Source organism: Athene noctua, chromosome Z (genome assembly GCF_965140245.1).
Source record: "Athene noctua chromosome Z, bAthNoc1.hap1.1, whole genome shotgun sequence".
Taxonomy (NCBI): domain Eukaryota; kingdom Metazoa; phylum Chordata; class Aves; order Strigiformes; family Strigidae; genus Athene; species Athene noctua.
In genome coordinates, this window is record NC_134077.1 from 33,297,143 (window position 1) to 33,369,231 (window position 72,089).

General features: G+C 42.2%; 1 protein-coding gene across 3 annotated transcripts; it reads left to right on the forward strand.

Annotated features, from left to right (window-relative positions):
• The first annotated feature begins 19,602 nt into the window (after positions 1-19,602).
• Positions 19,603-43,243, forward strand: TRIM36 (tripartite motif containing 36). Of its 3 annotated transcripts, XM_074932537.1 has the most exons (11): positions 19,603-19,703; positions 20,717-20,951; positions 24,074-24,103; positions 28,504-28,829; positions 32,010-32,156; positions 33,221-33,316; positions 34,241-34,494; positions 35,126-35,250; positions 35,802-36,095; positions 36,391-36,688; positions 38,194-43,243. In XM_074932537.1, the coding sequence occupies exons 1-11, from the start codon at positions 19,677-19,679 to the stop codon at positions 38,546-38,548; spliced, it is 2,187 nt and encodes a 728-aa protein (XP_074788638.1). In that variant the 5' UTR covers positions 19,603-19,676; the 3' UTR covers positions 38,549-43,243. The 3 variants fall into 3 exon arrangements, with proteins under 3 accessions (XP_074788638.1, XP_074788637.1, XP_074788639.1); XM_074932536.1 differs by lacking the exon at positions 24,074-24,103 and having other exon boundaries at positions 28,486-28,829; XM_074932538.1 differs by lacking the exon at positions 24,074-24,103.
• Positions 43,244-72,089: the final 28,846 nt, after the last annotated feature.

Genomic DNA, 72,089 nt, shown 5'->3' on the forward strand with positions numbered 1-72,089 from the left:
AAAGGTTTCCCTAAGCACAGAGCTGTATTTATTTGCTGTTACGCTATCCAGGAGTCTTCATTTAGCAACCTTCTTTAAATTATGGCCATGCCTTACTAAAATAGGCTCACTTTACACAATTACATTTTAATCTTGGACCCAACTTTCCTACTGCTTATTATACCATTACAGTCTTCTTTAACGCCAGACTCATTGTGGAGGAGAATCATGCCAGAAAGGCATCTTTGTAAACCTACTGCCCGGGCAGCTTTCATGAGGGGTATTCTTTCACAGCAGATTAGAGTAAAAACTGTCGGGAATGACTTAGGGACAGCTGATTCTGCCTTGGGACAGTTTGATGAACTCTTTAAGTTCTTAAGGACCCTCCTGGACTGTTTTTTTACTGTTCTTTAGTTTAACATTGTAATTTTTTTAATTCCCACCCCCTCCTGCCTGTAAATTCCTCAGTTAAGGAGAGTTTTGATAGTGGGACTGTTTTAGTGCTGATCTGTAAGGTACATAGATGGGAATAGGGGGGATGTTTCTATAAATAGCACAGACATACTTTAGAGGAAATCAGAAATCTTAGACAGACTGGGTATATTAGCACTCTGGTCTGTACACTCATGCTTCACAGATCAGCTGTCCTTCGGCGGTGCTGGATGCCTAGCATCCATCTGAAATAACCTTTTTAAATATGCAGCTCTCTGGTGGGGCTGAGGACAGGATTCTGCTAGAGATGTGTCTGGTTAAGGGTTTCCAACACAGCCACAGGGCTCTTCTATGTTTTTATATACAGCTCTATATATAACTCCCTGTATAAGGCCAGAGAGAGTGTGTTCTGCAGAGTGATGATAACATGTGCCTCTCTGCCTTCCCAGTTGCTATTGATAGCTTCCTATGCAAACGTTTCTGATGGCTCTGTGCCTTGACATTTGTTTTCAGTGTAGATAAACTCCAGCATCGAGTAATTTCCTTCTGCAGAATGAGGAGCTGCCAGTGAGGACTGTGATGGTGGGCATCTAAAGAAAACATGTAAAGCACATTAACAACGTGAACTTCCGTGACTATATGCCAAGTCCTGTCCCCTTCCTCTCTGCCACCCCAGAGTTAATCTAGTTTCTATTGAACATAGATACAATGGAACAGCAGAGGCACATGTTCCCCTCTCTACCTGAGATGCACACCCCTCCCTGCTGAGGAAGTGTTCCCAGCTCTGAGGATGAGTTGTGAACCGCAGCTATCGGTGGGAAGTGGTTCCCCAGCCCTGTAACAGCTGCCAGTGTGCTCCTCTGCTCTGTGGCTCCTCAGCACAGGACCAGAGCAGGCACCAGAGGCATAACAGATGCATAACAGTGGGTAGCACATTTCTTCTGCTGCTGGTTGGCCCTACCTCTGCATCTCCCTTACCACCCACCTGTAACCCCTCTGGACTGTTGCAGGCTTTCTCACCTCCCATGACTCCAAGCTATGGTCTATGAGCCACAGAACAGGAAGGTTGCACAGGTCTCTGCACAAAGCAAAGGCAAGCATGCTGCTTTTGAGTGCAGCAGAAACCTGAGCAAACACTGACCAGCATTTGAGATGTTAAGTAGTGTCTGCTTCCCAGGGAGGGCAGTTTTTTAAGCCAAAGGCTCCACAGGCTAGGAAGACCAACAGTTCCCATGATCTCCCTTCTATAAAAGGAAATTAAAGTCTGCAGCAGCTGTTGATCTGAAAGCCAGTCTGGGCTGGATCCCCCTCCAGTAGGCCACACAACTGTTTCTCATCACACATTGTAGGCCTCACAAATGTTTCTCACTGCACCCAAGGACACATAGTATGCATTATTGTCCATATGTCCATATGTCCATTGTATATGACGCTTCTCGTCAGCTAGGTCAGTCTGTTCTTCAAACTGTCAACTATAATTAGTAACGAGCTTCTCATCAGGAGCCACCATCCTTGAAGAAGAGAAACATCCCAGAACATGGACGCTCATTAAAATTGTTCAACCTGTATCAGTTTAATTAGAGATTAGAATGTCATTTGTAAGAACTCTCCTCATTATAACAGTAAAAATCACACCCACTGCTTTGAAGACCCCTGCCTGAATAAAGACCCTCCCTCTTTGAGCTTGTGCAGAAAATGAAAAACCCACTGTAACTTTAAATTGAAGTGAGCATGTTACTAACCAATAAGGGATAGAAGTGATAAGTGACTAACCAATAATCATTATAGTATGTATATATGTAATCATGTAGTTTGGAGTGTATAGATACTTTGAAGTTCCTTTGTGTGGTGTGCTAGTTTTGTGGAATTACCACCTATCATCCACCCCTCTTTAACCAGATACAGAATAAACTGACCTCTCGGTTATGCATGTGAGATTGGCTTTTGCACACCAGGTAACAAACCCTGTCTGAGGAACAACACTCCCATCCTCTTGCTGGCTGCCTAGCCTACTCCAGCTACTGGCAGACAACTCTTTGTCATCAGAGCAAGATGAGTCTTTTGATGCTTTTTGATGCTCACCAGATTTGAACAGGAATATAAAGGAAGGCTTTTTTATTTTTGGCTTTCAAAAATAAGCTCTCTGATGTCAGTCACTCTAGTGAATGTCTGTACACTACAAACACTGGCAAAGGAAGATTCAGACAATAAAGGTGCTTTGTCTTGCAGGCTGAGACAGCTCTATCCTACACACTTCTGCTCATTTACTCGTGTCAGTCAAGAACAGATGATTGTTGATTGCTTTAAACCAACAGTAAAAGAAAATAAGTAAATAAAATCAAACCAGGCTAAAGTGTTGTTTTGCCAACATAGTTTACTTCACCCACCCCAGGTCTACATGAAAACAGTAAAAAGGTGATAAATAATGCAGTATTCCTAGCTATTAGGAGAAGGGTTTGTCTTGTCTGTAACCAAGTTGAAATCCTTGTCTGGCAAGTTATTTGGGGAGGATGCTGGGAGGAGTCACTCTTGGCAGACCAACATGCATTTGACTTTCCTTCGCAGCAGGGCAAAGAGAGCATGCCTCTGTGAAGTGAGTGCATTACGGATGAATGAGAGGGAACTCTCTTCCACTTAGGCTGCTGCATCAGAGAGGCCTTTTTAAGTATGCCAAGGAGAACTGCTGAAGTGGAGAGGGCTGTAGAAGTCAAAGGAGTGAAAAGAAACTTGCATGGAAAACCAGGAAGATTTCCTTTTCATGAAACTCCAGAACAGCACGTAAGTACTTGTCTGCCCATGACAGGGCCCAGACTCCCAGCATCAGGGACTACTCTTCTGCTTATCACTCACATGATAAAAACGACCAAGTTCACACAGCGAGGTTTGTACTAGCTCACTCTGCACTGCAACATGTATGGGACAGGAACATCTTCTAGAGCGACAGCCAAGTACTTGGGGCTGCAGCTCTCTTACGCTACACCCTGCAGCTGGCTCTGCACCTTGTGGTGCTCAACACACATGGGCAAGCAGCCAGAACCATGGTTTGGGAGTTTTGGCCGCAAACAGTACCGGCCAGCCTTGGCAGCCCTCTCACATCCAGGACAAATTGCTGCCCCAAGGTTGTCTCCATGTGTCACACAGTGTGACCAGGGACCAGGAGTGTCACTGTGCTTCACCCTCAGCTTTTTGTGAAGACTGCAGGGAACAATTTGCTTTGTTGTAACTTCAGATAATCTCCCCTAAGTGACATTTTTGGCCTTTTGCTCTGTGCTGCACGTACTTTTATAGTCATAAGTTGACTTTGTTTAAGCCAGTGATTCTTTGAGGGTGCACCAGCACCTTTGCCAGCCTACAGAGGGAAAAGGAGATGCAGAAACCTCTGTTCCATTGGCACAGTGCTGCCTGCCCATGTTGGCCGCAACAGTGCTCTTGCTGCGCGGCAGCACTGCAGGCAGGTACTCCAGCAGCACAACATTTGCCTGAGTGCTGATCCCAGTGTTAAAAGCAGGTTATTGGTGTTAAGGGTCTGGAGAGCCTCGGACATCCAGAGGATAGACCAGTGATGGGGCAGGCTCACCCTGATGCAGAGTGACGCTGGGAGGGTGAGCACTTGGTTGGCTCTCACAGAGCAGAACGGAGTCTGCACTGCCCTCACTCTGTGCAAATTCAATCTGCAGGGAGCTTAATGCACTCTCATTGGGGATTAAAGACTGTATTAACCCACTGGTAAACACATGGGAAGTATTTAATTGAAGGAACATAGGACATGCCATTCTGAGAAAGGAAAATTAACTCAAACGTAATCCCGTTGTAGTTAAACTGAAATAAAAGTGCAAGATACCTTTAAACCCTGAAGGCATAAACTGGACAAGCTTTGTAGATGGATGCAGTACTCTCTAAAGGCCAGCTGAGTCTGAAAAGCTTTCATGTATATGCTGCCTTCTTCAGAGGCTTCGCTGTTACAGACTTCCCCCTTCTTCAAAATGCACAGAATCACTAAAGCTTACATTGTCACAGTTGCATGCAGATCTCAGCGGTGCTCATCTTTTCCTTATCTTTCCCTGATTTGCATATCTCTGATTTCTTCATTAGACACATTCTTTTAAGTAAATGAATAGAATCAATAAATTAATAGACTCTATCCTGTTGTGTTTTGCTCAATTAATATTTACTGGAATTCTAGATACCCAAAATTGGCTTTGTATTATCAAATTTGATTAACTGTAGTTGTAGCAAAAAATGGCAATTACATTATATATTCATGGTATGCATCATTATGTACTTTAGCTGATTCCTTATAAATATCTAATAACATACTCAATACATCAAATATTAATAGTAGCCTACATACTTAACCCATATTTCTTAAATGAGCTTGTTCTGAGGGGCATGTGATATTGTGCTAGTGTAAAATGGGACAGGCTAGGAGGAAATCATACATAAAGATAATTTTTCATATAGTACAGATGCAGTTTTTCACTCTGTACTTTATTTTGTGTGTTTGTACATCACCAATAGTGAATTAACGTGTTTATGGTATTTGGACAGAGGTCTTTAAATGAAGCAAGACAAAAAGCCTAGAGGTAGCCATCTCTGGTGTCAAAAAGGTCTGAGTCTGAGCACAGGAGAACAAAAAGTCTGGCAGAGGACCTACAGACAGAAGTGAGGGAAATGAGAGGTACAGGCTAAGGATGAGACTCTTTGCTTCTGGCCATTAGCAGTGGATGATGTTGACTTAGCCACAGAGCAGCAGCAGAACTGCTTCAGTATCTCATTTTGATTGTCGCTGTTTGTTTGCTATATTTAGTGTTATGGGTTTAGTGACCTGTTGGGTTTTGCCAGTATCTATTAGAGCAAAGTATATAAAATAAATAAAACCCTCTTCCAGTATATGGTGAGAGTAAGTAAAAATTTGATCACTAAGAAGGCTAGAGACATAAAAGGAGGCAAAAATCAAATTCTCCCACAGAAAGTGAAGATGTGAATTGGTAGCTGCATCGCAGAGAGATCTGGGGATGCCAGGGAATCACAGGCTAAATATAAATCCCGAGTAGGATTTATTAACACAGTCGTAAGGGAGAAGGTCCAAAAGTTCCTCCTGCTTGAGGTAGTCTTAGTGGGACCTCAGCTGAATGTGGCAGAGACACAGAAGCAGGCGGTTCCCTGACCACTCACCAAGAGACTCCAGATAGTTGTGCTCCTTTTTCTTCCCCAGAAGATCACAGATGGGAATGGGAAGAAAAAAAACAACAAACCAACCCTGTGTTGCCTAGAAGAACTAGAGGGGATGGGATTTATTGCAGGGAGAGGTTTAGGTCTGCATGTGAGCTTTGAAATACAGTTTGATCTTATTTGTCCTGTTTGTAAAACCTTTACTATCATCAGAAGGTCTCACCTCTTTCCTGGCAAATTTTTTTTCTGCTTGTGACAGTTCCTATCTACATCACTCCCTGTGGAAGGAAGCAGTTTATATAAAATTCATAAACTATTTACATGAATTCTCTTTAGTATTGCTCAGGCTAGTTTCAGGCCTCTGAACACTGTTAAGAGAATAAAACTAGGTCACAATCCTTACCAGAGGCATGCACGCTTGGGTACGTATTTAAGTGGTGGGTTTTTTCATTATTTCAAATGTTTGTTCAAACATACAGTTTAACAGTGAAGTAGTTCATACTGACTACTGGTACTTTTCCACCACCTTTAACATCATCTTTCTTGCATCTCCATTGGTCTGGCATTGCAATTGTCAGTGACATCAGAGTCCTCTGAGATGGAAGTACATCTAACACAGATCCATTTCCCCCACACATACAATAAAATGGAAGCATTCCTCTCCTCTGTACTGAATTATTTGTGTTAGCCCTTCCCATATCGCTGCCTGCAGCTGGTTTCCAACGTTCTTTAAGTAGATTTCCTCTAATGATGTAATGATGGCCAACAAGTTCAAATGTGGTGCACAGTGGGAGAAGACCCCTCCCTCCTCAGGATGCTAGGGTGTATGCTTGAGTGGATTCCTGTCGAAATGGAAATGGGAAAATAGCTCACCATCCTAGGGGAGCAGAAAGAAAGGAGCATCTGATCAGGCTTTGCTGCTCAGATTTAGTTCAGAAGCAGAAACTAAGACGGAGAAGATCAATCAGAAAATCCAGAGCTGTCACTGCTGTCCTGGGAGAATCAACATAGTTGACAGTTCAGGAAACATAAATTTCCTTTATATTTTAATTTCTATACCAATGTGCAGAGGCAGAGCACTGTGTTGCGTGACATTTCAGCACTGCAATACAGGGTCGGTTTTTCTGCTGGTATAAAATTATATAAATTTATTTACATTAGTTGATAATCTGGCCCAGGATCCTTGCATTTTTGGAGACCTGCTACTAGTTTAAGTTATAGAAAGCAAATAAAAATGTTCTCCTGATTCATTTTAAGATAATATGACATGCTCTGAGATTGATAATTTCATGACAACTGAAAGTTTGAGTTCAGTTTCAGATATCCTGGTTCCACAGAAAGGAACCAACCTGACAGATGAAATAAAAGGAGAAAAAGTGTGAAAAGAAATTGCATATCTGCAGTTTATGTGGAACTGGTGAGGAGCTCCCAGCTATTTCTGGCATACAGCCTATCTCAGTAAAGGTTGTGTAAAACACAGTGACCGGTTACCAAGAGGGGTGAAAGTCCCTGGGCCACCAGCTGCAACATGAAGCTTCTCCATCTGTCTCCAGCCTTCCAAGTGCACATTCTCCCGTCAGCCTGCAAGACAAAGGCTATCACAAACTATTTTTCATCTCAGGAGATGGGAGCCCTCAAAATGGCTACAGAAATTGATATCTGCTGCAGAGAATAGTCCAAATCACTTGCTAGTCTCAATCTATGGAGACAGCCTGTGTTAATGATACTGAACCACCCACAAGGCTCTGCCTGGACTTGCAGGACTTTGTAGAAGTACACTCTCCTGCAGGGCTGCTACCAGAGAGTGCTGTCATACAGGGTCCAGGATCATCCCAGCAAGAGCTGCTTGGGAGGGTGCTGTTGCCGAAGCAGTGAAATCAATGCAAAAGTGGTTTGTGGCACTCGCCTGCTTGCCTCTCACTGGCAGCCACCTGAACCTGGAGTGCTAACAGAGCTCATGCTGAAACAAAACCATTCCAAGAAAAGAGCATGAAAGAACCATCAGCTGCTTCTGTCTCCTCCTGTATCCTTCTTGCCCTGACTAACTTCATGATTTGAGCTACATTCACATCTCTTTACATTTGTGGAGCACTCCAATGAGTCCACAGCACTCCCCTGACATGGAGGGCAGTGTGTGGCTGGGGTGTTGATCAGTTTATGGAAGCAGGACCTGAGGAGGTGAATGAAGGGAAACCAGGGCTCATCTTTTCTGTCCCAAGTACTTGAATTTCAGTCCAGGCTGTCCATAACCAACAGCATATAGCAGAAAGAAAAACAACAAAACCAAAACCAAACCAACAAAAAACACCAACAAGAAAAAGCTAATCACACTGGTGCAGCAAAAAAATCGTGAGACAGCAGCTAAGAATTCAGAGCACATTGTTCAAAATACTGGTGTCATTCATGGCCAAGGAATGCAAGGCAAAAATATCGATCCAGAGCAGGCACATGGTGCATGTACCTGTGGAGACCCTTGTCTCACAGGCTTTGGGCAATCATTGTTTGGGGACGTTTAACATGAACATAACAAAGCTGCAATGGCATTTGGGTACAGACATGCCTCCAGCTAAAAGGGTTCCAGTGGAGTAAACTGCTGCATGTTGTTTTCTTGCACTGCGCAGAAAGGGTTGTAAATTCCTTGGCTTTTCACGCAGCCTCTGATTACTGAGCAGTAAGGTCAAAGGTATGTTTGCTGCTTGGCACAGGTTATCATTTGGAGATTCGCCCTGATATCATGGTACAACCTTCCTTGATACAGAAGAGCCACTGTTGCTGAGGCCACCACCAGCATAGTGTCCTGCAGATGACTACTGGACTTGAGCAGCTTGGGAAGAGTCACTCTTTCAGGAAATCCCTTTTCCCAGCCTTGGCCAGACCTGCTCTCTGGCAGTGCTCAACACTGATCCAAAGAAATTACAGTAAAGAAAATTTCCTACATGAGTGCCATTTTGTGAGCTGGAATTAGATCAGAGAAGCAAAATATCTCACATTGAGTTAACTAGGTATTGAGGACCTCTCAGCTGCATGAGTGATAACAGCTGACTGCCCCCTGTGCTGATGCCCTTCGTTATTCCTGGGCTGTTTGCACAAAAGCAATATGTGGAATGCTGAAAGCCTGTCTATACCCCAATAACAAGCTATTTGATTAATGAGTCATCTGATATATATAATTGTACAGTATCTAGTAACAGAAAAGTCTGGTAGCTATTCATGAGTCCTGTTTTCTGAGACAGAAAGAGTATATTGTTTCAGTGAGTACCCTGTGGAGAGAAATCTGGGATAACATTACTACCGTATCAGTACACTTAGGAAATACAGCCTCCAAAGGGATACGTTATACTGTTATAAAACACCTTTTGGTATGTTTTCACCACACAGGGGTGATGTGCTCCATGGGCTACCTGATAGCTACAATGTAAGTGTGGCTTGTCCCCTTCCACCTCTCAGTTTGGGAGGGAGCTGGTGAAAGAGCAGCAGAGGAGAAAGAAATGAGCCAGCTGGTGGCTGAAGTGACCTGTGGTGCCTCCACCAGAAGGAGTGGTGTGGACTGGAGGCAGGCATGGAGCAGGGGTGCAATGTCTGCAACCTCTCAAACACCATTCCCCAGCCATCCTATAGGGCCCCCTTGCCCACCGTGTCCTGGTGGAGTTTTGCAGTTCCTCTCCTGGTAGCTGGCTCTCTGGTCTGGTGTGAACGTTTCAGCAGGCTGTGAGGGCTGTCTTCCTCAAGAAGTGCAGGGTACTTGAATTGTTGGGATGAGTTTTTTTGCCACAGTTATATAAAAATTTGTTGTACCCATCTTGAGTGGCAGCATCTGTCCTGGGATGCAGAAAAATAGATGACACTAAGTTTTCTTCCAGTTTGAGTTACCCCATGGACATACCACTAGCCAAATGCAGACACACCAGACAGATCATACATGCAGTTATGTACATTACATTAGTATGTGCTCTTCACTACAGATGTGTTTAGACACAATGTTTCATCTGAACAAAAGCTTGGAATTTAAGAAAACCGTATGGAGCCTGGGGACACATGCATCATGCCGTACCTCACCGTGCATCTCACTTCAAGCTGTGCTTTCAAGTCTCTTTGAAAAGAGGCATGCCCACCTTGGGTGCTGCCCTGGGCAGATCTGCCTGCAGCATCAGCCCCAGGCCACGGGCTCAGCAAAGGACGAGAGTCATTTGTACAGTAACGCTCGGGTTTGGCTGGACCACGAGTAGGTACAACCTCGCCACCCTGACCACAGCTCTCGCGGCCGTAGAGAGGGTGTTTCTGGACACCTCGACGTGCCCTGACAGTCTGCCCGTGCTGCTGCTGGCTGAGAGGTTATCGCGGGCGCCCTCGGTCCCGTGAGCATCCTCCACGGGGCGGGGACCGGAGGCGAGGAGAGCACCTCTCGCACCGCGGCGGCTCCCCGGCGCAGAGCACCGGGGCAGCCCGGGGCTGCGCTGCGCGGGGCGGAGGAAGCGGCGGGGCGGTCCCGCCCGCGGCACGGCTGTTCCGCGTGGAGCGTGGGGCCATGGCAGCGGCCGCGGACGGCAGCCGCTTCGGCTACATCTTGGACCTACTGAAGCGGGAAAAGGTAGGGGCGGCGCGGCCCTGGACCCGCCCGTGCGGGGGCCGCGGGACTGCCGGCGGGGTCCCCGGCGGCGGCGTGTCCGTGGGGCCGCGGTCAGCATCCCCGGGACACCCGCACAGCTCCAGGGAGGCGGCAGCGCCGGGACCGGCGGGCCGCGGGGGATGCGCCCGGAGGGGGGAGTCGGTTCCCACCTTAATGACTGTGGTTGGTTGGTTGGGGGTGGGCTGGAGGAATTGGACTCGTCTTTAGAGCTGATGTACTTTGGAGGCTCACCTAATACTTGCCGCACGCTTCCGAGGCCGTCGAATGGAAAAAATTTAAGAAATAAAAAGGCGAAGTGGCGCTCAGCCCGGCACCTGGCATTTTTGGAGCCTTGTGCTGTGCGTGGGACAGTTCGTCCCTCTGCTCATCAGTGGATGTGGTGAGCTAACGCAGGCTGCGCCCATACCTGCTTGTTACTGGGGGCTTTTTCTGGTACCCATAGCTGGATGGGCTGTGGGCAATGCTGGAGTGAAAAGTGTCGCCACCAAGAAATGATTCAGAGTGTAAGTATTTTGAGGGAAACTAGCACGTGAGTTTTGTAGAGGAAGGAGGGGGAAAGCCAACTTCTTTTATTAGTGAGCTGCTGATAACATATAAAAAATGGGGAACACTTCTGCCTTTCACCCAAAGACTCTGGGTTAAAAAAAAAAAAAAAAAAAAAAAAAAAAAAAAAAAAGGAAGTAGTCATGGTATTTTTAAACTTAAAAATAAGTGAGGTGGAAAATGGTGATATTGAAAAGATTGTTTGTCCCAAACGCATCCTGAAGACCTTCCAGCTCATCTCCAGAGACTGCCTTCACGCCTCATTTTTTGTGCCAACCCTTCCTCCCCCCGCCTCTCCCTCTCTCTTCTGAAAGTTGTGGATGAACCTTTAGAGCAAGTGAGAGAGGTTTCCTGGGTGATTTTCTGCTTCTCCTTGCCCAGGAATAACCATGCCTGGGGCTCCAAAGGAAAATTCAGATGGCCAAGTTGTTCCTGTCCATTTTATGCAATGCACAAAACCATAAAGGGTTTCAGGCAAGAAACTCCTTTTGCCTGTGATTTGCCTGTAAGGGGGTGCTACGTCTGCCCCTTCTCTCACAGTTAAACAGTCTGTGCTGGTAGCTTGAATCTGATGCCCTCTGCAAGAACATATGGTTCCACAGACAGTTGAGTTAGCACAGTAGTGTGAAATATGCATGTTTATTATAAACAGAGCTGTTGTTTATACATAGACCGTCACATTGCCAAGTCCCATCCTTGATGTTCCTGAAGAAAATAGGAGCTCTTAGCACTTGTGTGACCTTCACAGACTTTCCATAGTGGCAGTCACCGCGTGAGGCTCTCCAACGACCAGGTCTCAGACCTCTGGCTCTCCATGTTTTCCTTTTGCATTTCTTTACCTCCGTACCAGGGTTTAAGATTACAGTCCGTTTGTAATTTATTGATGTTATCCAGCAGCTTGGAGGTATTCTTCTGTGATAATTAAGCTGCTTTCTCAAGTGACATACATCATGCCAGCAAAAGGACTCTTCTGCATGGTAAATTGTGTGTGCTTAGGGGCAGGGTATGACTGCTGAGAGGTCCCAGCACTCCAGTTTTCCCTTTCCTGTTCTTCCACATAAGTAAGCTTTTGCAGCAAAGCCTGAGAGCATTAACATGCTCTGAGTTAACTGCATCAGGCTTTCACTGAACAAAGAAATATTAGAGAAATAGGACATAATAACAATACTTTACACTTGCACTCTCACCTCTCGCTGCGTGAGGTCCCAACATGTATGATACATCAGCTTATACATCTTGGGCACATGACCTCTTTTGGCACTCATGCTGTTTTTACACTTAGCTTTGCAGCCTCTGTCAGGCCTCCCAAACAGGGCAAATCATTATATATTGCTTTTCCCTGGGGGAATGTAATTTCAAAAACCTGTTATCTCTCTTATGTTCTGTACTAATTATTCCCATGACTCTGTTTCACACACACACACAACTTGCTTGTTGTACCTGGAACAGAAAGATGCATGTAACAATTTTAGCCCCAATAAGACTGTTCTTGTATAATCCATATATCCACAACATCTGTTTAGGCTCACTGCAGTACTGTGTGAGGTATTCTGGGCCTGCAAGGCACCTGTCACAAACATCACAGCAGCATCTGCGCACTCCAAAATGCCCCTGTGAGACAGATTAACAAACAACAACATTTTGTAGCAGAGACACTGAGGCAGAAGAAGATTGTATGGCCTTCTTTCAGAACTCTGAAAGCTCAGTTCAGATCACAGCAAGGACAGACCCTCAACAGTCTGAGTGACAAAATATTCCAGAAACAGTTTCAGGCTTCTTTTTTTTCCCTCTCTCCGCTGTCTGTTAAGTTTCCTTTAGCTGTAGTCAAACACATGAACACCCCTGCAGTTATTCTCCCTCACTCCATTCAAGATTGTTTTACTTGCATAGATGTGTTTTCTTCATTGGAACGTATCTGCTGCTCTTGTAGTATTAACTTCAAAGAAGTTTTAGATGCTGTAAAGAAAGATTTCTGTCTGATGAGGTAACTGATAGTAATACTTCTCATCCATTTTGCAGAACTATTTTTGGGTATTTTCCTGTAAGTGGAATAAAATCAACAAGCCGATATAAACCAGTGTGAACTTCAGAGAGACGCTGGCAACACTGACACTGTCCTTTGTGCACTCACTGTTGATTCCACTGAAATAAGGATCTTGACATGCTCCACATTTTAATCAAACTCCTAGCCCTCTCTGTTTTTCCCCTCACTTGTTTGCCTTGTTTTACCATCTATTCCTACCCTCTGCATGGTTTGCAGAAACTGACAGTTTGTGATTCATAAGGAAGAAGTTTAAAAACATTTCTCCAGAAAAAGCATTTAGAGAAATAGATACTACTAAAAACAAGCCCTAAACCTGAGGTAGGAACATGAGAAAAACTTATAAATAATTTTAAGAGCATTTCAAATTCTGCATGCTCTCCACCTGGACCCTGCAGGTGACACTGATTTCCATGCCTCCCTTCTGTCTGGCTTCATGTAGTGACTGATGTACAATTCTCTCATGGCAGCATTTCAGCTTTTCTCCAGGTGCGAGTAAGGGATAGAGCTACACAGGAGTACAAAAAATGAATCACACGAGGAACTGGAGAGAGGAAGTACAACAAAGTTTACTAGTGACTACGGGCTGGCATGTTGCCCTGGGCTGCCTGATTTAGCTGAACTGGAGATCTGCTCCTCCTCTTTCAGAAGATAGGGCTTTGTATATTTCTTACTTGTGTGTAGGAAAGTGCTTGTTTGGGGTTTGGGTCCCTATGAGGAGAGTAGTCATTTACTTTAACAGCAATTTTCTTCCATTTACAGAGTATCCAGAAGTGTGCTAGATTATGTATATATTGTGAGAGGTATTTGCATAAAAAGGTGACTCGGGTTGAAAGAGCATGTAAAGATATCTTGGAGTTCAATTTCAGGTAACAGCTTAAGTTAGATACTGCAGAGGAGCCTGAGTCTAGCGGCTAGGAGTCAGAGTCCAGTTTGCCTCTCTTGGCAGTTTTTAATCTGAGTCAGCTGTGTTAGTCAACCTATGTGACAAAGGTGTGTCTCCACAGTTTAGACATGTCCTCATGGCTCCAGCAGTAGGTTATCTGAAGCACCTACAAGAGCAAGGGATGTAACATGGCAAGGGTGAGCTGCCAGCCTTGCCCCCGGTGACAGGGGTAACTACAATCTGAAGTGAAGAACAGAAGGCAGCAGGACAGAATAGCAATTCCCCATGTGCTACATGTGTGTAGTTCATATATTTTGTGCAGTATCTTTATGGTGTCAGAAACTGACTCTGTGGCTGGGCTTCCTGTAAATTTATGTTTTTTGAAATGTAAACCTTCTATATTCTAAATGATTTTTAAAAATAACCATTACATTTCCCTTCTGCTAAACAGTAATAATTTGCTTACAGGTATGATTCCTATTTTAGAGTCGGAGGGTATTTTGATTTGAATGTCATGTATTTTTGGGACACTTTTTCATTACAATTCTTTCATTTGCTTGGCAAGTGATTACAATGCATGGAGGGAAACAGCAGAATCCTCTGTGTGGACTATTGTCTCTAGCTGCTCTTTGGATCCCTTGCAACTGCTGGGATAGTGACAAGTGACATAGAAAAGGCTGAGGTGCTTAATGCCTTCTTTGCCTCAGTCTTTAATAACAAGACTAGTTGTGCTGAGGGAACCCAGCCTCCTCAGCCAGAAGACAGAGACTGGGAGAATGACCCCACCACAGTCCAGGAGGAGACAGTCAGTGACCTGCTGCATCACACAGACACACACAAGTCTATAGGACCGGATGGGATACACCCGAGGGTGCTGAAGGAGCTGGCTGAGGTGCTCGCCGGGCCACTTTCCATCATTTACCAGCAGTCCTGGCTGAGCAGGGAGGTCCCGACTGATTGGAAATTGGCCATTGTGATGCCCATACAGAAGAAGGGTCAGAACGATGATCTGGGAAATTACAGGCCTGTCATCTTGACTTCGGTGCCCGGGAAGCTGATGGAGCAGCTCATCCTGAGTACCATCACACAACACATGCGGGACAACCAGATGCTCAGGCCCAGTCAGCATGGGTTTATGAAAGGCAGGTCCTGCCTGACAAACTTGATCTCCTTCTATGACAGGGCGACCTGCTTGTTGGATGAGGGAAAGGCTGTGGATGTTGTCAACCTTGACTTTAGCAAGGCTTTTGACACCGTTTCCCACAGCATTCTACTGGTGAAACCGGCTGCTTGTGGCTTGGATGGGCACACACTTCTCTGGGTAAAAAACTGTCTGGATGGCCGGGCCCAAAGAGTTGTGGTGAATGGAGTTAAATCCAGTTGGTGGCCGGTCACGAGTGGTGTCCCCCAGGGCTCGGTTTTGGGGCCACTCCTGTTTAACATCTTTATTGATGATCTAGACGAGGGGATCGAGTGCACCCTCAGTGAGTTTGCAGATGACCCCAAGTTGGGTGGGAGTGTTGATCTGCTCGAGGGTAGGGAGGCTCTGCAGAGAGACCTGGACAGGCTGGAGCCATGGGCTGAGGCCAACTGGAGGAGTTTCCATAAGGGCAAATGCCGGGGGCTGCCCTTGGGCCACAAGAACCCCCAGCAGCGCTACAGGCTTGGGGAGGAGTGGCTGGAGAGCTGCCAGTCAGAGAGGGACCTGGGGGTGCTGATTGACAGCCGGCTGAACAGGAGCCAGCAGTGTGCCCAGGTGGCCAAGAAGGCCAATGGCATCCTGGCTTGTGTCAGCAATATCGTGGCCAGCAGGGACAGGGAAGGGATCTGACCCCTGTACTCGGCACTGGTGAGGCCGCACCTCGATTCCTGTGTTCAGTTTTGGGCCCCTCACTACACAAAGGACATTGAATGACTCGAGCGTGTCCAGAGAAGGGCAACGAAGCTGGTGCAGGGTCTGGAGCACAGGTCGTAGGAGGAGTGGCTGAGGGAACTGGGGGTGTTTAGTCTGGAGAAGAGGAGGCTGAGGGGAGACTTCATCGCCCTCTACAGCTCCCTGAAAGGAGGGTGCAGAGAGCTGGGGATGAGTCTCTTGAACCAAGTAACAAGCGACAGGACAAGAGGGAATGGCCTCGAGTTGTGTCAGGGAAGGTTTAGACTGGATATTAGGAAGCATTTCTTTCCAGAAGGGGTTGTTAGGCATTGGAATGGGCTGCTCAGGGAGGTAATGGAGTCCCCATCCCTGGAGGTGTTTAAGAGTCGGGCTGACATAGCTCTGAGTGATATGATGTGGTTGGGAACTGTCAGTGTTAGGTCAATGGTTGGACTAGATGATCTTCAAGGTCTTTTCCAACCTAGATGATTCTGTGATTCTCTGTTGCTTTCTAGGTGTCCTGGACATGAAGTGTCCTGTACACATGGTAGTAAGTAAAAAAGTTACTGATCCAGTTTAGCACACTTTGAGATGTGCTAGCTACAAAGCTTACCAAAAACTGATTGCAATCCCAATATTCTGGTAGTTCATTGAGCAGAGGCTTTATTGGCTCAGTGCTCTTTGCACAGCAGGGGCTCACGTGACCTTCCAAACCTGTCTGGTCCAGCTGATCAGATTATGAGATGTTAGGAAACCATCCAACCTTGAGGGTTATAGGCTTGTAGCACATCTCTGCAGAGGACACAAACAACAAGAATCGTAGTATTAGGGATTGATATTTTTGTTTTATGACAAGAGGTCCTCAAATCATTGTTACTCAAATTTTGAAACACCCAAGGTCTATAGGCCCTTGCCGGCTTTTCAAGGTGACATAGCTGAAGGGTAACCGTCAACAAGACAAAGATGAGCCTGTATTCCTGAGTCAAAACAGGCAAACTTCTCTCAGACAGCATAAATTCCTGCCTTATTGCTGAACAAACAATATACGTTTCAGCCTGCAAGACTGAGAAAATCTTGGGGAAAACAGGCACCTTCAAAGATTGCACTTTTCAGGGCTAAGTAGAGAAGCAAATTGCACCACTGACAATTTACACAGAGCAGGATCTGGGCTAAAACCCCACTGCATCCATCCTGGCAGAAAACATTTCCACTCCACAGGGAGAAAAGTGTCTCCTTGGTAGCTTGGTCCCCATGTCCCATTAGCTAAGAAACAAATCTCAGTCTTCATCCTGTGTATCTCCACTGTGGATGCATTGCCTCTGCTCTGATGCAAGTCTGGTAGCCACAGTTCAGTCAGAAGAATGCAGACCAGTTGGAAATTGGCTCAGGCTTGAGCCATGGTTGCAAGAGCACCATGAAAAACAATGCCTTGGAAAGCTTTGGTCTGAGGACCTGACTACTGAAGGCAGGGAAAGTGTTGCCAGAACCTCCCAAGCGCTTTGGCACAGGGCTATGTTGCTTCATGCAGTAGAACCCCAACTGCACTGTATAAGAATTGTAGAAATTTTATGGCTTGTTGAAAACCAGTGCCATGTTCTTCTTTGAACTGCACTGATAGTTAATGCAAATGAGTGCTTGGGAGATTGCTGCATACCAGTTATTAAACTAACAAGTGCATTTAACCTGAAGTAGAAGGGAAAATAGGATGACAACACACACACACACTCCAGTTTCTGACTTGTGCTGCTGTCTTGGGAATGCAAGGTGTGCCAGCAATGTCTGGTCAGACCCTGCCTGCTGAGGGGGCAAGAGCAAATTATGAAGGGTGTATTAAACTATCTTGACACTTTCCAGGTATTCTTTCATGTAAAAGAAGTCCCTCGTTAGCAGAACAGCTGTCCAATCAGTGCATGCATGTGGCTGGAAATGAAGTGGGACGGTAGGTCTGACTTCTGTGGCTGCACTGTTTTTACTAATCTCTTCTGCAGAGGCTAATGACAAGTCTCTTCTGACAGCAGTTTGCGCTCTTAACTTTTTAATGTACCAGTGATTCCTAACTATTATTTTTTACTCCCAGTACATTAGAGCTAAGGTGAATTTTGGCACTGCAAATGCAGTAATCCTAGGCTGGGGCAGAATCAAAAAGCTAGTAAAAAGGTATGAGTGCAGAAGGGGGACTTTTGCCGTTTGGAAACCTTTGAGGACCTTTTCATTCATGTATCATCTTAATGTAGTGGAGGAGAAGGGGGGTAATTAAAATCCTGCTTTGAAGTACCCCGAAGCCAGAGTGAACGTGCACACAAACAAGCTAGTACCTTAGTGATCTTTTAAGGGATTCATCAAAGAGTCACTCACAAGTCCTGGCAGTAACTGTGGCACTGTGCTCCACCTGAAGGCTATGGGAGGACAGGAGGAAAATGGTCTAGGTATGTGCACGCTAGCAACACCCACCTCTGCTGGCACCCACACCTCAGGCATGAAGAACAGTTTGCCTTGCTGTGCCACCAAAGACAACATTTCTTCATACTGTTTCAAAGGCGGCAGCAGAGCCTAAGGGGCTTTTTTCTGGTCTGTGGCTGATAGTTTATTTGGTCCCAAATCAACCACATCCAGTGTCAGTGATGAGCAGTACGCTAACGTGGGCAAGGGTATCTTAAGAGCTACGTCCTCTAAAGCCTGCCTGTAACATCAGGAAATTTAAGGATAGTAGAGGTGGTTAAAGGCTAATACAGTTATTCAGATACTTGCAAATCATTACTCAAAACATAGTTGGAAAGCTGACAACTCATGTCCCTACCAACCCTTTCTCCCTCTCTGCTCAGTTTAGTGACATGTTTCAGTTTGAATACACGTACTGTGCATTACTGACATTATTGGAATAATTTCAAAGAGAGCACTGTGTGTTTTTATGAGGGTTTCTAGAGTTAGTGTGAAATAACATCTTTACATGTGTTCTCTAGAAAGTTCTTCTTTGTATTACTGGACATGCAAAAATGTTACCAGTCGTCATGATTTTTGAGTGTAATTTTCCATTCAGATTTCATGTCCAGACCACTGAAGCCCAGGTGTTAATAATGACCAAAACCCAAATATGACATTTTAAGCATGTTTGTTTTTTATTGACTCATATGAAGGGTAATTCTGAGGGGAAAAATGAACTTCTTGTCCTGATGTTAGTCTCTTAAATAAGCAAGTAGGTAAAATTTAGGGTTTGTCAAACTGACAGCATTTCATCAGTCACGTAGTCCGGACTCCATCTGTTTTAATTAACTAAACCGCCTTCTGTTGTGTAATGTAAGGACACTGTATGCTTTCACTCTGAGTTTCCTAACCAGTGGTTTTTCTCCCTTAGCCTAATGCTACGTTCAATACAGGCAGCACTGCTTCTGCAATGGTTGCATCTGCACCCTTGCCAAAACCTGGAGATTTAGTAGTTTATTCTGGCTGGTGGTGAAAAGGGTATTTGCTGCACCTTTTCCAATGGAAACGTGCTGGAAGGGGAGGGTAGGCGGTGCAGGCGAGCATAACCACTTCCCCACCTCTTCTTCGTCCTAGCTGATACAAAGGCCGCCTGGTGCGTGCCTACCGCACCCGTAAGATGTCCAGGTCTCTTTCCCGTGCCCAGCGTATGGTGATGTTATTCTCCCCGGGAGCAGAGACACACCCGTGTAGCATCTGATAGCACGGGAGGTCATCAGCGGCAGGGTTCTGAGTGGGAAAGCACTCGGCACCCCCTGCCCGGACGGCATTTCCAGTGCCGCTTGGCGGCAATTAGAAAAGGAGAAGCCGAGCCTATCCCCCCTCGGGAGCGGCGAGGCGCGGCCGGGCCCGGAGCGGGGCTGGACGGCTCCGGCGGGCCCTGCCCGGTGCGGCGCCGCCCCCTGCCGGCCCCGTTGCCGCGCCGGGCGTGGCCGCCCTTGCGCCGGGCCGGGCCGAGCCGCCGGTGCCCGCTGCCGCGCCCGCTCGCCATTGTGCGCTGGGCGCCGCGAGCCCCGCCCGGCGGACGGCACTTCCCCTTCCCGCCGCTCCCCGCCCCTCGGCGGGCCGCCTCCCGCCCGGCTGACGGCGCCGCGCCGGGCTGGCAGCCGCCGCCGCGGAGCCCGCGGGTGGAGGAGGCGCGGGGATGGAGGGCGATCGGCTGGAGAGCCCGGTAAGCGCGGGTGGGGCGGGCCGGGCCGGGGCGTGTCCTCCCCTCCGGCGTCGCACCTTGTGCTGCGGCGGGGGCACGCGGCGGGCGAGGGGCTGTCCGTCCCCCGTCCGCCCGTCCGCCCCGGTGTACGGCGGCAGCCTCGCCCCTGCCCGGCCGGGAGCGGCACCGGCAGCAGCCCCGCGGTGCTGGGGCGGCGGGCAGGGCTCTCACGGAGACCTTCAGAGGCGGCTCGGTGCGCGCGGGAGAAACGCGCCCGGGGCACGTAAGTGAAATCGGCCCGGCTTCGCGGCGGGCAGAACGGCGGCGGTCCCGGAGGGGCGAGCGGGCGGTGGGCGGCCGGTGTCAGCGCCCGCCGCCTGGTGCTTCGCTGGGGCCGGGCTCGCCGTTTGCGCTCCCAGCAGATCCTCCCGCCTCGGAGCGCGGTGCCAGATGGCTGCGGGGCCACAGAAATTACCGAAGAGCTGCATTGATCCACGGGCTGCTCTTTGTGCGGCAAACACATAAATAAATAAATAATGTTCCTGACTCGAACTATTAGCCTAATGAAGTTAAGGCCGTTTCAGCCCTTAAATGTGAATTACATGGCAGGAAAGCCTGTTGTTTAACCAGTCCGACACTTAGTTTCTTTTTTCTTCCCCCTCCCCCGAAAAGCGAGTGAGCAAGCCGAGTTAAACGTATGGATTACTATTGTTAAGAAGGATGGTTGGTTGAGGGGAATTAGAGACTATTCCCCTCCTTTCCTCCCCTGCAATGCAGACATGACCTAAAGGTGAACTGAGTTTGCCTAGTGGCAGTGTTCGTTTTGGTTCAAATGAACGTTGTCGGTGCTTTCATAAATATTAATTAAGATTTGTTTGCAGTGTTAACCAGAAGAGTGCTCCAAAACAGCTAAAACTGTGTGCAACCATTATTCTAGAGAGCTGGGTTTCGGTGACATACAGACATGCAGCTGTGCCGTGTATCTTGCTGGTTTTCTGCGCTTACACTTGTTTCTCCCTCTTTTTGTCATGAAGGTTACCATTAAGGGTATCGAAAGAGAGCTCATCTGCCCAGCATGCAAGGAATTATTTACCCATCCACTGATCCTTCCTTGCCAGCACAATGTCTGTCACAAATGTGTGAAAGAAATACTCTTTGCATTTGAAGACTGTTTTGCTGATGGAGGCTCTGAATCCTCTAATCAGAGTAGCCCTCGAATTAAAATCTCTTCTTCTAGCATGGACAGAATTGACAGGGTTAGTAGATCAGGTATGTATCAGAATTTTTGCATGTTTTCCTAATTTTATGTATTAGACTGGCTTGAGCTGAGTGGTATCTGCACTGGTGAAAAGTCTGCCCAGTACTCCTTACATGGTTAAATAGATGACTTAGGGATAGTGTGAGTCTTGTTATTCTGTGGCAAGAACAATGGGAATATTTTTAAGGACAATGCACTTTATTTCATATATAATAGATTTGTTTTTGTGGCAGTTCATGTTCAGTAGTGTCAAGATGTAGATTTCAGCAATTTCATTGCCCATCAGTAGTACTGTTGAGGTGGTTCTCTCAGGTTTCAGCCAGCCTAATTCAGTAGTTCTGACTTCCTTCTGAGCCTCTCCAGACTTTGCAGATAGTAGTTTTGTCCTACCCATTTCACTGTGCTTACAATAAATCATTTTTCATAGATGATGATCATTGCACGGTTGCAGAATTGGAGGCCAGATAACTGTAAGACTGCACTAACAGCCTCTTACAGTGTGATCTGCTCGAAGCTTTAAGGAGCACTCATGCCTTAAAGGACTCCTCATGCTCTTTGTGATACCACACCAGAAAGATTCTTGCAGTTGTCTGCGTAATTCATAGATGAGCTCATCCGCTTTTACACAGATACACCAAAAGTACTTTGTGCATGCTGTATTGCTTGAAAGAAACTTCATCTTGGCTTTTAGGCTTCCTTCTGACATAATTATCCACTTCAAAAATCTCACTCTGTGGTGCCCTGGAAGAGTCACCACAAGACAAACTCTAAAGCTGTATCTTGCATTTCATATGTTACTAACGTTTATCCTCCCCAGTTTTCAAATTTCACATGTTTTCTTTCACCTGCTTCTTTTAAACAACTTCTGAGTTGTTAGTACTGTTTCAAATCAGTTTGAGTGAATGCTGTATTTGCTGTAGTGGCTGGTTGAGGCTTATATGATTTGAGGGAATCTCCAGACCAAATGTCTAGCTACCCTCATTACAGTCCTGCTTTCTGGGCAAGGGGTGCACAGCCCTGCAGTCACTGTTTAGCTCTACATACACTTCAACCTCTTTCTAAAGCCTCTCTAACTGCAGTGTCACATTAAGTTTGAATGAGGAGAGCCCACTGGTGACTGCCTTCTCTCAAATCCAAGCCTGTTCCCTTTTTACCTCAGTAAACATAATGTTCTGGCATGGCATTTTATGTATGGACCGATGTGGTCCCTGGTTTCTACTGCAGTTGTCTGCATCATGTTTTACAGGGTGGGCATCAGAGCACCAGGTTGGGTGCCTGGGGAATGGTGGATGCACCGTGGGTGAGCTGAGCTCCCTGTAAAAACTGTGGCTTGCAAAGTATAGACGTATCAGCCAGGCTGTGCATGGGAAGCAGCACCCCCACGCTTCCTTCAGTGGCGTTAAGGGAGGAGGTAATCCCTTACCTCCCATCAAAAGCAGCTACCCTCCAGCTTGCCCTCCGTTGGGCAGTAGAAACAGCGATCTGGCATGGCATGGCCCACGTGTGCTGCAGTCGCACAGTCCACCCTGTGCTTGGAGGTGGCAAAGCTCCCTTGGGAACCTGACATTTAATTACTACTAGGCTTGCAGAGTTCATTTCGCAGTGCTGCCATAGTTGTTGGCTGCTCTTCTTGCAAGGTTTAGCATTACTGCTTCATTATGCCCTTAACAACAGGACAAGAAAGACCTGTTCTTGGTACTCCTGCCCTCTCCCCCCTGCTACCCCTCACCCTGAGATATATATATATGTACGCAAGTTGTTGCTGAGGTTGTAATCTTTAAATCCGCAGTAGTCCACCACCATACCAGCAAACAGATGGGAAGTTATGTGTGTTATCTTTTCATCTGACCTGCTGGTAGGAGGAGATGAATGCTATTCTAAAGACTGCATACCTGTTTGATGAGTAGCAGGAGAGGTTTGAGACTTGGAAATAATGGGCTTCCTCCTCCTTCCAACAAAGAGCATTGGGCAGATGCACATCACAGGCAAATTATCATCTCAGACAGTTTAAATTTGCAAAATGAAAAGCATATGGAAATGGGAGCTTTGAAGAATACATTTGGACATTTGGGTTATACTGTCCTTGCTTCTAATGTTAGAAGCATTATAGTTCCATTGCTGTGTGAGGTGTGAAATTATTTGCTTTCAGACATTTGATGCCAGTAATGTTCAACCAACTTGCAACTTATATTTGTACAATTCTCCCCTTGCATCTCAAGTACTCATACTGTGTATTGCCTTGCTTAATTCGTTTCGAGATCATTAGGGGAATTTTTAATAAAACAGCTCTGTAAGAGAAAAAACATGAGAAAACATCTGAAGTGGGACTTCACACATATAACAAAAAGTGGTAGAATTTCTGGTAGGCTTATGCAGGGCATGTCACTGTCAAGTCATTATTGTTATATTTGAAAATGTATATGACACCTTCTTCCTGCCGTAGGCTTTTTATTTTTCTTTTTTTCGCTTAAGGAATCCCTGCTATCTGCATGAGGAGTGTCATCTATTTAAAATTATTTTGGCACTTAAATTCTTGAGATGCTAGAAGGAACTGGTTCACACTTTGTTATAGACACGCAACTTGCATTTACAAATACAATTTATCTTAATGTAAAAAGGCTGGATCTGGCAGAACCCTTTATTTTTCAGTTGAAGTGATGTGCATGTGCTTCCTAAAATCTAATGTGTTGGTTTAAAAAAACCCCACTGTTTATGTTGTATATAAAATAATCTTTGATTTAAACAATTATGTTGCATATAAAATGAAAATAAAGTATATCTCTTATTGCTAATCCATTTTCTGTAACGTTAGTGTAATTACACTGTTGATGTAATTAAAGTAAAGCACATAATGTGGTTATGTTGACACGAGCAACACTGATGGATGATGCAGAAACTGAATGGAATATCTCTCCCTGTGCTCCCCTCATCTCTTCTTTCTCCCTTTTTCTGTTCTTAAATACTACAGTTGTTTCATGTGCTAGGACATTAAACATTCTTGCCTTTCAGCTCTGCAGTATTTTAACAATCACAGGAGAGAAAATAGTTGATGGTTTTCATCTGAACCATTGTAAACCAATGATATATATATAATGTTTCGATTTCTAAACAGCTTTCTGTTCATTGTTCGCAGCCTCACAGAGGAGGTCTTTTGGGTGGAGAGGTAGAAATGCTTCACTTCTTGTGTATTGGCTAGAGATAGTCTAGCATTTAGATCTCAAGTTAAATATTGTTGATTAGCATATAGCTTTTTGTCAGTGGTCAAGTCCACAGACTTTTGCAGTGAGCAAAGGTACAGCAAAGGACTTCTATAGGGAGAGCTTTTCATTCTGTTTAGCACTGACTTAAAGGTCAACTGGACTGGAATTCAGTTAAGGGTTGGATTATATATTTTTTCTTGTGTGTATGCATGACTGAACATACATTTATGTGTGCAAAAATGCACATTCTCTCTCCCTTTAAAACAAAATCCCAACAGTCACCCTCTCATCCCATGCTTTTTAATTTTCAGGAGTTTATGTGTTCAAGTTTCAGTAAAAACCAGGGTCTTACTGGTAGTAAAGTGTAATTGTTAGGCTGATCTTTGTAACACTGAGAGGTCATGGTTGACCATCGCTTCTAAATGGAAAGTAATACCAGTTCTTAACTGTTTCTCAGCCCACTTAATTTGGTAAAGATTGAAATTTACACCATGTTAATCTGAGTAGATAGTTCTGGATCTGGCCATTTTGCACAGCACGTGAGTATGTTAGTAAATGAAATATTTTAAATTGATATACTTGTAATGTTTGGTATGCTTAGTGATACAGACAGGTTGAAGGATAGCCAGTGTCTCTTTAAGTACATCTGATTTCCAAAACTGAGCTAGTCTGAGCATTTCAGCCACTTTGTGGGCTTGTTAATATCAATACTTATTTTTTTCATGAGATGCTCTGTCAAAACCAGAAAAAAAACCCCAAAACTCCGTGTTGCGATGATATTGTCAGGCACATGAGCAATCTATAGAAATAATGTGTTCTTTAAGAAAGACGTCATCTGAGCTAAACATAAATCTGAATTTTACACTCAGTGGAGGACAGAGCAGCTAATCAGAAGGGGAAGTTTAAATTGCCTCAGTTGAAGACTGAAAGTGTCATAAAACAAAGATACTGTAGGACACTATGTCATGTCCCACTCAGACGAGGGAGCCAAGTGACTTAGATTCATAAACCTAAATTGTAAAACCATCAGAGCTCTTGGAAAGCTGTCCTTATCTGCACTTTCTGCAGAAAGCACTCTTGATTTGGGGACGATAAAAGTGACTGAAAATGGCATTTTGCAGCTACTGACCTCTCATATATTTTTTAATTTTCTTTCTGCCTAAAAATCCAGCCACAAGCATTAACTGAGTTTGGGGGGGTGGCAATATACATTTATATTTTGTAAAAAACCTGTATAAGAATCCAGTTGACTTTTAAAATCTTTTTTTATATATATATAATATTTAAATATAATATAATAAATAAAAACATTTAACTTCCTTGTCTTCCATAACCACAGAATTCTGGTGATACTGTGTACTTGGAAAACACAATTTTATCTTTAAGATGTCTTATCCCTTTGCAAACCATCAGCTGCAGGTTGGACTTTTCAGCATTTTAAGTGTTGGTACCTCTCCTTGGCAAGAAGACATTTAAACATTGTCTTTAAAAGACATGCTTAAGATTGCTCTTTGACTTGAGTCTTTGCAATCTGTATATTTGTGAGTTTGGAGTCTGAGCATGAGCATATGTTGTGCTAAATTTTAGTTACTGATTGAGCTGTTCATTGCAAGTGGAGCAGTCTGTTTAAAAAACACAGTGGAAAACTTGAGATGATTCCTAATGTTTCAAAAACTACATACTTGTTTGTTGTAAACCAGTTTGGCAAAGTGTAAAAGACAGAATGGGGAGGATCTAAGTTTCTCTGAGATGCACATCTAATATGACTATGAAATCCATGTTTTTGACTGCTTGGATTTTTTGTGGATTTTTTGTGTGTGTGTAAGCAGAATTCAGTTTTAGCAAACTGGACACAAGGCAGCTAGGAAAGGTAGTGCATGAAGAAATTTATCACTTCATCAGTGCTTTCTTTTTAAAATAGGAGTGCAGAAATCCTGCAAGCAGAAAGTAGACTAATTCTTACTGCATGTTAATATTTTAAAACTCAGTAGGCAAAAAGAGAATGCTTCCATACTTCTGGCTATTGAAGTGGCAGAGCACACCAAGAAGTTTATCAAATAAACTACCAGGGATTAAACCCTAGGCTCTTAGAGTGCTGTCAGTGAGAAGGAATGAGACATCTGAAGGTGTACACAACTTCCTTGGTACTGGATTGCTTTCTGTAAGCAGAGTGTCACCAGTCTTCGCAGAGCATGGCTTCTGATGATGGTCTCGTTTCAGTCCACCATGGGCAGAATGAAAGGACCCCATTAGGATGCAGCCAAACTCACCTTTGAGTTAAACAAACACCACTTCCACATTTGAGCTGCTTGGACTAGACTTTAAAAGGATGCTACTAGATACGAATTTCAGATTGTATTTTTAAACTTGACCACTGCACCATGTTTTTTTTTTTCTTGTTATGCTGCTTTGTCATTGCTTGCTCTCTGCTGTAGTATACTGCTCATGGGCAATCCCTGTACATACAGCACTGTATCACTATTTTTTTAGTTTTAGCAAATTTAAATACTCCTGATTCCTTTCTGTAGATGTTGACTGCGTGGCACTGCATGTAAAATTATCTTTTTCTTCAGGCCTTTGTAGAAGACTGTGTAGAAAATCTCTCTGTGTTCCTGTGTGCAGTGCTAGCTTGGAGCATACTTTGGAAATAAAGTTTGCATTTCACTGCTTTTGCTGTGCATTGCATGTGTGTGTTGCTGTGTATACCAAGTTACAGGTACTGCAGGACATGCAATTTGGGTAATTTAATTAGTTTCAAGTAAATACTAAACCAAAATCTCTGCTCCCCTTAGCCAGAGAGTTGTATACTGGTGCCTTGTGTCACACATACTGTTCTGTAAATGCAGTTCAGTTGTTCAGCTCGGAACCTCTAGGAAGGCATGAGACTGGCTGAGTTTGGGACTGCCAACTTGTGCACACTTATTCATGCTCTGATTGTGGCTTCTTAACTGATGGTCATGCACCATGGGGCACATTTCAAACATCTTTAAATGCACTAGTTCCTTATGGGAGTGTAGGCTTGTGGTTGTCTAAAAGTGACTGAAAAGGGCATGTTAGGAAGGGAGATTTTGGATTGTTGGGTGAAGCAGCCACAGGAGAGTGGCACAAGGCAAGTGTCTCTTGGATACTATCAAAGGACACTTCAGAAAGAAATGGACCCTCAACATTTCTGATAGGAAGATACTTTCTAAATACAGATGAGAACAAGCTTCCCTTTCTGAAGAAGAAACGATTTCAACACTTAAGAGTTCAGCTTTAAGCCATACCTCCATTTACAAATTTGTTAGTTATGCCAACATGCAGTCCTTTCAAAGGGATCTTAAAACCATGCCTCAGCTACAGGGAATGGTTTTTTGTTTCTTTGTAAGGGGAAGCTGAGAGGTCATATGTTAAGGCTAAACACTGGCTTAGCCTGCTTCAGAAATACATGAACTCTTGATAGTTGTGCCCTGTGGGTTCATGAGTGAGACATGGGGATGCACTCCCTGTCTGATAGCCTTAAGACTGTTATGCTCCAAATAGCCTTTGGGTCAGAGTGAGCCACCCCCTTGAACAGGCTCCAAGGGCTCCTTAGGCTTGTGGTTTTACTTGAGCCTTTGATCACTTTATTTTGGAGAGGAGGGGAAATTTGTGCATAGCTGTTTGGTAAGATTGCAGCATTTCTGCTATCTCCTCTTGAAATGAAAAGAGGTGGACATACCCTGTGTAACCTTGCAGATCTGTGATTCCCCAGTTCAGGGCAGAGAAATCTCTTAGACATAACTGTGTCAGCATCCCCTTTAGTATATAAGCTTAGTTAGCAGCCCTTCTTTATCAAGGCCATTCAGCAAAGTTCAAGTCAGCATATTTTGACTAAATGGTTTGGCTGAGATTTCACATTGGTAATACCTAGTGGTCTTGTTTTCTTCTGTTTTATTATGATGCCTTTTGGGATGAACCAGATAAGTTTGACTCAGCCAAAGCAAACTTCAGGGAGCTTGAAGATGGGTGTATTTGTCTGGGAATAACTAGTCTTACTCTTGGAATAAGCATCTTTCACATTTAGTGCTTCCAAAGACTGTAGCTTGAGTGCATCCAAAACTAGTTGAAAAAGATTAGATTGGAACAGCTAAATTCACCTTAACATAGTATTAAGTTTTAGTGTATAGTTTGTAAGTCCCCTGGACTCAGATAGTACGCTACCTTGTCATGGCAAATGTATTCTCTTTGGCTTGGCAGACTGCATATGAATTGGTATTGTACTGGTTTGGATGATGTGCTACGATAGTTTGGAATTGGTTTGTAAATTCCTGTGCTTCTCCCTTTAAAATCTAAACCTCTTCTGTTTATGCTTCTCCTAAATCAGGATTTGGTGTCTACACAGGCAGAAAACGCAATTCACTGACTCCTAGATCGAGTCTGTTTCCTTGTCCGGGTTGCCAGCGGGATATTGATCTTGGAGAACGTGGTATCAATGGCTTATTTCGCAACTTTACTTTGGAAACCATTGTGGAAAGATACAGACAGGCAGCCAGGGCAGCCATTGCTGTTATGTGCGATTTCTGCAAACCTCCACCACAAGAATCCACAAAGAGCTGCATGGACTGCAGTGCAAGCTATTGCAATGAATGTTTCAAGATACACCATCCTTGGGGAACTGCAAAAGCCCAGCATGAATATGTAGGACCAACCACCAACTTCAGACCCAAGGTAACTGTACTGTACCTCACAGAATTTGGGTTGCAGCATTCACATATGGCTTCAGACATATGTGCAGTGGTAGTTGCTTTTTAGGACTGTTGTTGCTTTATTGATTGTTGCTGTTATTTATTGAGTGAACCATAAGCTTTTGTTCTAGTTGATGCTGAAGTGGTTGTTGCTGAAGAGGACATTGAGAACATATTTGAAGGGAGCCCTAAAAATAAGGATTTCTTACTTTGGGGAATGATTGTGTTATTTGTGATTTGGGTCTTTTTTTTCTTTTTTTTGAGACTTAATGATCTTGAACATATAGAATAGCAGAGCTTGTCTGAAAATCAGTTTAAGGAGGATGCCTGTGTGCAGTAAACCCAACACAACTGCACCCCCACCCCCACCCACCCTTCCCCACCTTAAGGCAGATTCCCTTTGGATGTTTTCCGCCTGAACTTGATCCATCACAAAGTATCTTCTTTCTCTCCTTCTTCCTTGCATCTAGCCATAGTAAAAGGTGGCGTTCAGGTCCTTGTTGTTATTACACCCTGCTATTTTCTTAGCTATAGCAGAAGAGAAAAATGTGATGGCAAGTTCTCTACTTTACACACTGCTGCTGCATTCAGAAAAAACAGTGATTGCAAAGTGCTGTTAGTTTCTTCTGCTAAGTGTGGTGCAGAGCATGGCAATGCCTTATTGAATTTATGTTACATAACAGGAGGAATTGTTATGCTGCCATCTCACTAACAAGGGACCACAGTAGGTCTTAATATCCCAGCACTTTCTGTGTGCCTGTGGCTGGAGGTCCTGCAGATCCTAGAAATACTGATGTTTGAGGAGTCCTGATTAATTTTGGTTAAATTAATTAGATTTGATTCTTGTGCAATACATAAGAAGCTCTTGACTGGTGGTGTACCTTCTTTCTGAGGCTGGGAAAATTTGAGCCTCAAAACTAGCCAGCTAGTAGGTACTGAACATCCAGAAGTGCACTTGGTGATGTTTTTCCAGAGTCTAACACGTTCATTCCAGTTAAGAACAAGCATGTGCTTGATGCGCTTTAGCTAGCACACAGCTATCTTTGTGAAAGGTCCCTTTACTGAATAAATGAGGTAAAAGTTTGCATGCTGTCTTTCAGCTTTTGATCTAAAATGCTGTACAAATCCTTAAAAACTTGGCTTCTATGGTATCTAAACCCTCACTGCTGCAATGTTGCTACTTTAAAATACCAAAGGCATTTTGTGATCCTTCTGTACTTGTAAAGATACCATATGTTGTTATACAACATGCAGACTGAATTTGGGTTTGAAAGTCATTAATTGAATTTTGTTGAAGCAGAGCAAAAGGGTGAGAAGTGGTTTAGATCATCCTGCCCTTTATGGATCAAGTGTGTGTGTGTGTGTGTGTGTGTGTGATTTAGCTCTTTAAAATTATATGTGAAGACAGATGTGCTGTTTAAAAAAACAAAAGAAAAAAAGGGAAAGGCCTAGTATAGTTAAATCAACGGTAGATACATCTACTTTGTAGAAAAACTACTCAACAACAGTAAACTGATCTTTACGGTGCCTTTGTAGAGACTTTTCAGGACTATTTATATAAAGAAAAGTGCATTTTTCATTGCACTACATTGTTAAGACCTGAACTGAATGCATGAAGTATTTGCTGGTCTCCTAAACCATGTTCTCACTCGTACTTTACTTTACAAGGAGACTGGAGAACACTGTAATGTGTGTGGTGGGGTTGGGAGAAGCACATACTGGGCTGATTGTTCTTGAATTTTGAGAGAACTAGACAAGGTAGTCTGCGGTCTGACCTCTTCTGTCTCTAGCTTGCAGGCTGTAATTCTCGTTTTTTGGAGGACATGAATAAAAAATACGTGGTTTCTGTTAGGTGTGATTATGCACTGCTGTGGAAAAATTACTTCCACAGACTAACTGACTGCAGTTTTTGGAGGTGTCTGCCTGCACAGCTGATTTTCATGAAAGTGTCTTTTTTTTTTTCTTCCTCAAATCCAGCAGTCAATGACAGCGGGATATGTTGTTGCATATTTTGCTGTAATGGCAGTCTTATGTACCAAGGGACTAGGGGAGACTGGTGTCTTTGGGCTTTTCATCGTAGTCTCAAGATAACATCTAGGTCTTGAGAGTTGGTTTCAGAAATAATTTGCAATTTTAGCTTATTGTGTCCATATTTATGCTACTTACAATTATTTTCTCTCTTTTTCTGTGTGTGTGTTAAAAGATTATACTTTGAAAGCTTAAGTGTTGGCACTGCTGTCTTGTTCTTCTCCTTGACATAAAACTGAAAAGCTTTCTCAAGAGCTCTTCTTTGGTAACATGGAGTAGATGGACCCAAATATTGTCTTTCAGTGCTCTGGAATAAGGCAAAGCATTTTTATTTTTTTTTTAAACCACACTTCCCTTTTTAGCTGGTTTTATCTGTTGCTTGAGCTTGGAGTTTAGCAGCATTATTTTCCCTCTTCTAGTAAATCAAACAAGTTCAGTTTTTGAAAGATGATTTTTAGAGACCACCAGATTTTTTGCTATGCTCATTAAGCTGATACTGGAATTAATGCTCAGCACAAGCAGCTTGTAATTGGAGTCAGACAAAAAAAATTGAAACACTGGAGCCTTTTGTCTATAAAATGACTGTGACTGGTGGGGGTGGCTGTATTTTGTTTGTTGCTTCAAGTGGGGCTATGTGGCTGATCAGAGTCTAGCTTAAATCATTACAGTATTATGTCAATTCTTCCTTTAAGAAACAATTCATAGCTGTTTCAAGAGGTGCTAGCATAGAAACAGTTAAATGTGACTGAGTGGGTATATTATATATTGCATTTGCAGCTCTGAACAGGAGTGTAGGGATCTTGAGGCTTGCAAACAATTTAAGGGATTAGCAACAGAGTTGATTTGCAGTATGGAGGCTATGTGATATGTACACAGACATTGCTACATGAAACTGGTGTTGATTTGCAGTATGGAGGCTATGTGATATGTACACAGACATTGCTACATGAAACTGGTGTTCATCTGCTGACTTTCACTGTCATGGGAAAATATAAAAGGTTGAAGATAAACTGAATATTAAAAAATCCACTGATGAAGTTAAATACTGCTGTGAGATGATTGAGTGTTTTGATAGTTTGTTGAGCATCTAAGTTTTTGGAAGTACACTTGCATTCTCTTTATTTTTTTTTTTCAGGTTTTGATGTGTCCAGAACATGAAATGGAGAGGGTAAACATGTACTGTGAAATTTGCAGAAGGCCTGTTTGTCATCTTTGTAAACTGGGTGGATGTCATGCAAATCATAGAGTAACAACCATGAGCACTGCCTACAAAACCCTTAAGGTAAAAATAAATATTGTTGGACCTGACCTTAAGAAGGGGAAGAGTACTGAGCTTGTGGTGTAAGGGCAAGTTCCATCTGGCAGTAAGCCAGGACCTGTGTTTAGAGGACACTGAAGTAATCATGAGGCATGCTGTTGTGCAACATCTGTTAATTTATATATTAGTGTGACGTAGTTTATGCCTGAGAAACTAAACTATATTTTCTACAAGGCTTGAAGCATAACCCCTTGAAAGTACTTCCACCTTATTTTAGCCAGCTGTACAGCAGTACTGACCAATGCAGAAGGTTTAAACAGTTAATACTTTACAATCTAGGTTTTGTAAGATAACTGTCCTTGTGGCTTGTGTTAGCTGATACTTTAGAAGCACTCCTGAAAAATTTGTGTCTGAAGTCCTGACTTTGTATGTTTCTGAAATTGCGTAACTGTTGATTCCCTATGCACAGTACAACAGGGAAGACTTGCAAATGCTGCTTTGTTACTAAAGAATGATTGCTGCTACCTCCTCTTCTTTCTTTCCTATCTTGCTAGCTCACAGGGGAAAAAAAAAGAAAAAAAGAAAAAAAAAAAAAGGAAAAAACCCCCAAACATACCGGCCTGCCTTGTGCTCTTTGGCATTCTGGCCTGCTTGCAAGGCTTTTACTGTACGGCTGTTAACTCTTGCAAGGAAGTGCAGAGACACTCATAAGTTCCTTCTTTGAACCACTAATTTTTCTAGCAAATCTTAATACAAATGAATTAATAACTAACAAGACTTTTCTGTAAGTTTTAGTAATGTCCTGAAGCCTCATGTTCCTAGCCTGAGAGGGTAATTCCTGTGGCTGGGGAAGAATGAGCCAGCTGAGGCTGTTACCTCTTGTCCATAGAGTCCTGCTCACAGCAGTGGCCTGATGTTTGTTCAGTCATTGCAGGTTACCGAGTGATTCTCTGCAGGGGTGCTGCTCATAACAGCCTGTTGTTCTTGTAGCTATATAGACTGAGCACTAGCTGGATGACCTGCCTGCACTGGTTGTCAGTTTGGGTGGGATACCCTTATTTTGCCATCTTGCCATTTTATTTTAACAGGAGAAGCTTTCAAAAGATATTGAGTACCTCATCAGTAAGGAGAACCAGGTGAAGGCTCACATCACCCAGCTGGATCTGTTGCTGAAAGAAACAGAGGTAAGAGTGGCTTGCAGATTGTCTGGAGATGGCCCTTGCAGGAACACAGCAGGGACTTGAACTGTTTTCAATGAAGTGTTTTAAATCCTTCAGTTTTTTTCAGTTAACCAGTAAAACAATTTCTGAACAGTTTGTATTAGTCCTGACTCACACATGGTAAGACTTAATCGTCACAGTGTGGAAAATTTGGGCAACATGCAGAGGGAAGTTAAGTTTTGGATGCTGCTGTAAATTTAATTGAAATAAAGCTTATTTGATACCTTAACCAAAGAGAGGTGTGTTATACTTACAGCTGCTGTGTATTAATGGTTCTGCACAATTCATACTGTCTGTTGACCTCGAGGATGTTGCAGTAAAGTCAGAATTAAGGGCAGAAATCTCCCTGCAGAAGAGTCAGAGCTGTGAGTTCACATACAAGCTGAAAAACCTGATGGCAGAAATTGTAGGAACTCCTGTAGGAATTCAGGTCCTGCCTGTATCTTGGTACAGATTGTATCCGTGCTTTGTAGTTCCTTTTATCCGGGGTACTAGTCAAGGTGGCACTACATGTCTGAGGGTGTGTGTGAGAACCTAGGCTGGACCCCCAGTCCAGGGTGATTGGGGAAGATGGAAGTACACCTAACTCTTGGGCATGAAGACTCTAGAGTCTGACCTGCTTTTACAGTGCTTTTCTGTGAGCTGTTAAGACAAATGCCCTGCATAACTCAAAACATTCATTCTCTCTGTTAAGATAGTAAATGCTTACTAGCTTGGGTGCAGTGCTGATTGCATTTTCAGTGCTGAAGAGCATAACAAAGCTCAACTAGTCTTCTCTGTCAAACAGATGACTAGTTCGCTATGATATCTTGAACAACCATAAGTATGTTTCTGTACGCAGCCACAGTGCTGTGGAATCTCTCTGAAATGTCTTTTGTTCGCTCCTAGTGCAACAGTGAAAGAGCTAAAGAAGAAGCATCTCAGAGTTTTGAGAAATTATCTCATGTACTGGAAGAGAAGAAATCTGCAGCTCTTAGGGCAATTGAAATTTCTAAGAATTTAAGGCTGGAAAAATTGCAGATGCAAGCAGAAGAATATCAAGGGCTCCTGGAAAATAATGGCCTTGTAGGATATGCTCAAGAAGTGCTTAAAGAAACCGATCCTTCTTGTTTTGTTCAAACAGCAAAACAACTTCACGTGAGGTATCTTAATTATCTTCTGTTTGAGGTACAAGTACTGTTCGAGGATGTCTGGTCAGTCATATTCTTTTCACACCTGCTAGCAAAGTACTGAATGTGGTACCTTGTATTGTAGAGGCTTAGGATGGTCCTGGTACTGCTCAGCCGAAATTACTGTATTACAGTGTGCATTAAGAAACAGCATACAGGACGGGTTCTGTCTTGAGACAATGCTTAGCCTTGTTCAGTAGAACTGCAGCAGAAGGGTAGCTCTCTCATTCAGCTCACTGAAACATTCCTTTGCTCAGAGATTGTATCAGGTTATGCAAGTTAATCTAACAGGTCTCTTCTGGCTTTAAACTCTTTGATCTTAGTAGCAGTTCTTCATTAGTGCTTCACACCTATTTTTTTCTTTGAACATAAGGCCCCAAATTGTTAAAATGCTCGATTACTTGTTTGTTATCTTTACACTGATGTACAAAAGGCCCTTAAATTTTGCATTTGAATTCTGTCTAGAGGGACAGAAATTTCTGGGAGACATCAGTAAACACATGAGAGTATTTTAAAGCAAAAAGTAGCATTTTTCCTTAAAGAAATACACACATGTGAATTTTCTTCGCTCTGTTCTGCTGTCCCTCTGCTACTCTGCTTTCAGAATCCAAAAAGCTACTGAATCCCTGAAGAGCTTCAGGCCAGCAGCTGAAACTACTTTTGAAGACTTTGTGGTGGACACAGCCAAGCAAGAAGAGATCCTTGGTGACTTGTGCTTCCATTCCAATGGTAAATTGCGAGAGCATCAGGTCTTTCTTGAGTTAGATCTTTGACGACTTCTGTGGAAAGAGGCAGAACTTATGCAGGGCTGCAGTTGCTGAACATAGTCTTGTAACTTGCATTGTATTGTCCCTTCTGTCTTTGTGACCCACAAGGCATTAATTACCTGGCAGCAATGCTAGCTTCAGCTTTCCTAAAGAAGCTAAGATGTCATTGCATTCAGTACCAGTATACACTAGCTTCCAAAATATTGTAGTTAAGTAATACCAGGTCTTTCCAGAAGCTTTTTGTTGCACAACAGAAAAGAATAGTTTTTGTAATGTTTTTTTTCAGCTGCCATCAAAAACAAATACTACAACTTTCTAAGTAAAAACAGAAAGTAAGGGACTTGAATTTAAGTGCGTGAACAGAAACATCCTCATCTGCCCTCTTTAACTGAGTCAGATTTCCCCCCCAAACACACAGTGATATAGCCACTTAACAAAGGGCTTGTATGCTTAATTCTAAAACAACTGTCTAAATTTGAGGGTTTTTTTTCTCCTGAATCTCTGGCATTCCAGGTCTAGAAATACCAGAAATCAATGAGGAGCAGAGCAGAATGTACAACAAAGCTCTGATCAGTTGGGAACGCCCTGGGAAGACAGACTCAGCTGATATCTATGTTCTTGAATATCATAAGCTTAATAGAGAAGAGGAGAGTGCTACGTGGCAAGAGATCAAAGTTTGCAGCAAGAGCAAAGTAATATCTGATCTTGATGATGACAGCAGCTATGCCTTTAGAGTTCGAGGATATAAAGGGTCCATCTGTAGCCCTTGGAGCCGGGAAGTTATTTTGCATACACCTCCAGCTCCAGGTATTGGGTTTTCTTATATCTACAAGGTGCTGAATCTATGTCTGTCAGTGATAAGAGCTGTAGGTGGTTTCCAGTAGTTCCCAGACTTCTACTATACTGGTTGAATAAATGTTTAGAAGCATTGTTAACAAACAGGTTACGTAGGTAACATACTGAGACTGTTAACTTGCCTGACATTCCTGGTAGCCTTTAAAAGTGAGAAATTCTAACGCCAGTGTGACTTAAAACGTAGTTTATAAGCACAGAAGGCCAAATACTTAACTAAGAGGAAATATTTTGGGATACTGTTTTTCAGTTTTCAGTTTTCTTTTTGATGACAAATGTGGGTACAACAGTGAACATCTCCTGCTGAACCCAAGAAGAACCTCTGTGGAAAGTAGGGCTGGATTTCCTCTTCTGCTGGGATCTGAGCGCATGCAGGTTGGATGCTACACAACCCTGGATTACATCATTGGCGACACTGGGATTGCCAAAGGGAAGCACTTCTGGGCTTTTCATGTGGCAGACTATTCATACCTGGTGAAAGTGGGAGTTGTTTCTAGCAACAAGATACAGAAATTGTTCCATAATACCCATGATGTGACCAGCCCAAGGTAAATTTCAGACTCTTGCTTAATGCATGTTTTATATAAGGAGATGGCTTTTTAAAAAATAAATTAAGAGCAAGTCTGGTCTCAGTACACATGGTGAGCCTAATTTATAGAAAGTGGCTTGAAGGATATGGTGAAGGAAGATTGTCCTGTTCATCGCCTGGTGTTAGTAGAAAAATATTCAAATATCCAGCATCCTATTTTCTTTCTTTTTGGGAAAGAAAGTAGGTTCCTATAAATATCAAAATAAGTCTCTTAAAGCAAGAAGGTAAAATAAAAGCGTCAGTTGCAAGATTGAAGCGGTGTTTAGTTGTCAGTAGGAAGAGTCTGCCTTAATTCCCTTAGCATACTAGGTTTGACAGCCACTCAGAGGTACAGTGTTCACTGTGCGTATTTGTATATCTTTGCTGTAGCTTACGTCATGATGGATTCCTAGTCACTAGTTTATCCCAGGCTGTACCCTTGCATACAGTACTGGAGTGCTACTGAGAACAAGTCAAAGTACAGTGGACAAACCAGCAAAGAATTTACAGCTCTCAGTGACAGATGTAGTAAGCCTGTGTCTAGGAACTGCAGGCTGAGAGGCTATCTTCTGAGGACTTAACTTTTTCAGGAATCTAACAAATGTAGTGGCTTCCTCTTGTATAACATCCTGAAAGTGTGAAAATGCCAAAGGCTTGATCTGCTTAAAGTCACATGGAGCCTTTTTGCACAGTGAGAAATTAGATCCTGATTTCCTGATATTCTTATCCACACAAATATCTGGAAAACTTTAGGTGACACACATCCAACCTCCCCCCCAAACACCCCAAAACTGCAAACCTAGCTAGGGATTGTCTGCACAGAAGAATATGTGCTTCTTTCTGTCCTCATCTAGGGACAAAAGTGGGGGAAAAGTATGTAGACTGAATAAATCTGACTACAAACTTTCCCCAGTAACCAGGTGAGAAAGAAAGTTTCAGGGAAGCCTGCAGGCAGAGCACTTAAAAAAACCCCACTCCACAACAACCTAAACCACTACGTTTTATGTTGTGGATTTTAAAGACAATGTAATATAACAGTGTCATGGAAAACTCACAGGAAAACAGTAATCTTAATTGTATTTACTGGTGTGGTTTAACATTATGTAAATAGTTAAACATATTTTGTCTCTAATGATTAGTCATATTCATTAAAAGACTTCTCAAGTTAACTAATACACTATACCTGTAGATTTATTAATAATTTCCTAGCATGAGTATGTTTAGATACATCTGCTCCTTAGTAGAGCCTCCTGTGGTCTCATGCTCATTAGTGTTTAGCTGTTATTAATCGTTTGAAGTGGCCCAGGTGGGTGTTCTCCACCTACTAAATGCATCTTCCCTCCTGGCTTAGGTATATTTTTACCACATAAGGTTTTGCGGGTGATCGTGTAATGTTGCCTGTCTTACAAAAATGTTTTCTCCGGTTCACATCACTGATCCCACTTCAGAATTTGACAAAAGCAAATGGCTGTTTTTCTGTTCTAGATACGAGCAAGACAGTGGTCATGACAGTGGGAGTGAAGATGCCTTCTTTGACTCATCACAGCCTTTCACACTGGTCACTTTAGGCATGAAGAAGTTCGTTATCCCCATGACACCTGCTGCCCCTAAGGATCCAGCAAGCAGAATCCTTCCCCTGCCATCATGCTTAGGCATCTGCCTCGACTGTGACAAAGGCAAGGTGGGGTTTTATGATGCAGGCCGTATGAAATGCCTTTATGAGTGTGAGGTGGACTGCTCTGGCATAATGTACCCAGCATTTGCCTTAATGGGTGGTGCAGCAGTTCATCTTGCGGAAGCTGTCACAGCAAAGTATGGGGAGTACCACGGTGACATCTAGTGCAGTAATCTCTTCCTCTTGCTGTTCTGAGGTGGAAGATGAGAGCAGAAGAATTCTGCCTTAGTTTTCAGTCCTCGTTAATTACTTTCTACCTATGTGTTGCTCACAAGTCTCTAGGCCATGTTTTCTTTGAAAGGAACGGTCCAGACACTTCCTGTACCAGTAGGAAATATTCTTCCAGGAACTCTCCTGTCTTTCTTGTGATCTGTGCAGAGTTGTTCTCCACAGACTTTCTTCCCAGGGAAAAGCAGGGAAGAAGTTTGTCTAGCAACCAAAATTGTTCTTCAGGGGTAGAAATCTGCCTTTTATGTAACTTAAATCCTTACATAGTCGGTTTTGTATTTAATGAAGTCAAAGCTGACAGCATGTGATTGTCATTCTACTTTTAAGAAATCTGCCTGAATGCCTCTGAGGGGTCAGTGCTTTCCAGTTAACCCCTGAGCATCAGGGGTTGGGCCTTTCAGCATGAAACAACATTTGCAAAAATACAGTGAAAAGCAGGGAGACATCAGAACTGCAGCTGAATGTTTAGGTTGTATTTGGAAAGAGGAGGGTAAACTAGAATCTGATTGCATGTCATATACCTTTAATGTGATTGTAAGCTAAAACTCTAATTCTGACACCCAGTGTCATAGTTGGTGGCATAATGGTAAGTTTCTTTACTCTTCCAGGCTTTTACTATAGGCTGTATAAATTGTATAAAGTGCAATTCTACACTAAACATCAGACTTTAGAGTCCAAAATCAGAAGTGTTTGCATGTGTAAGTAATGGTACCTGGTATGTAGGCTATTGACATGAGTAATAATATGGGAACTTTTAAAAAAATCAGGTATTTCTTTTAATACTTGTTTTTTAAGTTATTTTTTTTATCTAATAGCAGATTGGTTTTTTTAGTAAGAACGTTAAAAATGCACTGATTAAGTTTTGAGACCCAATTTCTGCCTTAAAAGATGTGTCCCCTCAAATTTCTGTTCCTCTCATGTTAAAAACTGTATCACATACAGTGATCTTCATAAAATCATAGAACCACAGAATGGTTTGGGTTGGAAACAACCATTAAAGATCATCTAGTCCAGTGCCCCTGCCATGGGCAGGAACATCTTTCGCTAGACCCAGTTGCTCAAAGCTTCATCCAGCCTGATCTTGAAGACTTCCAGGGATGGGACATCCACAGCTTCTCTGGGCAACCTTGTCTCACCACCCTCACAGTTAGAAATTTCTTCCTCGTATCTTTCAGTTTAAAACCGTTGCTCCTTGTTCTGTCTCTACAGGCCTTAGTAAAAAGTCTCTCTCCATCTTTCTTTTAAATTCTTTATATACTGAAAGGTTCCAATGAAGTCTCCCCAGGGCCTTCTCTTCTCCAGGCTGAGCAACTGCAACTCTTTTAGCCTTTCTTCACAGGAGAGATGTCCTAGCCCTCTGATAATTTTTGGGACCCTCCTATGGACCCACTCTGTGCTGAGGGACCCAGAGCTGGATTCAGTACTCCAGGTGGGGTCTTGGGAGAGCAGTGTTGAAGAATCATCTCCCTTGCCCTGCTGACCACCCAGCAGCCCAGGATATGGTTGGCTTTCTGGGCTGAAAGTGCACATTGCTGGTTCATCTCCAATTTTTCATCCACCAGGATCCCCAAGTCCTTCTCTTCAGGGCTGCTCTCCATCCTCCAGTCTGTATTGGTACTGGCATTGCCTGGACCGAGGTGCAGGACCTTGCACTTGGCCTTAGTGAACCCTATGAGGTTCACATGGGCCCACTCAAGCCTGCCAAGGTCGCTCTGGATGGCATCCTGTCCCTCAAGTGAATGAACCGCTCAGCTTGGTGTCATCTGCAGACTTGCTGAGGGAACACATTGTCTATATTGTTAATGAAGATATTAAATAAAATTGGTGCCAATACAGACCCTTGAGGGACATCACTCATTACTGGTTACCACTTGGATGTTGAGCTATTGACTCTTTAGATGTGACCATCCAGCTAATTTCTTAACCATTGAACAGTCCATCCATCAAACCCATATGTCAGATTTAGAGGTAAGAATGTTGTGAGGGATCGTATCAAAGGCCTTACAGAAGTCCAGGTATATGACATCTGTAGCTCTTCCCTTGTCCACTGATGCAGTCACTCCATCACAGAAGGCTGCTAGATCAGTCAGATGTGATTTGCCTGTAGTGAACCCATGTTGGCTATCTCTGATCACCTCCCTGCCTTCCATATGTTTCAGCATATCTTCCAGGAGGATCTATTGCATGATCTTGCTGGGCACGGAGGTGGACTGCATCTGTTTATAGAAATCTATGTAAAAAACCATGTGGGTACTTGCACTGTTAACTTGTGTTGTGGAAAAATAAGGATCTAAAGTGAAGGATGTTTCTAATATGTACTTGGTGCTTTCTCATTTGGGGATATGCTTTCTAATTTGGGGATAGTGTTGCATCTTGATGAATGTGTGTGAAGTATGCTTACTAAGTACATGTATACAGCTGTAGAGTTATGAAATAGGACCTGAAAATCACAATACACTTAAATGAATGTAGGTCATAATGCAAAACCTTTGTGTGCTTTGCTGTCTGAACTGTTGTACTGATCTGACCTGGAGTCCATCCCTCCCAGTGTCCTCTCTCCTAAGCCTCTGTCCAGTGGCCACTATCAGAAGAAATTGGCATAAATGTCATCTGTGCCAAGGTGAGCATGACATCTCTTTTGGAGCTAGAAAGGCCCAGCAAGGGCAACTTCTTTTTCAGGTCTCACCTGCAAATGTTTCTGCCTTAGTAAGGCTCTGCAGAAGTATGTTCCACAGCTTCATTGTGTGCTTGTGTGAGAAACACTGATGTCTCAGGCAGCAGCTGTGAAGCAGTGGGTATCTTTTGGAACTTTCTCCTGCAAGAGAAGTGGCAAGTTGTCCCTTGCTAGTTATGCTTTAGGTCATTTGTTTTTGTAACAGATGGTTATCATAACCTTTTTCCCCCCATTATGTCCTCCCCTTCATGTTTCCTTTTGCTGGATGGAAGCCATTCTGTACTGGTGAGCATCCTGCTGCCCCTCTTTCTCTTCCCTCTTTCTGAGGCTGACTGAAGGAGCCCTTCATACAGACACTGTTGCTGTGAAGAATGACAAAATTCTAGGTTTTCCTTCTCTCCGTAGTCTGAACTGTATTTGCCTTTTTTGTTGATACCAAATATTAAGTTGACATTTACAGTTTCTTTTACAGTGTTTTCCACTTAATCCTGACAGTTGTCAACAAGCTGTGCACATACAGAGTTTCCCCACCTTGTGTGCTATTTTGCATTTATAAATGTTGTTTAATCTGTTCATTTGCCTAGTCACTTAGTCTTGCAGGCCTTCTGCAGCTCTTCAGTTACTTCTAGTCTTGAATGTTCCTGAGTAGCTTCATAGATAACACAAACACAATTTGTTTGCTTGCTTTTCCAGATCTTGGAGCAACTTAAGTTGTAGTGTAGCAAATCTCTTTTCTGCTGTTAAAATTTATTGTTCCTTCCACTTTTTTTTCCCCCCTCAGTCATTTAATGAACCATGATTAGCTAGTTAAACACTGAAAACTTTTTACATGTTAGTACACTCTGCTGAGTAGATGACTCATGTTCTTGTGTGTGTGTGAGCCCATAGTCAGACCCAGGAGATGGGATTCTTCAGTAGCTGTGACTTCTGTTGTATAATCACTGTTTGTGTGTTCATCTATCAAATCTAGTATCAGCATAAAGCTGTAGATTATAGGTTTGAATCTCCTGGTTTGTTGTTCCCAGACTAAATCTCCTTCCACAGACAAACGTACCATTTTTGATTCCTGTTTCAGAAACTGGTCTAAACTAGAGGTTTTGTGTCATGGTTAGCACTCCACAGTTCCACATTTGGATTTTTTATAAGCATCTGGACCAATATCACTTGGCTTTGACCTTTCATTACTTTATGGAAATACTCATAAACGGAACACTCTATCTTAGATATGAAGACAGTCTGTCAGACTCCTTTATTTAAAAAAAAAGAGAAAGATTATGTTTTATTGATTTGAGAACACAGAAGATATAAAAAAAATGGGGTTTTTTTCCTACTATAGCTTTATTTTACATTCATTTAAGATGTGATCTGCTATGCAATTACTTATTCCACTGGACAGAGATGATGCTACTGTAAACATTTATCTGCCATTTGATATGTCTGTATTTGTCTCATTCTGAGTTTAAAAAATTGATGGGGCTTTTGGTGTTACTTGAATACTTGGGATGCATTCATTACAGTACTCTATGGTGCTTACTTCAGCTTAGTAAAAAAACACACTGTCAGAGGCACTGACAACACTGTCAGATTTTTTTCTACTACAATGGAAGTGTCAGTTTTCAGAAATGCAGTTCAGCAGTACTTGCCTATCCACTTTTCCACTTGCCTATTTTTCCACTTGCCTATTTTTCCACTTGCCTATTTTTTCAGAACAAGTTTCTTCATACAAAACAGCACTTTACAATGTAGACTAAGCTAAGAATGGTGTGGTATCGTGTGGATCTTTGTGCAATATAGCTGTTTGGTGACTACTGTGTGATTTGCAAAGCTCCATGCAGATGTGAATCATGTAGACACTTTTTAGGTACCTAAAGCTTTAACAAAAAAACCTTGTTTAAAAATATGCTGAAATGTAAATGTAATGTCTTTTTTTTTTTTTTTTTTAAATAAAAGCTGAAAATACAGGAGCTTGGTTGTTCATATTATTACATTCTAGCTCTGAACTACCCAGGTTGAAATAATATTTCTTACAATAGATGACAGCAGTGATTTGTGGGGAGAAGGCTGTGCTTTTGGTTCTTGAGTCTGCCCGTATGCCAATACCTCTAATTTTAGGAGGACTGAAGAGTCTAGTTTAGACTAACTGCCACATCAGGCATTTACTTAAGATGCAGATGTTAGGAACTTGGCTGCCTGAGGCTCCTTCTCCAGGCAGGGGAGGAAGATGTGTGTCCAAAAGGAACATGGCTCTTGGGCATTTTCAAGGGAACCTACCCATTTCTTACTGAAGCAAGCATTAAAGAGCTGATGCTTAGCTTTCCAACCTGAGCAGCCCAGCCAAGATACCGAAGTTAAGTTGGATGGACCTGCCTTGCTCTGCAATTCTGAAAATTGGTGCCACTGCTTGTATCTGCATCTCTTTGAAAACTGAGTGTTTACATCTGTCATTTGTCGATGTTGCTGCTTTCAGGATGTTTTAAGTTCCAGCTTCTGGTGGTTGCTGCCCTCAGGCCTGCTGTGTGCACACGTGGGAACGCTGGAGGCTGTATTCACAGTGAACATCCTGTGAACTGCGTGAGTGCAGTTAAAGCAGACACACAGTCAATACATGCCTGTATACTTCAGGAGAGAAGGGCTGACACGCCAGGGAAAGCAGGAGTATTGAAACCAACTGCAGTTTTCTGCTGAATTTTCTCAACTTTCTGATTTGACTGCCATCCTCAAGTATGTCATTCGAATGTATAAATGACAGGTTTGTTTATTTCTTGAAGCTCAGTAAAACCGACAATATAGAGACAGAAGGATGGCTGAGGAAACACTTGAAAAGAGCTTGGGCTGAAGAATATTCTTGGCACCAGGTCAGCAAATGAATGCAGAGCTGACTGGCACTTCCTGAGATGCTTGCTATCAGGGGAAGACTGAGATGGTGCATGGTCTTTGGCTCAGCTCCTATTCAGTAACAGCTTTCTGAAGGCTTATTTTGAGGTTCAGAAAAACAAACTGTCCATCTGTGCAAGAGAGAACTTCAGTTTGCGCTGGAGTCTCAAATTAGAAGTGGCTTTGAATGGACCTGAAGGATATTTCTAGCTCCTTGCCAGGATAATAAGGCTTTTCGTGTATTTATTGCCCAACTATAAACATTGCACTGGTCAAATAAAACTTAGCATGAAAGGATCCATTTGTTTTAGCTAGCCTGCCTGGTTTGACAGGCTTAGTCCTTGTTCTTAACCCTTTTATTCCTCCCCTCCTATCCTCCATAAGACATTTGTAACAGAGAAGTGTTTCTCAAAAATTCATCTTTTCCTGCCTGTTTATTAAATTCTGCCTCTCTTTTGCTCCATCATACCCATAGCAGCTCAGTTTTGGTGCAGTTACTGGATTTCCTACTCCTTTCTCAGACTTGGGAGCAACTACAGCAGCAGCATTCTCTACTCCTTCATGCACTGTAACTGACGTAGGAAGGAGGGAAAAAACTCATGGAGCTATCCTTAAACCTATCAGAAGGAGATGGAGAGAAAGTGCACAAGGTAGATAAAAAACTTTCACCTTGGAAAAAAAAGAAAAAACAGTTTCAGAGGTGAGGAGAAATGACTATTTTCTCCCTTGGGATAGGTGAGTGACAACTCTGCATGGGTGGTTGAGCAGTGCAGGGAGTCAGGCAGGCAGAGAAGGTTCCCACTGGTGTTTCTAAACATGTATAGCCTGCAGCACAATTTGGCATGGTATCAAGAAATGGCTGCTTGCAGGGTTGGTAACCCATTGCAACCTGGTAGGCTAAAAAAGGGAAGTTAAGTGCGTTCCTCCCTGTTCTTTCCTGTGTGGTATAATGTGCAGGCGACTTTGTTTCTGCCTGAGCTTAAGTAAAAAATTATATTTGGTCTCTGTGTCAGTTCATCTCCAACAAAAAACTTATCTGATATATATCCATCCTTTCTCAAAAAGAGAACAGCAATATAGCTTTTAAGAGTAGAATTGATATTGATGCATATTAAATGAGGTGTCATTGTTATATAGCATGCTATGAAACACCATAACTGAACCAGTGGAATGAAAAAATTTCCTTTAAGAAATAATCTCATCAATATTCCTTCAAAACCAAGTTAAGCAATGAATGAAGATTAAAAATGAACAATTCACTTGAGAAGTCACTTCATAAGAGAATTGCAGGGATCTGAACTACTTGGCTATGAAAAGCAAGTGGTACTTCCATTTCATTCATGTATATATAGACATGTGGGTATATGTTTTTATATTTGTGTGTATGTACATGTCTCTTTTCTGGAAAGTTACTTGACTACCCATGAAATTGTTAGGAAGTTAGAAAGGTCAGAAAACACTGAGACTCATTCAAATAATACTGACAGTAGTTCTTAGAACCTTCTTATTAGGCTTTTGCATATTGCTGGGCCAAGTGTGCTCACTGCATCTGGGACAATGCAGAGGATGGTCCTTTCCTATGCACCTTGGGGTGTACTGGATGAAGAGAGTTTACTGTGAGGCAGAAGGACCTGGGGCAATGCTAGTGGTGTATCTCCTGCACATGTGAATGCTGAGCCAGAAGAAGGTGTGAAGGTGTGACGCTGGAGCTGATGGGATGATTGTTCCTCAGCTTTTCCTTCATGAACCGGGAGGCGCCACAGGCAGTTGTCACCTCCTTCTCTGTTGTTTCTTGGGACATACAAGAAGACTCTAGAGTTGGGAATGCTGTTGGGCAGCACCTTTCAAGCCTGATTCCTGCATCTCAACCCTGGCAAAAATACTCTGTGGCTGTGATAATGTCCACAGGATGCCAGTGCAGGGTCTGGACCCCCACACATTCTGCCTGTGGGTCTTTGCTGACAACCTGGAAGCTAACTGGCAAAGGAATCTGGTTTTTCACTGTCATTCCAGACTTCAGCTGAATTTGTTACTTTTTCCCTTATTTAGAAGATGCTGCATATCAGGCACCCCCTGATACTTCAGGGTATTTATGCACTTGTGAATTCGTCTCCTCACAGGGGAACAGGCAAGCCCTAACAAACTAAATATCGTTCAAAATGTTCTGTTGTGTTTTTTTTTTTTTTTTTTAAATGACAATAGACTCAATTTTAGAGAACTATCGAGAGAGAAAAATAAGTAAGAATATACGACTGGGACTTGTTAGGAGGAAAAAAAATAAATCATGTATAGTACCAGGTTTGTACTATTTTATTTCAGAGCTCTTTGTTTCTTCCAGACATAAAAAAATATGAAAAAAATTTCAAGCAAGGAAAGGAATTTCTGGTAAGATTTCTCTCTGCAAATCTTACTTCTCCTCTAAATACCTTAATTCACTTGCTAATTCACACTTTTTTTTTTACACTTTATACAGTTTGTGTTTTGTCAGGGTCCACAGAGGCAGGCTAGTTTCTGATCCCCATCCACTTCCCTGTGCACCAGCCAGCACCTGGTGGTCAAAGCACCCAGACTGGTGCATCACTGCTGCAGTCAAAGGGCAATAATGTAAGGCATGCAGATTTGCACTGTAAATGCATTCGAGAGTATTTAAACATGAGTTTAAGTTCCAGCACCCCTTTTTTAACCTGCCGTGAGAGCAGCCAGTTCAACAGGATATATGGGCTTTGGGCCCTTTCCTCAGGGCCCTACCATCATTTTTTGTTGGGACCCAGGTGCTGGTTTTGGAGCTGAGTGAACAGACCCAAGCATGTGGGGAGGCTTCACTTGCATTTACTTTTTAGTGTTTTCCCCTTTTTAGTTTTTCCTTCTCTTCATGTTCTCCTATCTAGGAAGCTGCTGTGTTTCTAGTGTTAATGCAAGCAGAAGGTTTTTTCTAGAAGTCCAGTGCAAAGAGCACGCCCTGGGAGACTACATAATCCCTTGTAATGTTACTGTGTATGGTAAGGAGAAAAATACTAATATTCACTTGTTTACAATAGTGATACACTGTCTGTTTTAGTATTTTATTATTTACAACAGTTTAAAAAAACCTGACAAACCCAGTTTATAAGTTTGGGTTTCGGGGTTTTTTTTAACTTTTGAGAAGATCTATCACTACTATTTTTAAAAGTGTAGTCCATGTTGTTTAAGAAACACTAATTTCTTAATTGTGACTTTGTGTGTTCTGGTCCAACGATTAACCATGTCCCTTTTTTTTTTTTTTTTTTCAAAGAGGGGGCAACAGCAACCAGCATTAGCACCAACTCTCAGCTCAAGCTCCTACTGCAGTATTGTGCCTCCCTTCAATTGACCCCCTGGTCACCTTTGATTGGGGAGATCCTCACAGGACCTCTACCTTCAGGTTTATCCCAGTAAGGCCAATTGCATATGTTGCTGAGACTGGAACACATAGCATGGCAGAAAGGAAGAAATGTTGAAATATTTTTAAGAATGTATAATCTGAGCATATTTTCTGATAAGTAGAAACTAAATAGTTGGGAGAGGTGGGCTATGTGGTTTCACAGCAGCAATTGGCAGTATTTCCTGGGAGACAGGCTGAGCCTGCTTTATTCTGCTCATGTATAGTCAGCGTGTGCTTTGCTTTATACAGTCTGTAGTCTCACAAACACCCATTTACTTCTCAAGGGCGAGGCACAAGATTTAAGATCGCGTGAAGCGCTCTTTGACATGAGACCAACCTAGGCTTTAATGTATTTACCAATGTTGCTGGTGGCACGGGACTGTCGTCCACAGAACATATAAGAAATGCACAGACACGAGGGCTGTCTGCTTTGAAGTAAATCTGGGAAATGGTTCTCCTTTGAAATGCAAACCTTATGGTGAAGCCACTGCTCCAGTGGCTTCTGTTCCTTTTGATATGGCACATACAATGCAGATGAATGCTAGAGAGTGACAATGAAAAGGCTTTGAGAAGCAAAGGACCAGAGAAAGCATATTCACATTTTCCACAGCTGTTACACTAAGCAATACTCAGCCTGTTGAAACAGACTTCAACAAGTAGGTCTGCAGAGACCAACTTGTTGAAATTTAAGTTAAAAGCTTGCACCTCCCCCATGTGACTCAGATCATGATAATATTGTGTTTCATTGTTGAGATCAATATTGCTTACATTTGCAATGTGTTTGTAGTGAGAAATTTAGGCTTGGCTTTGCCAACTTCTACACAGATTGTTGAGAAATCTGCTGGAAGCTCTTAAGTTGTCATTAGGGTGAACTCTGATTTAAGAAGAATGTTCTTTATCGATATGAAAAAGATTGTTTAGTCACTCGTTGACATGTATTCCTGTTGTGGATTTAGCAGAATGTGAATTTCTCACACTTAGTTATTTCTTTTAAAAATGATACATAGCCTTTTTTTTTTTTTTTCCTCCCCCTGTGGTTCCATCATTTGCTGATGGTACCAAAAGGAAAAGCAAGTTTTATTGAGAAAAAAAAAATAAAGCAGCAACTTTTTCTAATTTCACAATATTACATTTTATTAAAAAATACAAAAGTCTAAGAAATGACCACAATATCATATGGATTGCATCTTCCTCAACTGAGACATCACTAAGAAAGCAGATGTCTGATGCAGGCATAATTATTTCTCCTTTTCAGTGTAGACAGGATTTTAACCGTGTTCTTCAATCCAGCATAGCTATTTTTAAGGTCTGGATTAATCCAGTTTACAAAGCAAATTTAGGTTTTATTCACACCTGTTTACATTATCTGTGAATAAGCCAAAACATATTCAGCCCCAAATTGGTTGAAGTTACAAAGTGGTCTTTCTTCCAAGGCTTGCTGAAGCAAACAAGAAATCAGAGGAAAGCAGTTTTGAGTCAAGATACTGGAAAGAAAAAAGGTTATGATCATGAATTTTGCAGAAAATGTAGGAAGTGTTACAATGCCATAAAGGAGCCTGCCAATTGTTTCTTCTCTCTTCCATAACTGAGTTACTGACTAGAAAATTTATATCTCTCTGCCCTGCCCTTCCCCTTCTTATAGTAGGTTGAGTCTAAATGCTTGCAAAATATTGTATAGGTTGACATAAATAGTGGCAGAAATATTTAACAGATAATTGATGTTAGGTTGTTTTGTTTAACAGTTTATCAAAGTGATATGACCACAGTATTGCAAGTTGTCAAACTATTTCTTGAAGAGGAAGGAAAACCCTGTTCTACATCTTCATTAACAAGCTCCAATTTTATCCAATTTTATTTATTTTGGGTAGTTATCATTTGACATAGTTAATGTTAACAAGCTTCAGATTCTTTTAAGTTTTGCACATTTAATTACTAAAACCTATTGCTGGATTCAACAGAAGAGAAAGAAAATATCTGTTGAGCATCAATCACAAAATATCAAGTAATCTTTCTAATTTCAAAACATAGCTAATCCCCTCCAGGAAAGCTCAGCTCTCCTGTATTTTAGAAAGTATACTTATTATATTGACACGACCTTGACTGATCATTTGCTTTTGCTAAACATCTTCCATACAACAAAGACAAAGCCAAGCAAATGGAACAAAACCAGTTTCAAGAAGGCAATTTAAACCCATCTTGCTTGCATTGCTTGAAGACCTCACTGCAGCATTTCAGTAACTTCATAAATTCCAGAACAGAGCCTAAAGGCAGCAAAGAACAAACACTTCTTTCAACTCCAAATTAGCTTTCTGATGGAGAGATGCTGTGCCCACGTGGATGTCATGGAATGATGAAGATCTTTACTTAACAACAACCATGATCTGTAGAGTATTAAAAAGAAAACTAGGTTCCTGTAAAGAAATAGTCAGATTCCTTTGTGTTGCAGAAATCTCTACTGTTTCTCTCCTCACTCACCTGCATGTTTTACTTCTCATTGCATGACCATTTTTAAAAAACACAGTGATGTCAGGTGGTGGACTTTTACAACCTCTCAGATTATGGCTTTGGGCAGTTAGCATGATCATCTATCTGTTTCTACTTACAACATACAGGTTCAGCTTGAAATAGGTATTTCTTTAGCTTAAAAGCCAGGTTGCTGTGGCACTGTGCAATCTGCAGCCTTTCAGGTCTGACAATTAATATAATTACATCATAAACTTAGTTTAATTAAGTTGCTATCATTAAACCCACAATCCCAACACATCATGTGAACCCTTCTTAACAGAATTTCTAGTGAAGCAAGGCATTCAGTCCCTTTTTCTTCAAAGCCGTTACATTTTCATTAAATACTGGAAAGCAATAGGTAGAAGCTGTAAGTTAGTGCCTTACTATTTATCTATTTTTAAGAGAAGCAAGCAGTGAAATCTCTTACAGAAGACCCACTGAAAGCATAAAACATGTAAACTACAGCACCAGAGCCCATTTTCTGGGCCACTGGTAGTGTTCTTGCTCATTGCACATTGCACACAAAAGTTTCAACCCTTTGCCTAGTTTGGTTTATACTACGGGTCTGAACACAAGTAGAGAGCTGTGCTGCTCCAAACATGCTGGGCAATGGGGCTTATACTGGGTGCTCACCCAGACTGTCTACAAGGCAAATGCCTGGGGTGAATTATTAGGGAAAGATTAGGTGAGACCACAAGGGGACCCCTTCTGAAGGCCTTGTTTTGCTTAAGCACAAGTTCAGTACAGGTTCAGTAAATCTAGGTGAAAGTTTACACCTTGCGGCCTAAGGCTTCAACAGGTCTAGCTACTTATGCTAAGTAAGTGAGCAGCATTCCGAACCACACACTGCGAATCACAAGTCTAAGTGATTCATTCTACTCAAAATTTATTTACTTAAGCTAAACGACTAATATTTCCTTAACACCAGGAGAAGGCTGTGGATTTATACTGAGAAGCAACTGAGGTTTAAATTTGTCTCCATTTTGTTTGAGCTGATTACAAACCATAATGCCATAAAGAAAAATCTGGTTAGACCATGTAAAAGGCTAAGAAACGGGCATTCCTACTTGGAGTGCTATGATGGGCAAGGGGGCTGGGTTAAGAAAAGCAAAAGCTGAAAGTAGGATGCCTGCAGCTACAACCAATATTCTGTGCTGTTCAAAGTCAGTTCCTGAATTGCTGTAGGTGGTAGAGGTATAGATGTATTCATTTGTGATGCATGGGTAGAGAAAGCTCTCTGTTAGGGTATATTTCAATGCAAGCAAATACAAGTTACCTACTATAAAAGCAAAGCATTTCTAAATGTCAGGAAAAAAAGAAACAAAGAATATTGCAGGCCGGCAATATCTGAGTAGTCAGTTGCAAAGGGTATCTGGTCTCAAGCACCCACAGTGCTAATCATTTAAAAACTCTGTTGCTTCAAAGCATAAGATGTTTGCTTTAACCTCCACTTCAGTGTATCTGGCCATCCATTTGAGATAGGTAGGTTCTTTTGGGAATGTGACCCTCCCAATGACTTTGAAAGGAGTCACGTGAACAATGTGGCCCAAAATGACTTTTGTTGGGGAATACCCAAGGTAAAATCCTGCCTTACCCAGAGCCAACTTTTCCAAACTGTGACTCAAGGGACCCAGACAAGACTAGCAAAGCCCAGCAGCAGGCTTGTAAGCATAGTGGGAGTTGTGTCTAGCAGCAAGGGGAGGCAGTCCTATCTATCGACTCTAGGAAAAAACAAAACAAAACAAAATAAAACCTCCGAAGAAAAAAAACCTCAAAAAACCCCCCAAACAACCAACAACCCACACCACTTCGCCTCGGTTTCCCTCCTGACTTTCTCAACAGCATCAGCCGGGCCGACCTTTCTGCCCGGCTCCCGGCGGGCTCTGCCGCGGCGCTGCCGGGAGGGGGCAGCCCGCTCCCCGCCGCCGCCTCCGGGACCCGCGGCCCAGCTGCGCGGCCTGCGCGACGCCGTGCGGCGGCTCCCGCGGGGTGCGGCGGCCGCGGCCCGGCGCCAGGGAGGGGGTAGCGACCGCGTTCCCGGGCTGCAGGCGCCGAGACAGCGCTGGGCTGCTGTTAAAACAGCCCGATGTGTCACGTTGCGGGAACCCAGTGGTGTCTCACAGGCTGTTTTGTCAGGGTTTAAATAGGTGCCTTCATCTCCCAGGAGTAAAGCCGTGGCACCCCTGGGGCAGCGCCTGAAGCGCAACTACAGGGCTAATGAGAAAGGTAACAGAGGCAGTGGTTTGCAAAGTCTCCCTTGTGTGCTCACTGGTTGCATTTGCCGGGTCCCCGGGGAGGTCCCCAGCCTCACTGAAAGCACCCGGGAGTGCTGCAGCCCCATCAGGACCTGAGAAGTAACAGAAATGGCTTTACGGGCAGGTTCCCACCACGAGCAGAAGACAGCAAAGGCAAAGGTACCCCTGGACTGCCGAAGAGCTGCTAAATCTTTGCTTACCTGTGTCTCCCAAGCAGAACGGTGACAGGTGAATCTGTGAACCACTTTGCTGGCAGAACTGGACACATCTAGATGTGATAAGAGATGCAGGATTACAAATCCTGTACCCTGTCGGATTTTGTTGCACTGGTACTAAGAAAACTGGTTCAAAGTGCAAGAAACTGCAGAATGTATATACTAGGTATACATTAGGTAATAGGCAGATATACGCATTAGATGTAAATAGTTACAGGGCTAAAAATGCTCCTGTACCCTAGTTCATTTAATTAGGAGAGATTTCAAAGGCTACCCAGCAGACAAACCATAAGATGGCTGCAGTGAAGATGCATATAATGAAGGAAAAACCTATGTGTTCACTTGGCAGTGCTGAAGAACAGGCCTATTGACAACAAAACAGATTTCTACCTGAATTTGGTTAACACATCTACCAGACATGCTTCAGGCCTACAGTTCAGCTCTCTTTAAAATTCCACAAGCACTAAGCTTTGTGCCACCATTCGCAAGCACAGCCAAAATGGGGTGCTGCATTGTGCAAGAGATCTGCTTTCTCATCTGCTGGATCAGCAGGTGGTCAGGGGTTGCTTGTGTGAGTACATGAGCTAACCAAAAAGGATACATGATCTTGTCACTTACTGAAAGAGTGCTGAGTTCTGAGCATGCTTTTGAAATCCTTTTTTTTTTTTTTTTTCCTAAGTGAAAAAAGAGAAAAGTTAAACAGATACCAACTGCCTTCCCTTCTGCATCCCTCACCTGTTCATACTACAGAGACAGCACACCTGTTCATAGTACAGAGACAGCATCCTGTTCACAATGCCAACTGTTTCCACAATGCCTATGCACTGGCTTTGCTCCCCCAGTCCTGTGCTTCCTGAATGCAGAAGGAACAATCTGGTCTGTGGGCAGCAGCCACCCCAGGTAAGATGAAGCAGAGCCTTCCTCTAGCTGAGCAAGCAGGGACTGTGCTCTGGTTGTCTCAGCTGGAGGCCATTCTTGGCGTATGTTCACTACGTTTCCAGAAGGACATGCTGCTTCTTCTAATATTGAACACTCAATTTGAAGTCACTCTGTGTCTGAGACAATAAATAATTGTAAAACCAAAATCTTGGAGAAGATCACACTGCCATTTCTGAAACTGCTAATGAAAACATAGGTGGAAAAGGTACACAACACCCATTTGCACTGCAGGCTCCTCAGTTGAGAGCACAATTTTGAAATTTGTTGTCTAGGTGGGCCTATAGCCATCTAAAGCTGTTACTTGGATATCTGAATCTCTTTGAATCCCCTACTGAGCAATACAACTGTTCAGGTTTGGAAAGAAGACCTGCAGGGTGCTGCCAGCCAGCAAGTATATCAGCAAGAATATAATTAATTTTTTACTTTCTTTTTTGCAACACAGAAGAAAAATTTTCCATGATCAGCTCAGTTAATGATTCCTTCGTAATGAAGAGTCAAATATCAGAATAATTGACCTAGACGGGTCCCAGCCATGCTGTGAGATGGGAACATTGATAACTATGTCATGACAAAGGATTACCTAATGTGTCCTTAACCCTTCACAGCATGGGAGTTTCCAGAGAATCCCTAGACAGTTCTGAGAGTGTCTCCCTCTCCTGCAGCAGCATGTCTTGCCCTATTAAGCTTTATGTATGATGGACTTGAACAAATCACCCCTTTTTCTATGCAGAATTTTCCTGAGCTTTTTAAGACCTTTATCACATCCCTTTCTCCTTTATAATTTCTTTTTTAAGTACAGCTTCCCTCCAACTTCTTTGGTCTATCTTCAGAAGTTATGCTTCCTACCTTGCTTATTGCTTCCCCCACCCTCACCCTGTTTCTATACCCTCTCAAGTAGCTCCTATTTTTGTGGAAAGACAGCCCCAAAACTGAATCCAGAGCTGGGGAGAGCAGACAACTACTTCACAAAGTCTCATACATGCAAGCCGGTGGGATAGAGTTTGAATTACTGATGTCTCCTTTCCCCACACTCTTAATAACTTCCTGGTTAGTTAGAAACTGCTTCTTGCGGACAGATCAGAAACCTTCTAGTTAGTTAGACACGTGAAAATTATAAAACTAGTGTTTTTGAAGGAGTTCACCAGAAGACTGTTATTTCATCTGACATTACCAAGCCAGTCTCTCAACATCTAGGATGTGATATCCCCGCTTTTATAACTGTGTGCTCGAAGAGGTCTGCAGGAGAAGAATGAGCAGTTTTTGACAAGTTCAAGTATTACAGTGTCCCTGAGTCTTTCATGGCTCACATCTCTGTGGGATCCAGCACGCTGACTATTTCCTCATGTGTTTTACCTGCTTTTCTCAACTTTGTGGGGTTTTTTGGTTTTTTGTTGGTGGTTTTTTTTTTTTGGTGGCGTATTTCCTTAGCCCCAATTAGGAGCGTCATAAGTCTACTCTACAATTAGTGCAGAAATTATTGTAGTCATCTCTTCCTCTCTGACACATGCACGCTCATTTCTCGGAAGCATCTGTGTCTTATTTAAGGACTATACCATCAGCACTGTGACATGATTAAGTGAAAAAGGGATCTGTTTCAGGTCAAGGCTGCTAAGTCACATTTTCTGTAAAGAATAACAATGTAATTCTGTATTACAGTTTCCAATAGCAGAGCTGGTTTAAGATGTTTTTGCCCACACTGCTGCCAACTGCCCCTTCCTCATACCTCCAGCCCATTGGTTTTAAAGGGATGGTGGCCGATACTGCAAGGATGAGAATGATCAACATGCAGTGGGAGGGGGGTAACCTCTTTGGCAATGAAATCACATTATGAAAATGTATCATGCAATTGTGTGCTAAATACTCTATAACCAACTATCATTAGAGGCATACAGTGATTCCTTCTTTCTGATTTCTTTTCTCTTGTATGATTTCTTTCAATCCTGATCTCTTCTGGTTGGCATTGACTATAAGCAATGTTGCCAGGTTTGTGGGATTCTGTCCATTATTATGCTGTAATTTAATGAGATAAGCAATTTTCTGATGATGACACTAAACAGCCCACTGGGAGCTTGAGCGCTGACTTCCACAGTGGAGTCCCCTCTAACAGTCTGAAAGCCCAGCATCTTATTCAAAATAGGAATTTATATATTGCATAATAGAATGGGAATTGGTTTTGCTTCCCAGTTTTTTCTATAGGTGTTTTAAAAGTGTCTTCTGGCAGTGATTTTTAACACTGTTGCTTACTCTTTTGATCTGTTGATGATAACATATCAAATAGTGGAGAGCTTTGTTATGGTCTATGCCTGCTTCTGAATCAGGGTGCAGCAGATGATTTCCTTCACAGATGACTGAGTAGGTATTTTATATTAGGAAGTATAACTAAAAGAATCCTGATGAGGTGTCAAGAGCGCACACAATCCTCTGCAGGCTCCTTCCCAAGGAGTCTTGCCTGCCCATGTGTGTTGGGGTAATTTGAAGCAGCCGGCTCCTGGGAGCAGCAGTGTCGGGTGGTTGTGTGGGTGCTGGCTGGCGAAAGGTGCCTGCAGAGGCCACCCTGTCTGGGAGCACTGCCTGGGGCACAAGAGAGTGACAGCCATGGAAGAGGTCTCTGGGGAACCTGGCAGCTACAGTAGTATGGTGTCATACAGCAAATATTTTTCACTGTCTACAGAGGGGAAAGTTCATCTAGTGTGTGCGTATGTGATGAAGGTGTAAACAACAGAAGACTTCAGTAACATCTCAGTCTGTGACTTTGCATAGAAATGTGGGGTTTGTTTTTCAGAACAGTTCTGAGAAGCGAGCTCCCACATGCATGAATCATGAGTGGGTCCTTACAACCAGATAACAGCAGGAAACAACAGTGTTTGCCAGGTTCCAACTTTGCTTACACATTTGCAGAGATTATATGTAAATGCAGATGTTTAATGTCGTGTATGCTTTTGTGTGAGAACAAGTGGGTATAACTTAAGAAAAGCATTCTGTGAGATCTGTTTCTTCCTGGATGTTTATAAAGATAGTCTCATAATGGTTCTTAGTTTATAAATTGCTTCCTTTAATGATTGGGCTTAATTGCTATCATTGAGTTAACACTGGAAAATTCTCTCTAATTCCAGCTGACAAGCAAAAGAGACTTTATAAACATTGTATTATTTCTCTGTTTCAGGACCTGATGTTATCACAGTTACTGCTCTGTGAAGGTGGCTGGTAAGAGGAATAAAAATGGATTATGCTTGGGATTCTTTTTAATTCTTGTGTCGTGACACTTTGGTCTTTGTTTTGGATTTCAGTGACATGTCCCAAACTCAGTCACTGTTGTACTGCTTCTACAAAGGAATATTTAATGAAGACATTGCTTTTTTGAAGGACAAATACACAACTGTTTCCAATCTGTTTCTTAATGAGTATTTGCATAGTTCAAATACAAGAGACTGTATTTCAGGCTACGCAAATACTTGACTGTAGTCCCATGACCTGTGTGTACCAAGCACCTGTCTACTTGTATTCAGAAGTGGGTTGCTTCTCACCCACTTAATGCTTGGCTGATGGTATCTGTTGGGCCCTTTTTAACAAGGTGAATATTTTTTGGATAGAGCAAGATGCATGGGATGGTGACACTTGCTTTGCTGGATGCCTTTTAATTATTTCGTGTCCTGCAATGATTTTTCATTCTTGTAACAAACTGCTTTGGAGGCTGAAGTACTTCCTCATCATCCTATACATTTAGCTTGGGTAATGAGTATATAAGCTTCCATGTTAGACATACTGGCCTTAACGCATTCTGCATGAGGAATGACAGAAATTTTTTATATACATTCATGTTCACACTTTTGCCTTAGTTTTCCCACCTTGAAGGGTCCTGTGATATCATACAGTGGTAGGTTTCCCCAGGCAATGAAGGTGATGTAAATTCTCCCTTCCTTCTTGCTGGCATCTATCTTATGGTGTAAAGCACTGTACTCAGGTCTTTGTGCAGCTACACTGAGGAATGCCTTAAACTTAGGGCTGATTTATGAAGCTCTCTACAAAGTTCAGAATATGCCTGAAGTTCAGTACCTGCAGTCATAATGGCCAACACAAATTCAGCTGCTGATGGAGTCACCAAATCACCTGTGTTTTTACTGCTAGTGTGGGGGAAATCCTTGCACAGAAGTGGAGAGTGCTGTGGTGAGGGTGGGGTGTACACTCTGTTAGTCTTGACCTAGTCCATGAGTCCCAGCAAGCTCAAGGCTTACCTGCTCCAGTGCTAGGCCTGCCAACCAGACAGGGTTAGCCAAGGGGTGATACCAAAGATTTGGGTCAACAATCCCATTAGAGGAGCCAGAGGCCTTCAGTGCACTGAGCTGTGATACCTTCCCCATTTGAGGAAAGATACCTGATTTCTTAACTGTTTTACTCTCTGAAAATTGAAACACACACACAAAGGATGCTGGAGGAAATGATGGTTTGTGAGCTACTTTTTCATGATGCTGAGGAGAACACTTCACTTTGCTGACTAAATGAGAAGTAATTCCCTGAGATGATACAAAGGTCTGTGTCCACTTAGATCAGCAGTGAATGTGGCCCTGTTTTGTTAATGACTGCATGGCATATCTTCAGTTCAGATGCTGCTGTCCCCTAGATTTATCAATACTGTGGGACTCCTTTTTAAGTACAGAAAAAAAAATGTTCTGGTCTTACTCCTGGTTCTGCCTGAAGTGGAATTCTATGCTGATGTCTCCTATTTCCTAGTTCAGGGACTCTCCTAATCCATTATCAGCAAATGTAATTTCCTTTAAATCATCTTGCTGCAATTCAACTGCCCAACACAAGGACGTGTGTCTGAATACCCAACCTGATCAACTTCACTAGTTTTGCTCCTTAGCTTGCTTCCTGGCACAGCCTGGATATGTGAAGTTCATTCTCCTGGCAGTCCATACATTCCCTTGCTAATTGAAAACACAGGAATGAATATTAATAAAAGAATGAGAAGGCCTGTCACAGCCAGGATCACAACCATCAAACAAGTAGATGAATCAGTACTGTCTTAGCTTTCAACTCTCCCTGTATTGTTAGAATTATTCTTATATCTGGATGGAAGGTGAAAACAGATCTTGTTCAAGTCAGGGAAAAATCTCTGCCCTTCCTGTAACCAGTCCTGCCGCACACCTGTCCACTGTCTTCCCCTGCTTTTCCTTCTGAAGCTCCAACCTTGATGAAGGACATAGTGGCTTAGTAGATAAACTAAAAAGAAGTTAAAAATCACAGTGCAGGTCACTTCAAGTGACTACCTCTCCAGTCTGAAAGGCTGACTGTGTTATGATGTTTAAATATCTATTTAGTGCTGAATAGTCAATACTGTACAAGTCTTTAAGTAGAGATTGATAACTAAATAATAATAAACCTATTAAACCATGTGTTTTCTGTAGTGGATGCCACTGACTAAAATGCTGGAGCATGGAGGAGAAAGTCCTGAGCAGACAGTAAGCAGTTATTCACCATGAAAAATACATTTTATTTGCAAATACTGGCAAAATAAACATGAAGTCTAAACCTTACAGGCCTCATTAGAGAGCTTCACCTCTGACTCTAATGTGTCTGAGATGCTCCTCTATGTGCTTGAGATATTCTCCCTCCAGCCTCACAGGGTGCAGTGGGCCATATTATGCTGGGGTCTTGCGACCTTGGTGCCAGGATTTATTTATTTGTTAGCACATCTTCACTAGAAATGCTACATGACTCTGTGCATTTTTGCTTTCATATTTCACAAAGTGAGTTTGACTTGTGAAAACTCCCTCTGAAGATGTCAGTAACATGCTCAGTTTGTTAGATTGTCCTGAAAGTTAGAGACAAGTCCGTTACATGAGGAATCACTGCGTAAGGAAACGTAGAAGCTATGCTCATCTGAGGGTGTCTATGTCTCTTACTTTCAGTCACTTTCATGTAATGATTGGGATTTTCAAACCTTCTACCAGTCTGACATGCATTTTGTTGTAAGTACTAATTATTTTATAGAGACTAATTACTATTTCAGTCTATTCTTCCCTCTCTAATACTCATTTCTGATACACTAGATTTTTGTAGTAGTATTATTATCATTACCAGCAACTCTGGAGAAAGAAGGGTTTTGATGGTTGAGGTACTTATAATGAAGAGAGATCTTTTGCAAACAATGAGATGGTGTTCAGAATGAAAAGGAGATAAAACCCAGGGTGCTGAAATGAAAATTAGCTTACAAGAAGCCAGAAATTTAGGACTACTTCTGTCAGAAGGAAGATGTATGGAGAGGGGTAAATCCAAGAACAAACAGCCTGGTAATGCTATAAAATGTTAAGATTCAGGTATTGGTTCAGAAGAGAAATAAGTACACAGTGTATAATCCAGAGACAGGACAAATTATATTTGAGAGGGCATGCTTATTTTAATCAATGGTTTTGCATTCCCCCTAATCTGCAGCACATCCTAAGGGGCAAATCCTCTTCTCACTACTGGGTATATTGACTCATGCTGTTTTACCAACATCCAGGGTCTTCTTCACAGGAAAAACGGACAAGCCTGAGGAATTTTGCAGAAGTGTCTTGCAAATTTCTCAGCATAGGACTGACTGCACCCCTATGCATTAAGATTTTGAGAAGAGAATGGCCAAGAGAGGCATATGAGCACAGTAGGGATTAATGAGATACCATCTGCAGCGCTCAAGCTGGAGCAGACAAACATCCTCAGGTAAGGAAATGCACAGGTTTGTGGTTGAAGTTACTCCAGCCTCTTCCATTTTTTTTACTTCAACAAGGGTACCGAAATGACTGAAAAGTGCTTGTTTGTAGTAGACATCTCGGCTGTGTCTACAATTTCTTGTAAATTTATAACTGCATATGTTCCAAGAGACTAGGGACAGTATGAAAGTCATGACCATATTTTTAGAAAGGTAAGTGAAATGACCTGAGTAATTTTAGGTCAATCTTTAATTGATTTGTGGCCGAAAAATTGAATGGTTAAAAGACTGAAGTAGAATTAATGTCAGTCAATAAGGCTTAAAAGAAAATAAGTCTTGTCAAAGGTACTTAATTTAATTGCTTGAGATCACATGTTTGGTTGATAAAAATATAATGGTTTTCTTGGGCTTCACATTTTTGGACACATGCCAGTCCACTGTATTGTTTCCACAGCCTTGGCCACTGTCTGCTTGAGGATTTTGAGGAGATTTCAGGTATTGTTCATAGTTTGGTGGCTTTTATTTGCAGCTGCCAGATCCTTGGCATGCAGCAGATCAGGCAGCTGTGCTTGCAAGTCACAGATACCTTCTCTGAGAACCCCTAGCTGAGCAGCCTTTTGAGATACAGCAATTCCCACCATGTCTGCAGCACAGACGTGGGTTTGTTTTCCTTAGAAACTATTTCATGGAATTGCCACATTCTTCTGTCATCTAGTGTGGATGCAGTTACTCATGTAGGTTGTTCTGGTGATTTAGGTTAAACTGAGTTTAGATGCTCTCACATTAAAATGGATAGTGAATATGCGTAGGGTCAGGAAAGCACCACGAGAATGTTTTGAAGTCTGATCAATGGCCCAACAAAAGGAAATTTGCAGCTTGGTCTCTAGCTTACTTTTATGGTACAAAAGTGCTTATCTGTGTTATTCTATCTAACTGTATTCTTATAATCTGTTAAACGAAATAACAATAATGAGAAAGCATAAAAGTCAAGATGAGAAAATACATGCTTTGAGCAACCTTGTCAAGGGCTAAGATAAGTGGTCAGTAATTTGGGAAGATTATGTCAGTTGAGTGTTTTCTTTCTCCAGGGTATATGTAGATTGGCCCCATTTTGGGGCTTCTGGCAGAAGCAGCTTAGTGTCATTTTGTAGGTTCTGCTGTTTTGGCTACCATACACTTACAAACAACCAGACCTACAGCAGGAAGCACCTACCATTGACTACAGAAATACTTGTCTTCTCAGGTCTGATTTTTGGTTGAAATGCCTGAGCTCATACTAATACACTATGCTAGATCCTCAGCTGCTAAGGATTTATTTAGCACCATCAATTTATCTGGGTCTACAGTCATTAACACCAGTTTAATTTTGCTTATGAGAATGCCAATCAAATAAAGTCAAGCACTTGAAATTCACTTATCTATGGTATCTATATTGAGCATCAAATGGAAAATTTTTATCAAAGCAGACTTACCATCTCTTTGGAACAAACAGAATTCTTGACTTCTCTCTAACTTCAGCAAACTTTTCACTTACTGTTTCATAACATGGCTGACTACATTATCTGTTAGAGTGCCCCTGTAATTCAGTGTTCAAATTCAAACATGACAGAAGGGAAATAATGTACCCTTTTTTATGCCCTAAACCTCCAAGGCCTTTTTAAACCACTACTTTGACTTTGCCTACTGCTTTAATATAGAATAAAAACAAAGATACATGAACACAGTCAACTATTCTGTCAGCTCTACATGGCCAGTATTTGACACAGCCAGAGGAGTACAAACATACACAAAATTCAGCCCGTTGAAAGGATAATCCTTTTGGAAGTGCAACTTGCAACATCTATCTAGGGCATGAAAAGTGCTGTATTCCAGTGAGATTCCTACAGAGATACTGATCTGGAAGAAAGATTCATTATGTTTTTTAAGGCAGTGAGAATTAAGCACATGCTTAGAAGTTCTGTTGACTGCAAATGTACTGGAAAACTTACCTAAATAGAAATAGCCAACTAAATCAGGCCCCTGTAAGGTATCTGCTAGTGTTGCATCCATAGTATTCTATGAACAAAACCCCAACAACCTACTATCCCTCTCTCTGTTCAGCATTTCTAAATCCTTACTTATTTTTAGCTCCTGTCATCTGATATTGCAGCAACAAAATTCTGTTTAATAAATAATAGTCTGATTTTCTTCCCTATATTGAGTAGATCTGCAAGATGTCTAGTAATTTATTTAAATAAAAAGAAACTCAGATTTAGAAGATTGTGCATAATTACAGTATCATAAAATGTGCTAATAGTTCACTGTAAAGAAGATAAAATTATATACTTTTAAATTCATCATATGTATTATTACCATTCAATCTTGCAAGATGTGTTTTCATTCACTGTACTCAGGAGAGTGCCTGACTTCATTATGTTAATTTTACAACTCAAACCATATTTTGTATCTGAGCATTTTTTGTGAATAGTTATAACATCTACTTATTCCCTTCGGTGATTGTTTATAGAGAGAAGAGGACACCAGAGATAAAAAGGGTTATCATTCTGCACCTGAAAGAGAGATTATGCACGTCTTCAGTGCTCTCTTCCCTTGCAAATACACTGGCCCATTTGTCATGGCTGGCAGTTCTGGTCTTCTGGCCAGAAGTTCAGAAGCATGTTTTCTTTCTCCAAAGTTGTTATAAGAACTTGTAGTAGTCAGTGATCTACATCTGTATCTCAGTCAGGTTCCTCATGGACATCCCAGAGAAAACAAACCACTGGAAAGAACTGTGCTGAACTCAGAAGGCTTTGGTTGAGTCTTCAGTGAGACAGCAAGAAAAGAGAAATGATGTCTTAGTTCTAATATTGAGTGAGGAAAGCAGGTTATTCGGTCATGCCAGTCAGCTATCTAATGGGAATTGCTCTTTCATGGTTTCTGGAGTTCCATATAGCTTTTTATCTAGGGGGCATGCACAATTTATGAGCAGCTGAAACAAATGAAGACAAAATTTAACAAACAAAATAGAGGAGACATCAAAATGTAAAAGACTATAACACGCTAATAACTGAAAAATAATAGAATAACAGTATATTAACAGCGGAAGCAATTCCCTGTTATTAACCATGGCTGTGGTTTTGAATATTAGTAAACCCCAAATAGCTGCATCTGCTAATTCCGACTCTATCTTTTAGAAAGGGTTTTCTGTCATCAAGATCAGTTTTCAGCTGTGACTCCTTTGTTGGTCTGGGAAGCTATCTCGGTCCACATTTCCTGTTTTGCCAGCTTGATCATATGTCTGACACTCTAGTGTGGAATCAGTGAGAAAAAACTGATTAAACCCGCTTCAGGTTTCCTAATTTCTACCTGGTGGTTGTGAACCATGTATCAGTTTGCCAGAACTTGGCTTATAAATGTGGTATTTGAGGAGGAAAGAGAAAAAGAACAGGCTATGAAAACGTGAGCTTTCAAAAAACACCCCATCACAGCAGAGGCAGGGAGGGGATGGGACTGTGGATTTTGAGAACCACTCATGTAGATCGCTACAGGGCTCAGACTACTATGAGAGGTACAATGGCCAAACAAATTGCCCCACTTCAGGAGAAGCCAAATAGCTCCTGAGTCATTGTGTGTCTGTGGGGAGCAGCTCAGGTAATCAGGAGTCTACCTCAGGCTGTGCCAATACCAGAACTGTGGGAAATAAGCCAGCAATGCTCTACAGATAGCCCAGTTCTGAACACATATCAAGCTCTGAATTTTGGTAGCTCCAAAAACATCCCACCCCATCCCATTGCTTGCAGTAGGTAGACAAGAGTCATATTTATGGTTAGAGGCCCATTTAACTTACAATTTGGTGGCCATCAAGTCTGTCCCTTGGAACAGAACTCTGTCTTTCATTTCAAAGAATAAGCCTTTGTAGCTGTGAAGAAAATAAAAGTCTGAAGAAAAACCATGAGCTGAAAGCAATCTTTCTGACCCTCCAGAGAACTGAAACAATTGTAGTGAAAGGTGTCAAATGCTACATCCATTTCAATAGCCCGGACCTGCAACCGGAAAATGAACATTTAAATCTCCACAGCAATAAGCCAACCACTTCAATGAGAAAGTCTCATTCGTCTCCAGGCAAAATTTTCCCAGATACTAAAAGCTCCATTTCTTTCCCCAGAAAAACTTCTCTGGCTCAGCTGTTAAATATTAAAAGAGAGATATGTAGGGAGATGCCTGTCAAAAATGTGGGGACAGAGCAAAGCAAGAGTAATTGAATGGGAACGCTGTGGTGCGAGCTGAACAGCCTGGGCAATGAGCACTGCCTGATGCCTCTGCCAGACAAGTTGGCAGGTGCTGTGAGAGGGCCTGTTCCTGTTGCCATCATCTGAATTTACTGGATCGGCTTTGCATACAGCTTTTGATTTTTATCTTCTTGATAAGCTGGATGTGTCAGGAATATCCCTAGTGAAAGGCACATGAAGGTTTGAGTGTTTACTTTGCAAACTGTTACATGCAAACTATGACTGATTTTTCCAAAGTAAATTTATTTTTAAAGTATTTTCCTCCCTCATAAATAAACAATAAATTTGTTGGTATCATTCATATTGTTTCCCCCAAACAAGGTGAATCCGAAAGCAGGATCTAACCATTAACATTAGCATATAACATGCTAACATGCTACAATATGCTACTGTGAAAGCATAGCCAACCACAGAAACATTTCAGGGCCTGACCCTCAGTCTTGGTTCACAGGGACTATGCCTTCTCACATGAGTAATCCCATTCATCTGACAAAAAAGGATGCCAATTTAATACTAAATATTTGCTATTTCTTAAAGGGGTTTTTTGACATAAAATCTTGATTTATTACTATTTTCAAAGATACTACTTCAGGAAAGGGACCAAAGCAAAAATGTCACAATCTGGACTGGTTTTTATATTTTTTAATTCTGTTCTGCTGCTACTTTCATGATTTATACCGTAATTTAGACATAAATGTAGCAGTGCCGAGGCAGTACAATACAGGACAAATGATCAAAAGAGCCTAGAAATATTTTAGCATATTTTTTGCACTGTAAAATATGGTAGTGATAGCACGGAAGCCTGGGTCCTGTAAACATTTTTTGAATGTCTCTGTGCTCTTTCATGTTTTAAGAGCTGATATGCTATTAACTGTTTTCTTAAGAATACTTTCTTAACGTTCTATATTCTGTATTATTATTCTACATAGGAATATTCTTAAGAATATTTTCTTAAGCCTCTTTAAGCTTTAGATAGAGAAACACAAGAGGGCACTTTAGTCCATTTATTTATTCAAGCTGGTACTCTGACCCCTTAAAAGTTTAGCCAATGAAAAGGCATTTTTTAGCACTTTTCTTCCTTGCCTAACAGGATGAAAGGACGGAGCATTTGTAAAACCAGAGGTGGTGAACTAGGCAAGGGAATGACAAGGGAGAGAATCGGGAAGAAAATGCATGCTGTGCCTTGGGGGTGGAAGTTGCCACTTCTTAAACAACTGGGGATCATGCCTATTTGAGCTGTGTTTTGAAACACTGAAATTAAACATGGGTAGTTGTAGGCAACATGTTGAAAACACCTTAGAAAAGGTTTTAGAAAATGATGTTGCTGATTAGGTGACTTGCTTCCCTTTAGGTCAGAATCAGGCTGGGAGTACTAAACTTCTGGAAATGTAAGCACATGAGGTGTAAAACCAAGGCTTCTTTTAGACCTTTTAAACGAAACTTTCATTAAGCACAAAGTTGAAGCTGGAGGTCCAGTAGCAGTCATTCTTCAGAGGAAGTTCTTATCTTGTGAGTTGGACAGTGACTGTGAAAATGGGGTTATTCTGGTGAGTGTGGCTATATTCTGCTGCAGAATGGCTGCTATATTTTTCAGTTGATGCATGACCTGTAGATACTGTCAGTAGCACTGCACAACCAGAAAATTCCTTTAACCTCCCAGTAAGCTTTATGATGTATGCTGTTCTTTAGTGCAGTGGATTTCACGTGTCTTTTCGTTTTTAATTCTCATCCCCATTTTCAGCCTTTATTATTCTGGAGCAAAAGGGGATGTTCCAGGCTCTCTGAGTTTCAGTTGTCCTTCATTACGCTTCTATATTGACAGGAACTTTTTATGATAGTGATATTCCTAAAATCCCATTCTTTCCCTGTCTCACTACAAAAACATGCTTTTCAAGTTAGTAGCTGGGCAGACACATCTCAAGTATTTAGTTGTATAACTACCTTCCATAATGTGTTGTGAAGGGTTATGTCATCTATCTCCAGTATCCCTGTGCTCCTGCCTCCCATACTTTGGCTGCATTTCTGTCTGGATAATAGCACACTTTGTAGATGTATTACAGTTTCTGAATTTGATTACATTTATTAACAAGGAAGCACTGAATATTTGTAAGAAGAATTTCACCATTTTCTGTCTGCCCCTCAAGACCTACCACACTGCCAAAGGATTCATTTGAGAACAAGAAAGGAAGACAGTTTGACAGGAGCTCGAAGGAACTGGAGGCTAAACTGCATAGGATGCAGTTGATTGTCTCTCATCTGTTATCATTGGTATTGGTAATTGCATGGCAATGAGTGAACATATTTGAAAGTGATATAATGCGCCCTTTTACTAGTTTAGATTCCCTAAAATTCCACTTTCTTAATTTATTGGACAGTGTCTATGGTGTATCTTGAATATGAGTCTATCTGTTGACAAGCTTGTTTCCTTAGTTCAAGCTGTAGAGACACATAAAGGGACTGTTTAAATGATAAAGGTTGCCAGTTAAATTCCTAGTGTCAGCTAGGTTGAAGATACATCATGTATCACAACAGTAATATGACACGTAATGTATATGATTGGAGAATCCTTTGAATATGAAGCAATCCATGGTAAAGTCAAACTATAAACTGAGGTAAAAACACCTATTTTAATCCCCATGACATAGCAAATCTAAATGCAGGCATACATGCAAGACACCAAGGAATATATTTCTTACAGATGAAAGATCCAGAGATGAGTTGTTATTAATTTAATATTAAACTTTCATATGTAATAAACTATCTATATATAATTATAACCATCTGTAGAAAAGATGATAAATTGCAAAAGTGCTAAATTTCTTAGGCACAATGTTGACCTAAGAAATTCTTGTTAGCGTGTGAGATTCAGTCTAGTTTTATTTATATTGTTTATGAAATGGCCAAGAAAAAGTTTGTAATGGAACCCCACTAAAATGATAAATTCACACCTGGAAGGGAGTAACTTTTAAACCTGTATTATTGAACTTGATTAGAGTGCCCATGGTACATGGGGTGTTTTTTGAAGCATGCTGCACTTGACTGAAAATCTCTTATTAGTATTAATAAGCTAATTGGAGCTGAGTTGCCAAAGGTGAGAGTGAGACAAGGGTGTGACCCTTACCTTTGAAATTATAGGCAAGGTGGTACACATTTCTTAGTGTTCAGTTAGGATGAAAACTAGCTAGCATACAAAAATACCATTGAGCTATTGTATATATAATACAGGAATATATAATACTGTATGTATATTATAGATAGAAAACAAGTATGCTTATGCATATATAATTATATATAACATATTTCAACTGTAATGCCATTGTGCTATTTTGGTGTCAGACAAAAAAACACAAAACCAAAACCATTTTGGAAAGTGATCCTCTGGGTGTTAATGGCCTTTGTAATGGAACAGATTTATTTGGCTTACAGATCACCTTGGGCTTCTTTGCACAGCTATAGGGGAATAAGAGAAGATGTGAATCTAGGAAGATAGTGTCATAGCAAGGTGTATGCAAATATTGTATTAACAGCAGATGTATGTCTGAATGTGTGCACATTTTCAAGCTAGTGTAAGAATGGTTGGTACGTATTAGTTATTAAAATTTTCTCTATGTTGCAAAATAAAGTATAAAAGATTAAATGGGAAAACGCTAATCTTTTTTTAATTGTAATGGTGTATATATGAAGAGTTTATGAGTAGAACTATAACTTAAATCACAGGTAAAACTTTTATATTTAGGTAAAGGCCGCTTTCCGTATTCCTTTGAGGAGTGGATGAGATTGCTTTTATCCATCCTTTACAAGGAGATGAGGCTCTTATTCGTTCAACCCATTCATGCTTTGAGATCTAAGAGTCATGAAGGATTTGCAAGTGATCAGGACAATACTTGCTGATGCCTATGTTTGCAGTCCATGCAGACTTGCCTCTGCTGCACTACCAGCTGAACTTTCTGGTCTTACGCTCTCCTGCCCCCCAGACTTTCACAGCTACTCTGAAGGTCAGGAGAACTTGAGACCATTGTATTATTTGTACTGCTATGGCAACATGGTTATATAGGTGGGCAGGGGACATATTACAGACACTCCTCTATTTTGTGCTGGCTTATCTCTGACTTGCTCTTGCTTGCCCTTTCCAGTAGTCACAAACCTGCAGGTTCATTGTGAGGACATTTACTGAAATTTGAGTGAAAACTGGAGAGCAGCAAGAAGGGCAGGAGGCAGCAGGGCCGGCAATTACAGAAACCTAATTTATTTCTCTGACTCTATCGCCAGCTGGCTGTGTAACCTTGAGGAAGTTGTTTTTATCACTTAGCCTCTGAGAAAAAAGTGAAGAGGACTGCAGAACTGCTGGCTCAAGAGATGTGATAGCATGAGCTCTTGTTCAGAGACAGTATGATTGTTATCGCCAAAGTCTTTGGGCAGCACAGATGCCCCCATCAATTGCTGGAGTTGAGTGTGGGAAATGACAGATTCAGAGCAGGGCTCATTTTGATGAATTACAGCTTGCAGCAGTGCAGCCCTGTGCCCAAGGTTCCCCATGGCGTGGTGACCTGCAGTGGATGGCTTCCCTCACTAGGGAGGAGATGGACCAGTGGGCTTGTGCGGGTGAGAGGTGCCATCAATTGCCACAGAATAAAAGGGTTAAAAAGCAAACATATTTATGTGTACTGGTACTCAAAGAGCTTTGTCACACCACATCTGATTTTTATCTGACTTGACAGAAGTACCAGAAGTAACAAGCTGAGGATTTTTGCAAACATTTTCGTCCTTTGCCCTACTAGTTAACATGCGAACCTCTACAAGCTGTGGTAGTACGGTGTTTTGCTGTTACATTACACTTTCACCAGGATGTCCCAGAGCACAGATGAATATTAAAACAGGCATTGTTTTTTCTGAGTTGTTTCCCCTAAAGACCTGGGGAGAGGGGGCCCTGCCTCTTGCCTGGCCCTGCAGCTGGGCTCCTGTTCTGTGCACCCTTTGGTGCTGACATAGCAATGAGAAGAGGTTTGGTTCCTCTGGAGAAAATCTATACTCTTGGCAGCTTGGCACACATATTTAGATTGAATTTGGGTGGAAAGATAAGCTGACACTGCCATTAGTTTTCAGCTAACAAAATCAAAAGCCCTCATAAATTATCTTCTTGGTAGCAAGGTCATGTGAATGAATTCAAGTACCAGTACATTTGAGCTATACTTTTTTTAAAACCCAGAGGAGGAATCAAAACCACATGGATGTCTTTCTCTGTACCCTGGGAAAGCCATCCAGGGTGTCTCAGCCACGCTGGTCCATGTCAGGGCAGAGGTGGCCATCAGGGCCAATGGAAGTATAATACCATATTGTAAAGGTTTTTAATGGGCTTGTAGTCTTGGCTTGCAGGCTGCATTTGGTGTGGTGTGGTTGGGGCAGCAGTGGAAAGCTGTTGACATGGGGGAAACCGAGGGGCACAGGCATGCTGGGGCAGTGTGCTTCCCCAGACCTCTGGTAGCGGAGGACAGGAAGGAAATTATATCTCCTGTGGAGAGGGACAGCTACTTCAGCCATTGCCACTGGACAGTCAGGGTTGGCTGCTTGGAAAACAGAGAGAGTAATTTTGTTGGTAAAGGAGTTGTTAAGAAAGCCTTTCAAATGCAGAACTTTTCTCAAAAGAAAAGAAATAGGAGAGAAAGGGAAAGGGAAAGGGAAAGGGAAAGGGAAAGGGAAAGGGAAAGGGAAAGGGAAAGGGAAAGGGAAAGGGAAAGGGAAAGGGAAAGGGAAAGGGAAAGGGAAAGGGAAAGGGAAAGGGAAAGGGAAAAGAAAAGAAAAGAAAAGAAAAGAAAAGAAAAGAAAAGAAAAGAAAAGAAAAGAAAAGAAAAGAAAAGAAAAGAAAAGAAAAGAAAAGAAAAGAAAAGAAAAGAAAAGAAAAGAAAAGAAAAGAAAAGAAAAGAAAAGAAAAGAAAAGAAAAGAGAAGAGAAGAGAAGAGAAGAGAAGAGAAGAGAAGAGAAGAGAAAAGAAAAGAAAAGAAAAGAAAAGAAAAGAAAAGAAAAGAAAAGAAAAGAAAAGAAAAGAAAAGAAAAGAAAAGAAAAGAAAAGAAAAGAAAAGAAAAGAAAAGAAAAGAAAAGAAAAGAAAGAAAAGATGAGAAAAGATGGGAAAAGATGAGAAAAGATGAGAAAAGATGAGAAAAGATGAGAAAAGGTGAGAAAAGATGAGAAAAGGAAGGAAGGAGATTCACATTGGCGTTGATGAAGCAGTATGAAAGCTGCAAGCCTCGGGTTGTCAAATGGTCAGGGCATTGAAGTGGTTCACAAAACATTAAATTCTGCCACATTTGTAGGGAGAATTATCTTTCTGGAGGCATATGGGTGAGGATAACCTGTGGTTCCTAGTGATGCAGGAAAAGTTGGTGTCTAACTCTTCACCGCATTGCTCAAAAATTCAGAATAATAAGATATTTTCCTTGTCTGTTTCCAGTTTCTCCCACATAATCTCCCTGATCTCTCTCCTTTTTTATGTGTTCTGGTGGTAGGTAGGTTACATATAGAACAGCATTTTACAATACTTAAGTAATCATTCTTCAAGGCACTGCTGAGAAGGAGTGTAATACAAAGGAGGCACCTTAGAGTTTCTTGAATGGGCTGTGGTTTTTTTTCCAGGTCATTAACTCTGTGTGTGTTGCTTTACAGTCAGGGTGCTGCTGCAGTGGCTACCCAGACAATACTCTCCTACCAGGTCATCGGGGAGCCTGGAGAGCTTTGATGAGGCTTCATTAGTGCTGAGCAGAGTAGTGGGTAGGGAACTGCTGCATTTTATTGCTACGCTATGCTAATGCTACCTTTATTAAGATAACAGTTTTTGGATATAAAATTCTTAAATGGATGTTTAATTTTGTCAGGACTGCTATTACCTTCTGCATTAATTGAGTACTAACAAATTCTGAATAATATGCTTACTGACATTTATCTGTTGATTGACAGGGCTAGAAATGTACAGGTTTTTGGCAGGATAATAGCTGGGCACTTGTGAGTAAACCAAAGGCTTTCCACCTGCTGGTAGATGTCTTGTTCCAAAAGGCTGTTTCTCACTGACATGCCACTGAGCAATGTGGATGGCAGTGCTTTGGCATTAAAATAAACTCTTATTTGAATAATCAGTATACTGTTCAACTTGTACCACAGAGAAAGTGAAGGTATAGCAATCCAGCTTGCAAAACCTGGATTGCCAACAAATGAAATGGGAACTGACCAGATATACAAGCATCACTTTTATGCAGAAGTCCTGCTTCATAACTCAGCTGAGGCAACTATACTTCAAATGTACAACCCAGAGGATAACATGAGGTGCCACTTAAAGTGATTACAAAGATGCTGTGAGGCTATGCAGGGCAGAAATCGGGAGGTCTAAAGCCCAGCTAGAAATTAATCTAGCTTCAGCAGTCAAGGATAACAAGAAAGGTTTCTGTAAGTATGTCTGTAGCAAAAGAAAGACCAGGGAGAGCCTCCATCCCCTGCTAAATGCAGGGGGAAACATGGCAATGAATGATGAGGTGCTTAATGCCTTCTGTGCCTCAGTCTTTAATAACAAGACTAGTCACACTGAGGGAATCCAGCCTCCTCAGCCAGAAGACAGAGACTGGCAGAATGACCCCACCACAATCCAGGAGGAGACAGTCAGTGACCTGCTGCAT

Bases quoted from the DNA above. Each gene is read 5' to 3' on its own strand.
- TRIM36 (XM_074932537.1), top strand. From the start codon at position 19,677: ATGGAGGGCGATCGGCTGGAGAGCCCG. The intron at 24,104-28,503 runs GTAGAAATGCTT...GTGTCTACACAG, and splicing joins GAGGTCTTTTGGGTGGAGAG to GCAGAAAACGCAATTCACTG. The intron at 34,495-35,125 runs GTATCTTAATTA...CTCTGCTTTCAG, and splicing joins GCAAAACAACTTCACGTGAG to AATCCAAAAAGCTACTGAAT.